Consider the following 63,472-nt stretch of genomic DNA (forward strand, 5'->3'; position numbering starts at 1 on the left):
GATATGGTCGATAGCAAGCGTAGAGCACAATATTTAATTCGCTACTTGATTATCATACCATGGGAACGCTAAAGCATTCAGCACGCCAGTGGATTACCCGCCAAAGTACATCACTTGTTGTAGAGTATTCTTTCATGTTAAAAAATAAATAAATAAAATAAAACATATATTTAATTACTTATTAAAATTAACATAAAATTAGATTGAATGTAAATTAATTTTTTAGTATCTTAACTGTAGCCAACATGTGATTGGTCCATTGATATTCAAATTAGCTCCTGGCTGTTGACCAATCAGGTGTTGGCACACATGTGCTGCACATGTAACTGCATTTCTAACTGCATGTACACATGTAACTACTTTTCCAACTGTTAGTTTTTCAGCAACATGTTTTTATTTTTCACCATGTATTCAGTTGCCTTTTTATCTTGCAAGAAGCAAGTGGTGTTCATGTTAAATAAAGGATTTTTATAGAAAGGTTTCTACTCTTTGAAACAGATAAGTAATTTTGAATTTTATAACACTTGTGACATCATAAAGACCACGCCTTGCTTGAAAAATCGGGCATTTGAAAAAATTAATTAAAAATTAAATGTTAGAAAAATAAAAGTATTTTTTGGGTTCATGTATTTTTTTTTTTTTTTTTTTGAGCAATCACGATTGCTTATTGCTTTCCATTTGACTGTTTTGATGTCTTATGATTTTATTTTCCCCCCGCCACCCTCTGCAGCATCACCGTCGACTGGCTCCTCACGATGCTGCTTCATAGCAAAAACCGTCTCCAGGTTGCATCCATATGCTACAGACACACGCATACATACACAACTACACACATGCATACATACACAACTACACACATGCATACATACACAACTACACACACAAACACATACACCTACACACACAAACACACACGGATACATAGACACGCATACATACAGACACCTACACATACACACACACCAACACATACACACAACTACCCGCACATTCATGCCTGCACACAGACACACATATGCATACACACACATACACATGCCCCGCCCCCACGCACCCAAACACTCATACACACAACTACCCACACACTTATGCCTGCACACAGACACAAACACAACTACACATACCACACACAAACACACATACCCCTCCTCACACACCTACATAAACACACTCGTGATTGCGAAAAACATAATTTGAATTCAAGATGTCAAAATTCAAATTATTATTTTTTTTTTGCTCATTCTATCAACTTTAGTGACTAAAAGTAGGTGTTTTGACTGATGGAAACAACCCTATTTAATGTGGGGTTTTTTCCCAATTGGAGTGGCTTACACGTGTATAAATGCCTTTGTGCATTAATAGTAAAATAAGGAATATGGCACAAATTGCAGATTACTGCAAACACGTGTTTCGGGGTAACACCTAATGGATGAAAAGAAATGTGACAAAAGTGTCGATGTTTGCCATTAACAAAAACAAGCTAAGAACACTTTCGATCCAGTCACCTGTTGAACAAAAAAAGAAGTAACGAAATCAGTTCATCTGTTTAGAAACTACGATGCCACAGATACACTTGTCAAACTTATTACCACCTTCCTTTTTGCTTGGGGTTACTAATTGACTACAGCTTTGATACCTTATGATTTGAATCTTTACTAATAATAAAGCTGAAAGTCTCTCTGTCCGGACGATGTCTGGATCTCTGTGACGCGCATAGCGCCTAGACCGTTGAGCCGATTTTCATGAAAATTGGCACAAAGTTAGTTTGTAGCATGGGGGTGTGCACCTCGAAGCGATTTTTCGAAAATTTGATGTGGTTCTTTTCCTATTCCAATTTTAAGAACAAAACTATCATAAGATGGACGACTAAATTACGAAATTATCATAACGTGGAACGGGAACTTGGGCGCAAGCCAATTGGCGAGATACGAAATTATCATAACGTGGAACCGTAACATGGGCACAAGCCAATTCGCGAGAAAATTCACCATACATTATTTGTAAATATACAGGCAAACCAAAAGACCTTTTAATTTTTAAATTACAGGCAAAGCCATGCGGGTACCACTAGTGTGAAATAAAACCTGATTGAAATGGAATTTAATTGTTTTTTTCAAACATACTTATATTTGGAATTTGGAATTCAAATGTGTGTTGAAATTTAAAAATATCCGTCAAAAATGTTACGGATACGGATCTTTATTTCCCTTTGGATATCTGCAGATACGGATATCCGGCACATCACTACATCTTGTGGGGAGGGGGGGGATTTTCTTTAACCACCCTATAGTTTGCTAAAAAATTAGAACCGTTGAAGGTGTAAAATAATTTTCTGTTCATGACATTTATTCACTTATTTTCTGAAACATTGTCAATTAAAGACCTACAGTCATTTTTAGAAATGTCAGCCATTATAAATGGACAGAAAATAATTGTTCCAAAAATCGAGGACAGTTTGCAACTAACATAACTTTCTAAAATATTGAGGATTTTATGAAAAACTCATATGTGAAAGCATAGAGAAGAGCGCATTTATGAATTGCACTTTTCTAAACTGTTACAGCTAATTCAGATTATTCATGGACCTGAAATATTTCTCCCTTAGGGATGGGAACTGTCGAGGAATACATCCCTGAAATGGGGGGGGGTCTTTTTTTTCTGGACAGATTTTTTTCCGTACGGGAAAAATTAAAAATTTTGAAGTTACTTGCATAAAATAATGTTTTCAGAAAATTATACAGTAGAACCTCCATTAAGGGACACCTCCGAATAAGGGACACCTCTATTTAAGGGACATTTTTTCTGGTCCCAGTCCCTTTGAATAGAGACTTCCATGTATTTACCTCTAATTAAGGGACACTCTGTTTAAGGGACAGTCATAAAATAAAAGAAAAAAAAATGCAAGAAATAATGTATAAGCACATAAGAAAAAGTGAGTTTACTAGAATTCAAGTTTCACTTTTCCTCTAAAAATTCACTGAGGTTAGTTTGACATAATTATATGTGAAGGAAGAAAGTAATGTATTTTCAAAAAAACTTGCTGAAATTAAAATGCATAATTTGCCCTCTCAACAATTTATTCAAGTTGGTTCAGGGCCGACGAGGAGTTCATGGCAACTAATTAGCTTTGTATATAAAACTTAAGAAATTTGAACATATTAATTGTAATTCACATAGTATATTACATTGTAAATTACATAACATAAAGCAAATACATGTATTGAATTACTTCAAAATTATTTCTGTATGATACAAAACTTTACCATTACAAAATGTTTGATTAAATTTTAATTAATAAAATAATATAAACTTAGAAATTTGAATAATTATGAATTTTCTTCAACATAATGAGACATTTTCAGTATTTAATCTTAAGTGTTAATAGTTGATGTTTATTGTGATATTATACTACCTACACAGCATGCATCAATTCATCCACCTCCGAATAAGGGACACCTCTATTTAAGGGACAAAATGTCTGGTCCCCTAAGTGTCCCTTATTGAGAGGTTCTACTGTAATTGTATTTTATGTTCCAAAAAATTGATATATATTTTTTTTATTTAATGTTTAGTATTCTACAACATGGAAACACTAGTTTTGATAATGCAAACTAAATTAATTTAATTTCCCAGTGCACCAAAATATTATATGGATGCTTCACTTGCCAAATCGATTTACTCCATAAAACAAAAAGTCGAGAAAAGTGATGAAGAAGATACTGTTATCCATTGGAGTGAAAGGGCCTTCGTGTTCAGGGTTGCCAGATTTAAGAACAGTAAATACGGGACAGGCTTCTAGGAGTGAAAGGGGGGGGGGGGGGTATTTTGGAGGTTGAGGGCAATTACTGCATATGATGTATTTTTAAGGGGTGCTTTCCTACGTAGAATGTCTCTTCATGATAAATCTGAAAAATGCAATCGTAACTGAGCATTGAACTTTACAAACTGTCGCCGATCAAAGTATAAAAATTTTTTTCATTACAATTGACGATGTATGTGCAAAGATATACTTTTATTTACATTTGTCAATGCGCCAAGAGGAAGGAATCATTTGGCTTCTCATAGTCTGCCGCCAAAACAAAACTAAATTAAAACTAAAATAATTTTTGCGTTTGCTGCCACATGATTTTCTTATTCCTCTTTATTCCACAAATAATGTCTCGTTTTGTAAAATATTGTTATAACCTAGAATACGGGACTTAAGCCGTCCCGTATGGAAGTTCCCCTGGACGCGGGACAATTTTTCAAAATACGGGACTGTCCCTTGAAATCCGCGACGTCTGGCAACCCTGCTCGTGTTACATTTCCTGCCATTGAAGAATCAGAAATGTACTGAACCAAAAGTTTAATATAAATTCCCATTCTAAGCATTGATTAGGCACTATTAAAGCAGAAATGAGGATTCTTTTTTAAAGTGGAGTTAATCGATCTGGCAACTGAGGCATTCACATGTTGCTTTTCTCAGTGAAACTGTAAATGTATACACAAGATGGAATGTTTAAGTTAAAAATTTAATATACAGGGTGTTTCAAAATGAATAGCGTGGTTTTAACATGTTATAATATTTATTACACCAAACTTACAGCCACAAGTGATATATCAAATGAAAGAGAAACTCAAACAGTTTTGTTTGTTGGCATCAGTGCGCATGCTAACTGGTACTTCTTATCTGGATACTTTACAGCTATGGCTCTTCCCTCAACTGACACAAGATGAACCAGAAAACTTCATCTTTCAGCAAGATGGTGCGCCGCCTCACTGGCATAATGAGGTACCCGACCGCTGGATTGGCCGTAAGGGGCCTAATGACAGGGCTTGTTTCCCATGGCCTCCACGATCACCCGACCTAACGCCGTGTGATTTCTATCTATTGGGGTTTATTAAGGACCGTGTGCATGTGCCTCCACTGCCAGCCCACCTTCCCGAATTAAGGAACAGGATTGAAACAGCTGTTGCAGCAATTACTAATGAGACACTCATCAAAGGGAAGAACTAGCATATCGTCTTGACATGTGCCGAGTGACGAATGGTACTCTCGTTGAACACTTGTAGGCTGTTATGTAAAAAACTGTTTGAGTTTCTCTTTCATTTGATATATCACTTGTGGCTGTAAGTTTAGTGTAATAAATATTATAACATGTTAAAACCCTGCTATTCATTTTGAAACACCCTGTATTTTCCTTTAATGTGTGTATATACTTATGAGTGCAGTTAGCTTTTTAGAGAAAGAAAATAACTGGCAATTGAAAAAAAAGAAAGGCTTTTTTTTAAGTAAAAATTTTGTGCATATTTCTAAGAAGGAAAAATAATTTAGATTGCATATATTTTTAACTATTAAATGTCTGATTGCCAAGATATGAGAGGGAACAACAAACTAGGCTTTTGCTGCATTACAATTTAGTTTTTAATATTATTCTACATTAGACTTAATCTCTGTCTTTTTTGAAACACAGAGATAACATGTTCAATTATGTAACAACTAGCGGTACCCGCACGGCTTTGCTCGTAGTAGAAAATTAAAAGGTCATTTAGTCACCTGTATGTTTACAAATAACGGATGAATTTCTCGCCAATTCGCTATGCTAATTTGTTTGTCTATGTTATGGTAATTTACTCGGTAAAATGGGCTTAAAATTGGAATAGAAAAATAACAAAATCAAATTTTCGAAAAATCGCTTTGAGGTGTTCTCCCCCTTTCTCAATGCTCACCCCTATGCTACGAAATAATTTTGTGCCGAAAATCAGTCAAATGGCTATGCTCGTAACAGACATCCAGACTTTCAGCTTTATTATTAGTAGATTAAATTATTTATTATTAACAAGATATGAAAATATTCGGTATGTTTCCATTATATGCCCACAATAGTTGTTAGGGTAAGTTTGGAGGCTTTAAAAGACAGTCAATGTTAATCTCCCCCCACTGGGTACTAAAGTTATAAATAACCAGTTTCATTTCTGTATGTATGCATGTGGGGGGGGAGGACCACCTGAATTTTACCTTAGTGCATGAATGGGGGGCACATTACTGTAATTTTTGAAACATTATCAATTAGGCACCCAGTAATAGTACAAAACACAACATTGATAAAGCACTAATTAGCAATTGATATTTCGACACGCATTTTGGGGTATCAAAGAACCCCCATTTTAATGCAAAGAGTATGAACTTGGATGTAAAATCTTCTTGCATAACTCTACTTCCAATACCTCACACTTTTTTGCATTGGAAAGGAAATTCATTAAAACCCTGAAATACTTATTTTGAATCAATTGCTAATTCATGCTCATCAACATTGTGTTTACTAGTTACTTTGTTACACTAAGGAAAGATATGTCTTCTTTTTGTACGGACCAAGGATCAAAAGAAGTTTTTTTTTTTGAGTAAAGAATTAAAATGATTTTCTAGAATAATGGAGGTATTTTAGAGACGAAATCTCATGTCTCAAATATAAGGAAAGGTAATAGACTTAAAATTATTTTCTGAAATATTACAGGTAATTACTGACTTAAAATCAACTTGTTATTTTTAAAGATAAAGAAAATGGGATTAAAATGCTTTTATGAAAACCTAAAAATGAAAACTCAAGTTTCGAAACACAAATGACAAATTGTGGACTTGTGTCCTTTTAATCCAAATTCCTAATTGAAATTAAAGACCAGAAATGCAGATATGACCATTAAGAATGGTTTGATTGACATATTAAAAAAAAATGTTGAACAAAAAATATATCAAAATACTTTTTATTGTGTAAAATGCAAAGTACCATTGAAAACATTTGATCTTCATATTTTCTCCAACATTGCGTAATGGAAAAAATATCACTGATTACACATTTTAACTCAACACTATATTTGATCAATAACCATTTTTCCAGTCAATAACGTTCATTAACTGTCCTCCGCTGACATATCTTGAATAGTTGTCAGTTATAAATTTGGCAATCTGGAAAAATGCAAGAATAATCACTTCAATGACAAGAAAAATGTATTTAAAAAATGTTCAAGACTAGCATGCTTTAATAGTATAAAATTTGAATTAAAGTTCATAAAATTTGAAATTTGATAAACCAGTCTTTGACAAAGCAGAAAACTAGTTAAGCCTATTCTAAAATCACTATGGAAAAAACTTGAGCAGTTATAAACTAAAGAAAAATTAGAAACTATTGTAGTCAGCATGTAAATTTATAATAAATTATGTTCTGTTTGCTTAAAACAATGAGGACCAGGCCGGGATTTATGTACAGCTAAGCAAGCAATAGCTTAGGGCCCCCGCTTTGTTAAGGGGCCTCCAAATCTAGGAAATTAGCCTTATTCATTCCAAAAAAAAAGAAAAGTACTTGAAAAAATAAATTTCATATTCTAGTGCTTGAAAACCTTGAACATTTGGAAAATTGTGGCTACAAACCACAAATGAGAGGGAATAGGGAGAAGAAATGCCAATATATGTCAAATTCAGCTCCTTGCAACATTGTGCACCATAAATGTAAAAACCATGGTTCTCACGTTTTTGAAACATATTACAAACTTCTGTGACTCACATGTGTTTCATATCTTGCAATTTCTTTAATTTCGAATGCAGTATTTTCAAAATTCTTTTGTTATGTCTTGCTTTTATCTTACTTCTTATGCATACTGTCAATCTGTTTAGCACGGGGGGGGGGATACTACCTCTATTCCTTTTTGGTTTCTGCCCCACTTGCAACTGAAGAAAAGTTGTTGTCATGAGAAATTTATAGTTTTTTTTCTTTTAAATTTAAAATAGCAGTTTCTTACAAAGTTAGAACAGGACAGTAAAAATGACAGTCAAGTACTAAAATATCAGACAGGAAATTACAAATAAAGTGCATTAAATAATTTTAATTGTTCTAGATTCCTTGAAAATAATTCAATGTCTTTGAAAATCCTAAGCTAAGTGGGCTCCAATTTTATTTCTTATCAAATGTCTAAACCATGAATTGTTCAAATGGGCAGTATGTTACCCTATTGTTACCTATTTTCTAAATCTGTACATCATTTCTTTTACAGCATTTTTTACTATTGATCATTTTACAATTAATTTATTGTTGCATTTGTCTTTAGGTTGGAGGTGTGATTAAAATCTAATTGTACCAAAAGCCAATATGAGCAAGTAACAATGCACTGCCTTTTCTCTCTGTCAACTGCTGTCAAAGATTTGTCTATTCAAAAACAATTTTTACTGTGTACTACTCTGTATGAACAAAATTCTCACTGAAGGTAACGAAGATAATCAGAGATTTCAAACGGTACTGGTGGATGGAGCTGGGTGCCCACTAACAGGAAGAAGTGTGATAAATCTTTTGCTTTGAGAAGTACTGAACCACCTTCCTTACAGTCCCGACCTTGCACCAAGTGATTTCAGTCTCTTTGGACCCTAAAAGAAACACTTGGGGAAATCAGCAATTCAGAACCAATGCTGTGGTTCAGCAAGCCATCTTCATGTGGTTTCACATTCTTGACAACGACTTCTTCAAGTCCCAACCTCCAAGTGTTTCTTTTAAGGTTTAAAAGAGATGGAAATCCCTTGGTGCAAGGTCAGGACTATAAAGAGGGTAGTCCAATACCTCCCAAAATAAAAAACTTCTCACACTTCGTCTTGTTGGTGAAAACCCAGCTCCATCCACCAGTTAATGTTTGAAATCTCGGATCCTCTTCGCATGATTTTTATTCATAGAGAGAATCTCCACACATCATAGCTCTTGTTACCTTCCTTTTTGGAAACCTTATGTACATTACTGATAGGCCACGAGTTTGGCTGAAAAGTTGCACTAGCACAAAAAATCAATAATACATAAAATTTGATAATGAAAACAGGAATCAAATCTAAAGAATCAGTAAAGAATTATTAAATTAATTTAAACTTTTTATTATCTGAATAAAGTAAAACCTGCAAAACATGCTACAAAATGAGGTGCTAATTTGATAAACTTTCTTGAAATGTAGCTTCATATCAGAAGAAGTTCAGATATTACTAGCTACATTACATGAAGATGTGTACTAATTAGCCATCAAAGCAATATGTTAATGATGCTTTAGTTACTTATTAAGAAGGAGTAGAGAATCAAAACAGAATAATATGTTATGACACTTACCCCATCTATTCTTGGTATGGCACCAACATGAGGAGTAATGTGAACCTTTAAAATAAAAAAAAAATGTAAACATCACTCGAAAGTACAGCCATGTAGATTGAACAAAATAAATCAATACCAACCCCAGGAGTCTTCCACAAAGGGTTTTCTGTAGCTAGAGGTTCATCATCAAAGACATCTAAAATTGCTTTTGATATCCAGCCTTCACTGAAAGAAAAAAAAACGGCTTCTTCAGATACGTGAATGACATTAAAAGTTTGTTTCAAAAAATATATATAACATCTGAAAAGAAAATTATTGTTGATATACAACAGTAATATAAAGTGCACACAAACGCTTTCAAGTTAGTTACCAGAATATTATTTCTCGGATGGGTAGAAAAAAAAAGCTTTATGACAAAAATTATGAAATCCTAATCTACAGTAAAAAATTACAAACATTTTCAATAGCAATGAAAATTGCATGCATGCATTTTTACATCACCAGGAAGATCTTTCCTGTTTAGAAAAAATGTAGAATTTTACTCTCCCTTCATTCCAACTTAGTCGGAAAATTTTATCATTTTAGTACTTTTTTGTACAGATTACTGATACTGATTTACAAGAGTGCATTTTCGTTTCTTTAAAAAATTGCTTTTGACATATACAGTGGAAAGATGCTTCTGGGGATAATGCCGCCATCCTGGAGGCATCGCCCTCAGAGATGTAGCCTCATAACCCCGATCTGACAAGATGGAAGAAATATAGAGTTAAAGACATCAAAACACATGGAAGTGATCAATATTGTTGATTAAAATGCAGGTCAAAATAGCTATTTAAATGTTATTCATAGCGAATGCAGGTATTATAGCAATCAAAGGTACATACCTCAGCTTATTCAAAATGGAAATATAAAATCAAACCTCTTGAAAACAACGTTGATCACTAAAATCAAAATAACACGCGCAATGACTGCCATTCACTTGCGGCATTGATTGTAACATCGTTCACTACAAGCCAGGGGCAGTCAGGCCGGGTAACCAGTTTTCTTGACTCAAATATCAGGGGTGACAACATTTATCCAGGTGGCGGCAATCACTCCGGTCTACCCTATTGAGTTGAATTTTTGACTGCTTTAGTCGAATAACAAGTTCAGAATATTGATAACTCCGTATTCCTATTTAGTTTTGCACTACAAATTGAATCAATTGACTCTTTGAACGCGTTTTGTGAACACTTTTTGAACAACCCCTTTTTAAAACAGTTTAAAGCATGCTTTTTGAGACAGATTTCAAAACACTTAACTAAGAACACTTTTCAGAACAATTATTGGGTGTAGCACACTTTTTTTTTTATCACTTGTGGGAACACATTTGAGAATGTTTTTTAAACACTGACACATGTTGCCTTTTTTAGAACAATTTGTAACTCTTTGGGACACTTTTTGCAACCTCTTTTCCACTTATGAAACACTCCTTTGATTATACCAGTATTTTTTGCTGTGAATTTTACAGCAATTTTGTGAGACAGCTTTCAACTGCTGCCGAGCAATGCATGATCTTCGATCAGGGAAGGTCACTCTTTTTGCCGGCATTCTTAACACCAACTAGCAGCCATTTTTTGCTTCAAAACTTTTAATAGAGTCATATTGAGATATTCTATTGATTGGTAGTTAAAAAAGGCTGTTGAAATTTTATTTGAGGCAGTGAGAAACAAAGGGATGTAAGTGGACATTTTCAAGTTTTGAGTAAAACACGTTAGAAGATAAAATCCTAGTTAGGCTTTCATTGAAAAGTTTTTCTAAATCATGCTATATAGCAACACCTACCAGAGCTACTAGTACTATCTTTTGCTCCAAGACAGAGGAGAGGTTCACCTACTATTTGTACTGGTTATCTCCAAATTTTAAATTTTGTCACTTACATCATTTTGCTTTTCACTGCCTCATTTTTTAAGGAAGATAGCAATGATATGACGATTGAACCCAAATGTGTTCTCAAACTGCTCTCAAATGTTCCCCCAATCACTACTCAAATGTGTTACAAGCTTAAATTTAACAAATATACTCAGCAGGACAAATTTGGAACTGATTTGAAGCACATTTCACAACACTTTCTTTTTAATGGAACACATTTGCACATTTAGACAATGAAACACTTTTTTTGTATGATCTTATAGCATTGTAACTCAAGATCAGGGGCGATTGGGTGCCAGAACACAGTTCCAATACTTCTTTTCCGATCCTCTATCACATAAAACTGGTTACGACTAAGGGTTCAAGTATTTCTAGTTGGCGTTCTGGCACTGAAAATTTAACAAATTCACCACTGCTCAAGATGCTGTAAGTACTGCTCAAAAGAGGACTCCATACTTAAATAGGTTAAATTCTGGTTTTCAAACACAAAAGTATTATTTAAACATCATTTAACGTTTTAAAAACATTTTTTTCCCCAAAGTTTGGGGCAGATCCCCTATTAAATCTTAGCGATCCCCAAGGAGTCCACGGACCACAGTTTGTGAAGCCCTGCTTTGTAGCTTTTGAAATCCATATCTTAAAAAGCTAAGCAAATACAAAGCTCTTATAATGACGATGAAATTCTGAAAACATGCTCACCTTAATGCTCTAATAACAGTGGTGTCCTTAATAATGTCACCTCTCCCAATATTAATGAAAACTGGTTTCTGAAAACAGTAAAAATATTCAATATATTTTGATTAAAAAAAAAACAACATCAACATAGTACGGCCATCTCACCTATTGTCATCACTATGTTGGGGCATGTCACTGTCAAAGGTCTTGAATATTTATAGCCTTTGAAATTGACTCCCTACACACATATACGCGAGGGTCATTCAAAAATTAAAGAGACAAATTGGTGCAGGGAAAAGACTTGCTACTACAAGTTTGATACATTTGGGATCTCAAATTGGCATCACGGGGATGAGTTCTAATTAGCTGATTGATAAAAATTGCTCTGTTTATAGCCTCAAAATTAAGTTAAATGATTCCGAGTTTTCTTGAAAATTCTGCATTGGTTGAACAAGTTCTCTAATTCATTTCTGGATTGCTGAAAGTGAAAACTGCTTAATGTATAATGACTTCAGTGTATAATGACCGTTGTATGAGCCGTGAAATTTTTTATGGGTGGGTAGAACAGTTAGAAAGTGATCGAGAATCAGTGTCTGGTGAACACCGTTCCGGCCAGCCTACTGAAGTTGCAACTTCCTTATTTACCCTTTTAAAATTCGCAAAATTAAAACATTTTCAAGCAGGTGGTTATGAAATGGGGAAATGTGTGTTTGTTGCCCCCAATAACTCTTGAGGGAACACACTGAATAGTACAAAACATTTTTGTCTTTACATGCTCAAAAGTATTTATTGATAATACATACTATAACAGAATACATTCTACAATTCACATGCAAGTTTTCTACTTTTCCACTCATTAAAAACAATTAATATGTTTTGCTTTTCTTTCTTGATTTCTGTGCATATTTTTTCGTTTTCATTTTTTTTTTAAAGAATCATTGATTCTTAAAAAAAAAAAAAAAAAAAAAAAAAATGCACAGTCTTTAGTTGAGACTATCAATGTTTTCAACTTTCTTTTTCCATTTTACAGTAATAAATGCAATATAGTGACAAGTCTCATACGTAATACCTATAAGATTGCCTAATTGTTTTCATTGAAAAGTATAAGTTCCTAATAAAGTGGCTATAACTAGTAACAGGGTTCATACTCTATTTGGATGAAAAAAATCCATGACTTTTCCAAGACTTTTTCATGACTTCATAAAATGTTTCATGACCTTGTTACAAGAAGGGAATAGTACTATTTAATATCAAATTTGCCAATTTTTTCAGAAAAAAACATTAGCAAAACTCCTACTACCTCATCGAAGCACTTGTAATTGCAAAATTATCAGTGCACACCTAAAAATCTATTCTTATTTGTCTTTTTTCACATAAATTTAAAATCTCAGAGCAAAGTAAAAATACAGTGAATGGAATGTAATGATTCTTAAATACTCTTTATTTTATTAACAGGCAGAATGATAATGAATGGGTCAAATGTTGAATGTGTTATTACTGAGTTTCAATAGATTTGCTCAAAAGATGCCTTTTAATGTCAACTGCGCATTTAACCATAAACATAATCTGACAGTATTTTTGTTTTTTAAAGTAAAGCCACATTCTTTAGTGAATTCATGAAAAAAAACAAAAGCTGTTAGTGGAGTGAATGTGTGCTACTGTTTTAGAGTACTAGAATTCCCCTATTTCTGTATCCCAATGCCTGACTAAAGATCTTCATTTTCTAAAACCTTTAACAATTTAAGATAAACTATGATAAGTTTAATAATAAAATTTTTACAAGTGATGGAAAACTCGGATGCAATTGATTAGTATTTTTTGAGTGAGCGAAATCAAAAATCTGAAAGTTTAATTCTACAGAATATATAAGAAGTGCTGAAAATAATGGTAAATTAAAAATGAGTAATGGTCCAAGTAGTAAAATTACATTGCAAAAAAAGACGAGTGGCTGCTACAGAAGTGGATGCAATGAGATTTCAAAATTTAGACTTGTTTTTGGGATCCTTCAATTTTCCAGTTTTAATAGCTTTTATGTGCAATGCTGTTAAATCACTCAAGATTTCCAATGCTCTTTTAGATACCGTTACTTTCTCTTAGATCAGGACATTTTTACATGACATCAAATAAATTTCCATGACTTGGAAAAAAAATTTCAATTTTCCATGACTTTTCCAGGTCTGAAATTTGCTATTTTTTTTTTTTTTTTTCATGACTTTCCAGGATTTCCATGACCCGTACGAACCCTGTAGTAATAAAATTGCTTAAAACTCTATGACGCATTAGGTAGAATTTTAAATTTCCAAGTCTACTATAAATAAAAGCATTTGAAGATTTTTTTTTTTTTTAATCAATTGTAAAGATTTTTATAGAGAGACAGGGTTGGCTTTTTGCCGGCAGAAACTGGTTTTTGCCCTGCCAGTGGCAGAAACTGGTTATAACCGGTAAAAACCGGCAGAAACTGGTAGAAACTGGCAAAAACTAGAAAACGTTTTTAATAGCTCTAGTAATTACTTAATGACAGGCAATTAAGTAAAATAAAAAATGTAACTCCATTTTGTCATTGCAAAAACTTAATATGATAGTTAATATGGTAGTTAATAATTAGTGTAAAAATATTAAACAACAAGACTGACATTTCCAAAGCAAAGTAAAATTTATCATAGTTGAAATTGCTATGTGTTAGAAATTTTAGCCTTGTAATGTTGTAAGTAACACATTTTTCAGTTTATTGTTTATAATTATTTTGTTTGCATTTAATATAAAGTGTAATATATATATCAAATATTTAAATAAATACAGATGTTTTATTTCATTAAACTCTAAAATTCAAGAACTTGTCATTTTACACTTAATACAGTGAAACCTCCCTTAACGGACACTCCCGAATAACGGACACCTCTAATTAACGGACATTTTTGCAAGTCCCAGTCCCTCAATATAGGCCATTCCATCATGGGCGGATTTAGGACTGAGTTCTTGGGGGGGCAGGATTTTTTTTTTTTTAGCAACATTTTCATTGCTCCCCCCCCCCCCACTCCCATGTTTTTGTCTTTTTCCTATGATGCATAAGTCCATGCTTCACTCTTTTGTGTGTCGTTTTGATTAATGTGTGTTTTCATGCTGTCCTTTTTGAATTGACCTTAAGAGAGGGAGCCGGTAACAAGAGAGTGATGCAGGGCTCCCTTTTAAGTGGGAAATAGAATATCTCCAATTTTAGGGGGCCAGGGGTTTCTCCTCCGCAGGAAATTTTGTAAAATGAATATAAAATTCTGCATTTTGAAGCCTTATAGAGATTAATTGGATAGACATAGATATTGATAACTAGATTATACAGTTGTACAGTTTAGTTCAAACTTTGTAAGAAACAGCCATTTTGAAAGAAAAAATAAACTATAGATTTCTCATTATAACAACCTTTTTTTAATTATAAGTAGAGTGCAGAAAACGAAAAGGAATAGAGGTAGTGTATCATTTTTTTTCCTGGCTTAAAAAGATCAACAATATGCATTAGAAGTAATTGGAGCCCATTTTGCTTAGGATTTTCAAAGTTTTATCTAATTATTTTCAAGGACTCTAGAATAAATAAAATAAATAAAATTACTTAACGCACTTCGCTTGTACTTTCCAGTCTCTGATATTTTAATACTTGATTGTAAATTTTTACAGTCCTGTTCTAACTTTGAGAAATAGCTATTTTAAATTTAAAAAAGAAAAGTAACCATAGATTTCTCATAACAGCAACTTTTCTTCAGTTGCAAGTGGGGCAGAAAACGAAAAGAAATAGAAGTAGTGTACTGTGTATTTTTTCCCGTGCTAAACAGATAGACAATATGCAGAAGAAGTAAGATAAAAGCAATCAATACAAAAGAATTTCCAAATTACTGCATTCGGGATTGAATAACTAGCAAGATATGAAACACATGAGTCACAAAACTTTATTTCAAATAATGTTACAAACGTGAGAACCATGATTTTTACATTTTTAATACAGGATGTGGCAAGGAGCTGAATTTGACATATTTTGGCATTCCTCCCCCTCTACCATTTGTTAGACATTTTAAAATTTAAGATTTGTAGTCACACGTTTTGAAATATTCAAGGTTTTCAAGCACTTAAAAATGAAATTAGTTTTTTCAAGCAATATCTATTTTTTAAGGAACGAATCATGAATTTTTTTTTTGGGAGTTAGGGACCCACTTCAAAGCAGGGGCCCTAAGCAATAGCTTGTTTATCTCATAGGCAAATTTGGCCCTGTTTGTAATTCACTCTTACCTGCAAATTTTTGCTTGATTTTTTGTAATTTTTACGAAAATTCGTCAATTTTTACGGTTAAAGGATTTTTAAGAGTTTACCAAAATCTTTGTTAGGTTTTTACAGACTTTTATAAAATTTCAGTAAAATTTTTCAAAACTTTTGATGACTCAATTATTTAGATTTCAATAATGGCAAGAACTGACTCACTTAGACTTAGATGATTATGACTAACCTTATTTTTTAAACAGTATTTATAAAGTAAGTAAAATTGTACTCTCCTTCCAAGTAAAAAGATTCATTTAATCAGAATACTCAGATAACTGAAATTTATTCAGTTTGCGATAGTATTTATTCTCTCTCTCTCTTAAAAAAGAGAGAGAAGGAAAAAAAAACTATGCTTTTTAGAATTTCTTAAAGGACCAATTAATCTACTAAGAACATAAATATTATGCACAAATATACTTGAAATGTGGACACAAATCAAGTAGATCGTTCTGTTAGCGAGAATGGAGGCGGGTGGAGTTTTCTCCCCCCTTTGCTTTAGGTTCTAATTTGTCAAAATAATAGTCAATTATTAGAAGTGTTGCAGCTTAATGTAAAGCTCGTTTAGCCTATATTTTCATTCACATACTTGCCCAAATGGTTTTCAGTCCAAAATAATGAATTTAGACACGTTTTTAGCACCCCAGGGACAGCTGTTTTATTTGTATTTAATGTTCGTTTTTGTTTTTTTTTTTTTCTTTTCTTTTCTCCCGTCAGAAAAGGACATTCGCTTTTCTCTTCATTTTCATTAAACTATTAAAAAAAAAGTCAAGATTTTTTGTTTTAAGATTTTGGAAGATATGTTGTTACTGTATAAAGTCCTCCCAAAACCGGGGCGCATTGCCCCCTATGCCCCCCTTATAAATCCACCCATACCCTTCGGAAATATTCAAAAAATAAAAAAATATATATTTTTTAATTTTTGGAAGATGTGTTGTTACTACATAAAGTCCTCCCAAAACTGGGGGGGCATTGCCCCCCTCTGCCCTCCCATAAATCCGCCCATGCATTCCATGTAATTCACTCTGAATAACGGACACTCCGAATAACGGACAGCTATTTCACAAAAAATTTTCTTGCGATCGTAGCGCTTCCGTTTTTTTTTTCTTTTCACATAATATCTTAGTAACTGCTTGCCTTACAAAGCTTTTCATCCTCCACAACTGATATTCCACCCCCGTCATTTCCTTATCACTGTTTCTTGGAATTAAAAGAGTGGTAATGGGCAGAGGCAGCGATTGAGCTTAAAAGTTGGGAGCAGAAAAAAAAAAGAACTAAAAGGCATGGTACTTTTTACGGGCAGCAAAAAATGAAAAAGAAAAAAAAAGTCATAATTTTGTAACGGCTAGTTTTGAGAGTATTGAAGCAGATAAGTGATAACTGATGTCAGCCTAACAATTAACATACATTTTTATTAAGATTTTAATGAATTTTGTACACAATAACTATCCAAAAGTTAAGATAAAAAAAGAAACTTGGCGCTTTTTTCTAAGTGGGGCTCTCGGGAGATGCAATTGAGCAGATCGGCGCCGGTAATAGTCAGCTTTATGGCGCCGTGGTTTCGTTGGGTTGTTTAATTTTTAGACATGAAAAAGATCTGCGCATATTCAAGGTCATATTGCCAACTGTCAATCATGCAATAGTGATACTCGAGATAAAATAAATAAATTAACCATAAAAAGTGTGTGGGGGGAGGGGAGTTGCTCCGCCGAATCGCCGCCGTTGATAATGCAAAAAAGAGATGTCAAACTGTTTTAACTGATTACTTTAATTGATTAAATGTTTTTTAAGACAAGTGTGTGCTGTCAGTATACCTTTATTAAGAAAAAACAGATTAATTACACTTGACGTAAAATGTAGTAAACCTTTCGCAATTTTTTCGATTGTGTTCTACAAAGGGAACAACATCCCATTTTGAAAAAGGTAAATTAAGTAGTTCCTCCTAATAGCGGACACCTCCCAATAACGGACAAAACTTCTGGTCCCTTAACTGTCCGCTATTCGAAGGTTTCACTGTATAACTGAATAAAGCTATTCTCAAAGAGCTTAATCAAGCAGTTACTGATAATCATTTACTTGCCTGTATGCTTCATCCAAAGTATTTGGGAGTAAATTTATCATGTAATCAAGAAGAAAGTGCCTGAAATTTACTCACAAATATTAACCCTGATTATGTACCTTATACCATTGCCTTACAAAACAAATCGGCCCCTTTTCCCAAAACTTATTTTTCCAATCACGTTGTAACAACTACTCCAAATACCACATGGTGGTCCAGTTTGAAAAAATGTGCTATAGATGAAAGTTTTGAGAGTCTTGCTTGTTCTTTGAGGATAATGCCAGCTAGTTCTGTTGGAATTGAAAGAATCTTCTCAAATTTCTCCTTTGTGCACAACAAATTGGGAAATTGGTTAGGTTTAGAAACAGCGTCAAAGCTTTTTTTTTTGTTACAGGCTGCTGCAGTGTGAAAACAATGTAAAATTTGATTTTGAATGGTGATAGTGTTGTAAATAAATTGTATTTGGGTTAATATTTAATTATTTTCCTTACACATTTTCTATTGTATGTCAGGAATTGCATTTATGGCATTTTTTGAGTTTCTGCCAGTTTCTGCCATAAATGTGGCAGAAAGGGGTTTTTGCCATGCCGGTTTTAACCGGTTTTCTACCAGTGGTTTTTACCGGCTCGGCAGAAACCTGCCAACCCTGTAGAGAGATAGTTTGAACCAACTAATTGAGGGAATCATTTACTTTTGCATATACAGTGGAGCACCGTTTATATGTTTCTCTTTTATACGTTTTTATCGATTACATGTTTTTCAAATTGGTCCCTGCAGAGTCTGATACACATTATTGTTTACCTATTATACATTTTTTCACTTATACGCTCTTTTCATACAGTCCCTTCAAAAACGTATAAATGGTCTTTACTGTAATAAAAAAAACTATTATCCCTATAAAATGCTTTTATAGTTCAAATGTTTCTGATATGCATATTAGAAGTCAAGCAAAACTATTGATTTGAAGAAAAACATTTATGACAAGGGAACAAGGATTGATTAATACATAAGGTTCGGTTTAGCAGTAATTTAACCAAACGTCTGCTTCTGGTGCTCTCTCTGTATTTATGAATTCCCATAAAGTTGATAAGGGCACTTCTTAAAAATGATTAAACACATTTGGGTATAGAATTAATCAGAAACTACAATTATATGCAGTCAATGTTTAGCTATAAGAAATAAAAGCAAAAAGAAAATATTATGTGTTAAGTATTGTATCATGATTTTATTACCAACAATTCTGATCAGTACAATTTTAAAATTAATCTTTTCCAATATCAAGTTACGTGCTTTGTTCTCTCGATGTTGCCAATCTGCTAAAACTTAAAACATAAATACATGACATGCCCTTTTTAAAGGAAATAAAAAGGATTAAAATATTTTCTACAGTAATAAATAAATAATTGAATTCAGTTCAAGTGTATCCATATCGCTGAGGCTTGACAATAGTTCTTGACGATCTTCTTACCGGGTTTTCCGCGGATGCTTGCTGGACATTTGTTTTGTGAACTATTTGTTCTGGCATGCTTGAATGTTCTTTATTTATTTCTCGATTTGATCCCTTAGCCAAAGTCGAAGGATAAAAATCTTCCACTGATCTTGTTTGTGAAGAACTATAGTGTTCTGATTTGTCTGGACGAATGTAAAATCTATTTCTGCGATAAACTCCACCATCCTTCCCTTTAATAACGTAAGACCGAGAATTATGATTGGATTGAATGACAGTTCCTTGCTTCCACGGCTCGTTCGGCATTTTACGAAACCATACCTTTGCCTAATTATGAAGAATTGGCAACTCTTTTCCATGTATGTTTGCATATTTATTTTGTGCTTTCTGTCGCTTCTTTAAAGATTCTTGTGCTTTCTCTAATGGGAAGTTTGGTCACATTTTCTCTGGATGCGATGGCAAAAGGGATCTAAGTCGTCTACCCATCAACAACTCAGCGGGAGAAGGAACATCAGAAGATGGTTGGGTTCTGTAGTCTAACAAGACCGTATATAAGTCTTTTCCATCTTGTGCTGCTTTTATCAGTGATTTTTTTATTGTCTGAATTGCTCTTTCAACCTGTCCATTGGCCCTAGGAAAGTACGGTGACGTGATCTGATGATTTATGTTCCATTCCATGCAAAAACTTTTTACACACTCTGAGTCAAATGGCGGTCCCCCATCACTCACGAGCTCCTCCGGAATGCCATGTCTGGAGAAAATAGATTTAAAGATAGTAGTTACGTTTTGTGCACTGTTATGCTTCACTGACTGAACTTCCACATATTTTGAAAAATAATCAATCAATAAAATATATTGTTGACCTTGCAAATGAAAAAAATCACAGCCCACTTTTTGCCATGGCCTTTCAGGTACTTCTTGTTCAATCAGAGTTTCTTTTTGATTGTTACGTTGGTGTTCCTGACAAATTTTACATCTGTTAATAAGGTTTTCTACATCAATATTCATGGAAGGCCAGTAAAAGTATTCTTTTGCCTTCACTTTACAAGCTACTACACCTCTGTGAGTCAAGTGCAACTTATTTAGTATTTCTGATCTTGAAGCTTGTGGCACAACTAACCGTTGACCGCGACAAATAATTCCTTCTTTTGTAGAGTATAACTCATCTCTACAATGCCAGTAAGGTTGGGCGAGTTTCTTAGTACTTCGTTTATCATCCCACCCATTTTTTATATGATATAAAACATCTTGTAATTCTTCATCATTTACAGTAATTGCTGCAATATCTTTCCACTTGCTTGGTGAAGCCCGAGTTAGAATATTTATTTTTACACTTGCTTCTGTCTCTTCTTCATTTTCAAATTTTTATTCTTTTAATTGAGCTCTGGAAAGTGTATCAGCAATGAGTAATAATTTTCCTGGGACGTACTTAAGTTTGACATCATATCTGTTAAGTCTAAGGAGCATTCGTTGCAGCCTAGGTGATATAGTATCATACTGCTTCTCTTTTAATCCAATCAATGGTTTGTGATCAGTCTGAACGATCACTGGTCTTCCATAAGTATAGTAGTTAAAATGTTCTAAACCATAGATTACGGCAAGCAACTCTTTTTCAATCTGGGCATATCGTTGCTGTGTCTCACTTAGTGATGCTGATCCATATGCTACGGGTCTGTTGTCTTGCAGCAGAACGGCTCCAAGTCCATTGCGACTTGCATCTACAGATAATGTCACAGCTTTATTTTCATTAAAATATTGTAAGCATGGAGCTTGTACTAGAGTTTTCTTGATTTTCTCAAAATCTCGTTGAATATTTGCGTCCCATATCCACTGTTTATCTTTCTTCAACAGTTCTCTTAAAGAATAGGTTAAACTCGAGAGGTGAGAAGTAAATTTAGATAAATATGTCACCATACCAAGGAATCTTTGCAACTCTTCACGGCTCTGTGGTGCTGGAAAGTCAACAATGGCTTTTACTTTCTTAATATCTGGTTCTATTCCTTTGTCAGATAAAGTGTGACCTAAATAATTAACTGACGACTTTGCAAGTTGGGTTTTACTGATATTGAATTTCAAATTGGCTTCCCTGGCTCGCATTAAAACTTTATTCAATAATTTGCAGTGCTTTTCAATGGACGATGAACCTAGAGCAATGTCATCAAAATATGGGTTTACTTCTGGCATATCATCAAAAGTTTCTTCCATAGCTCTCTGAAATTCCTCTGCAGCGTTATTAAGGCCAAATGGCAGAACTAAATACCTATATCTTCCCCATGGAGTTGCAAATGTAGTTAAGAATGACGATTCTGTATCCAGTGGTAGTTGCCAAAAGCCATTCTTTGCATCAAAAATCGTAAATATTTTACTTCCTTGAAGTCGTGTGATAAGGCTGTCATTTGTAGGTATCGGGTAATGAGGTCGTAAGATAGCTTCATTTAGTGGTCTTGGATCCAGACAGATGCGTAACTTTTTTGCGGCATTAACAACAACAATGCTGTTCACCCACTCTGTTGGTTCATCCACTTTTGTAATAGTTCCTGAATCCATCATATTTTTCAGTTCTTCTTTAACTTTATCATGCAAAGCAAGAGGTATTTTGCGGGGTGCTGCTATGTGAGGGGTGTAGTGATTTTTCAGTTTTATTTTTACTGAATGGTTTAAACGACCAACCCCTGTAAATACGTCAGAAAATTGGTTCAAAATTTCCTCAGGAGTTTCACCTAAGTAGCTCACAGGTCTCAATACATTATAAAGTCTTTGAATAAGACCTAATTCCTCACAAGCTTTGAGGCCTAATATTGGACTTGAATCCAAAGAGGTAACTAAAAATTTTAGAACCTTATTCACTTTCGCTGTTTTACATCTAAGCATACATTCACCAAGAATCGGCACAATATTATCGCTGTAATCAAGTACAGGTGTTTTGATTTTCTTCACCAATGGCTTTTCAACCCACTTTAATATCTCGCAATTTGGAATGACATTAACTTGAGCTCCCGTGTCCAATTTAAATGTGACTTCATTTCCATTTAAGTCTAATTTGTAAAGCCATACATTTCTTGATTTTCCTTCTTCCAGATGATTTATATATTTCAACTCTCCTAAGTACCCATTTTCTGAATCAGAGCCACTAGTTTGCTCTACAGTATTAACACTTGGCAAACGTTGTCTATTATTTGATTTTATTCGGCACACTTTGGACCAGTGATTATTTCCGCCACAGTTTCGGCACTTATCGCCAAATGCAGGACATCTTCTTGGCGCATGACTTTTTCCACATTTTTTACACAGAAATTCGCGTCTTTGCGAATACGTGCGATTTTCCTTGTATTTTATATCATCTAAATTAATTTTCTCAACTTTCTCACCCATTTCTGCCGCTTGCAATTTACTTTGCTCGGCTGTTTTACATTCAGCCACGATTTCATACAGAGTTTTTTTTATTTTTGTAAGTTTCCCGAATCAATCGCTCTTGTAACGATTTATCATCAAGTCCTTGAATTATTTTATCACGAAGCATTCGATCTGAAAGTTCACCGTAATTGCATTCCACTACTGCGCAGCGTAAACGTGAATAGTAATCCACGAATTTTTCTTCACTTTTCTGGCTTATTTCCAAGAATTTGAAAGAGGCGTAAACTTCATTCACATAATCTTTAAAGTATTTGTCAAATTCAGTCAAAATTTGTTGCAATGTTACCTCTTTTGATCCAACCTCAGGCTTAATGTTGAAAGTTCGTAACTGCTTCTTCAATTCATCGCCACAAACATGTCGAAAGAGGGCCGTTTTCGTGTTTTCCGATTCTTTACCATATTTTTAATGCTTTTACAAAATCGTTAAAATCTTCTCGCCAATGGCACCAAGCCTCGGATGGATTTGAGCCGGGATGAAAAGCTGCTATTGTTGGAAGATTTGCAGCCATTTTTTTTTTTTTTTTTAAACTTCCGAAATCAAATTTTACAAATAAAAGGACTAATGAAAAGCACTTTTTGCTTCTAGTACTGGCTACGTGAGTACTTTATACTCTGACACCATGTTAAGTATTGTATCATGATTTTATTACCAACAATTCTGATCAGTACAATTTTAAAAATAATCTTTTCCAATATCAAGTTACGTGCTTTGTTCTCTCGATGTTGCCAATCTGCAAAAACTTAAAACATAAATACATGACATTATGAAGGACTATTTCATTGAACAAAACAAAGGTTGAAAAAACGGGGGTGAGAGAAAGAAAAAGAAAAGAATATTAAAGGCAAATTAGACTAACAGTGCCTTATAGACATTTAAATTCGTTCACATTGCACTAGCATCCACAGAAATATTTTCTTCATTTAAGCTTTATAATTCAAATTATGGAACAGGTTTGGAACATTGTTATGTAAAAAAACTGAAGATTTATAAATTACATCAAAACAAGCAAATATGGTATAGTTAGTAATTTTCAAAAAGTCAAATTTTTTCCTTTTTTAAAAACATTTTTTATTGAATTTAATTAAAATTTCTATTTTAAAATAAATCCAAGAATTTTATAACCAGCAATACCATTAAAGAAATATTTTACTTCACTAAATTGAAACGACACAAATAAAAAACTATATACAATATTTAAAAATTCTTTTCTCTATAGCTATGGAAAATTTCATGAAAAAAACCTTGATCTTCTGTTTTTAATTTTGTATTGAGTTAGAATAAAGAAAAAAGCAAATACAATTCCTGTAAGACCAGTTAACTGCTGCATTTTTAGGCCAACAAAATTCACCAGGTATTTGCAAAATGATTATTACAGTTTTTAAATAAATATAAACTAAACTTTTTAAACAACAATTTAACTGTTATTCTTTTTTCTTTTTAAAAACGGCATTTTAGCTCAAAGCATCTGGAAAGTGAAAATCATTGGTGCATAGCACAATATAGCCATGGGCAAGTAACCAGCAGTAGATGGGTCATTTCAGGGTAATTTAGACATTTATCCGTAGCATGACCTATTTTTGCCATAACTTTTTAACTTACTGTTTGATTAGCTTATTTTATTTTGAGCTTTTCCCACCAACTCAAATTAAAATAATTTGCAAATCAAACAGTAAATGAAAAAGCTATAGCAAAAAAAGGTTACGTTATAGACTCTACTTAAATGTCAAAAATACTGTGAAATGACCCAGATACAAGATTTTGAGATACTTAAAGAAACCTGGTCTTGTTTCCTTACAAACAAGAGTTAAATGATAGAATTTGATACTTTTTTTCAAGCTCTATTTTCAGAGGAAACCAAGCAACTTCCAACAATAAAGCCAAAGTAATGTAGATGACAAAAATATAAAAAAGGAAAAAAAAAAGAAAAAATTATCCCAGGGCATCCTGCATTACATTAGCAATTTTAAATTAACAACCTCTTAACACACTGCAATTTTTCAAATTTAATGGCCATTGAGTTTTGCACTAGTATATGTACAAAGGGATGGTGTATTAAATTTAAAAAAAGTAGTTTTAACAGTTAAAAGCAATAAGTTAAATGAAAAAACAAGGGAAATAACTATGAAGTTTTTTAAAAAATTAAGGAATTTTTAAAATATTAATTTAATTTTGTAATGAATGCAACTATTATACTGTCGGGGGCATTTAAAAGGCAGTTACTGCAAATTTTTCTTTTCTTTTTTCTTTTGCATTTTCGTTATCTATTGTACATTAGCTTTACTGTACAAGCTTGCTTATTTGACTACCACAGAGAGAAAGCAGAAAAAAAAATTAAATTCTAGGATTTCCCTTTTGTTAGTAAGGAGAACAAAACGCTTTTCTTCAAATATCTCAAAAACTAATTTCTGCAAATACTGCCATTTACCGGCCCGTGAATGAGAAACTAACTACCACTAACAGTGAATGAGAAAATAAAATAGCTATTGACATTCAGCATAAAAAGTTTAATCTTCAAAATCTATTACCTTTTCACACTTCTTTAACACTTCCCCATCTAACAGACCTCTCGTCTCATCAGTACTCGGTAAAACATTACACAGATAATCACATTCCCTTAAAAGGACATTCAAATCAGTAGTAGCTCTGGAAGATCATAATATTAGGAAAATAAGTTCCATGTTAGTAAAGTATGACAAAAAAAATTAATAACAATAAATCAAACAGGGGAAAAAAACTTTAAAACATATGCATACTCATCAAAAGCATCACAGGGAGAACTCCTCGCATGTCTCACCAAAGAAATCACACGACAGCCACCTTTCTTTAAAAGTCGTCCAACTTTTAAAAAAAAGAAATATAGATTAACTTTTTAAAAAATAAACCGCAACAAAATGTAGCTAGCACAACAAATTTTTGTTCTTGCAAAAAAAATTTAAGTCATAATCCTACTGTAAATTTATTGAATTCAATATAATCTTTCAAACGATTTTTTCACATGGTAACCAAATTTTAAAGCACATAATTTTAAAAACATTTTTTAGACCAGACTAAGTAACTTAAGTCATGCATTAAAAAATATGCAAATGACTAATTATATTTCTTAAGTTTTGGTACTCCGAAAGAGAAAAGAAAATGCATATTTCATTAAGTTACAGTAATATATGATATTTCCCATTTTCAGAAACATTAGTCATAGGAATAAAATCAGCCAAGACTTAGTTTATTTGCATTAGAGTTTTTAGCAAAGAGTTATTTTCAACACAATATACACTACCTAAATGCTGGTAAACAGAAGATTCATTTTGAAAAAATATTTTTCATACATTTTTAACATATAGACACAATGATATTTAGTCTTGAAAGTCGGTCAGTTTATATGGAATTGCCATCTTAAATTAATTTGTAATTTTTTTATTATTTATTATTTTCAGGCAAACCATGATGAACAAGAGTAAGGTCAGGTGGGGTGAAATGAGTATAAAAACAGATATTTTTTAAATAATTATCAAACTATTCAAATCTGATATCCAGAGTTTTTACATTTCAACAATACACTTCACGTATCCATAGATATTATTACTGAAACAATTTTATTATTTAATACAAAAGCTGTTATTTCAAAGTCTGTTTTTATACTCAGTTCACCCTATGGGGTGAGGTGAAATGGGTAGTATTATTTTAAATTAAATTTCAGAGTGAAAACATGATTTTATTTAGTTTTTTTTTTTTTAATATAAGGGTAAAAATATATTGAACAATTTAGTCTGTAATTTCACAGCAATTAAAGGTATAATGTTCACGAATATTGAGGATTGGCTGACTTAGTTTTTGATGATCTGTACTTCTTCAATCTCCATTTTTACATTACTGAAGAAGGTGGAAAATTTCCCATCAAAGACTTCTTAAGAATTTTTACAACATAAACACAAGTATTTAAAGACTCGAGAACGTGAGCAATAAAATACTTTTTAAATTTCTCAGCAATGTAGTCAACTAGCACCCAATCTCTTGTAGATATTGTACATAAGCTTAGTGGAATGGAAGTTTGATCAGACTGGTTTTTCAATTTATTCAGTTAGCTCTGGCTTTGTCTAGTGGTTGCTGCGCATGACTTGTATTGGGCAGTAGGCAAATGATAATTTCTCTGCCGATAACATTGCGTTACAGTTTCATACATCAGATGGCTTGCATGTTTTTTCAGATGCTTTGCAAAAAGTTTGAACCATTCTTCAAAGATTGTGTCTTCCATTCAACCAGATTTAGTGCAACCATAAGCAACTCCATAATATAAGGATTACAGAATCAAAACTTTCAATAAAATGGACGGCTTACCTCAGAAAAAAAATTTTAGTCAGAAAAAATGTTAATTCCACAGCCTATGTCATTAAGCCTAATAGTATACCCATTCCATCTCACTTAATTTTTTTAACATATTTCTTAAAATGCATGGAATTTTTCTTTTCTGTTTTTTTCAGTTGAGAAAGGTGACTTCCTTAAATGAAAATAACAGTAGTAGAATGCTATCTAAATTCAAACAAAATCTTGAAAACAAAGTTTCAAAGATATTAGCTAGTTTTGATTTATACTTAACGATCCAAAAATTTTTTAAAATTTTAGCTTTTCATAGCACTTGCCTCAGCTGCTTTTCTTACCAATTTTGCTATAGGCAAACACTATCTAGTGCAATAGTAACAATTTTTCTACCAGAATACCATGATCAAAACCAGCATTCACATTACGTTCCTCTGATAATATGTATTGCTAACTTCTTTTTGACCATGGACAAATAAGGCAAGCCAATTTTTTTCTCTGTGCGTGATTAAGTTAAATTTATTCTGAAATTGGAATGCAGATTAATTCTCCATTTTCAAGGAATTTTCCTTTTCGAAATTTACTATAGTCACTATCTGGCAGAATTTTAATTCTAAGGCAGCTGTCAGTGTTTTGAGAGATTTTTTTAAGACACAGAAACTAGATAAACAATAGCTGACAGAAAAATCAATAAATTAACACAATATGCAAAAGCTTGCAACCAAAAATAATATCTTTCTTCTCATATTATGATCAAATAAAAAGATACATTTCTAAAGTTTGTTTATTACTCTGAAAAAAGATAATAGTAATATTTTTCTTAATTTTATTGTAATCACTTTAAAAAATATAGAGTTATAAAGATTCATTATAGAAATATTGAGTTTTTTTATTTAAAATCGGATGTAGTGAACCCTTGGTTATAGCTATCCTTTCAGACAGTCCACGGGGGTTCATTATAGCAGGGTTTGACTTTTTTGTTGTTTTTTTTCAAGTTTTGAAGTCAAAAAGAGGCCATAACAAATAAAAATGTACATTGAAAATGAAACAAAAACAAAAAAAAAAAAAAAACTGGTCTAAAGCAAGAAGAAAGTTACCAGAACATCCAAGATTTCCAGCTCCAAGGATTCCAACAGTTAAATCACTTAAAACTCTGAAATTTGGAAAGAAGGGTCTTGCCCTATGAAAGAAAAAAAAAAATAATTAATTTTGAAAATTAATTTCAAAATTTAATTTGAATTTTGACACTTTGAATTCAAATTATGTTTTTCGCAATCACAAGTGTGTATATGTGTGTGTTTGTGTCTGTGTACAGGCATGAGTGTGTGTGTAGGTGTATGTTTGCATGCGTGTGTGTGTGTGTGTAGGAATTTGGACACAACCTGGAGACGGTTTTCGCTAGAGGGGCAGCATCGGGAGGAGCCGGTCGACGATGGTGCTGCAGAGGGAGGTAGGGGGAAAATAAAATCATAGGAATTCAAAACAGTCAAGTGAGAACAATAAGCAATGTGACTGCTCAAGAACATTTTAAAATTTCAGCAACAAAAACTTAGTTCTATAATTTTTAATCTATTGTGTAAAACAATACCAAGAACAGCTAGCTAAAAATACCAAAGTATTACAATGTTGTAAAGTATGGAAATACTAAAGAAAAAAACTTTTACTTTCATTTTCTATTTAGAGTAGTGCTAATATTTACATGTTTAAAATTGATTTAATAGCATATCTTTGGAGAGTATTTTAATGGTCATTGGCAATAATAAAGCTTAATTTAATCACACATTGTCACAGTGTTTAGAAGACTAAATTGTGCTATCACTAGAAGGAAAAGTAGAGCAATTAATGGCTGAAATATTTTTTCAAAATTTTGAACATTTGAAAATTTAGTGGAAAATATTGATGTCATTCTTTGCTCTCAAACAATTTTGATGCTTTTCAAATATAAATTATGGAGGAGAGTTTCCCTTTTACTCATACATTTGAATTTTAGCCCCTGCAATAACATTTTAGAAAATTACAAAAAAAAAAAAAAAAAAAAAAATCATGAGGAAAAACAACCACAAGCCTGATATGAGACCCTCCCTTTTCAACAGCAGAAGACATGTTTCTATGATATTTTCAATTTTGACCAGAAAAAGACATCAGGTGTCTGCCAACATGAGATTCTCACTTTTAGCCAGAACAAAACATCATATGCCTGATATATTCTCACTTTTGACCAATATAAGGGTCAGGTGTCTGACATGTGATCCTTACGTTATAAGCCAGAACAAGATATTACATATTCAGTAAATTACCGCCCATTAGCCAGAGCTAAAGCAGAAATACATGAAATACACCTCCAGCTCAGTCATTTCCAGCCGAGGACTGCAGTTTCGTGCTTATTAGCACTCATCAGCCCGGCATAGGAAAGTGACTGAGCTGGAGATGGAAAACCTCTGAAGGAAGCCAAGAGTGACAAACAAACTGGTTGCTAATATAGAATTAGCGGAGCATAGAGGTTTTCCATCTCCAGTTCAGTCACTTTCCTATGCCGGGCTGATGAGTGCTAATAAGCACGGAACTGCAGTCCTCAGCTGGAAATGACTGAGCTGGTGGTGTATTTCAAGATATTATATGTCTGATATGATATTCTCACTTTTGACCAGAACAAGGCATCAAATATCTGTTACGCAATTCTCACTTTTGGCCAGAACGAGGCATCAAATATCTGACACAAGATTCTCGCTTTTGGTCAGAACAAAACATCCAAGTGTCTAATATGAGTTTCTTATTTCAGGTACAGAAAAAGGAATCCTCACGCAATGTTTTAACATAAAATATTGGCATTCATAACTGAAAGCAAAGTTTCTTCTTGGACAACCAATTCTTTGGAACAAACAACAATGGACTTCTCAGATATCACTCTAATGAGATACATAATTTAGGCAGGGCCGTAACCAGAGTTTTGTTTCAGGGAGGGTTTTATCAACACATTTGTTTTGAAATATATATGTTCCATAAATTATAATTTTATTTGCCTATTCTAGTGGTTCTTGTTTTAATAGGCTGCTTAAATGAAGGTGCATGCTACTTTAAGGGCATTAATATGAGAGAGTATAAAAGGTGACGCGTCTATCAAATTTAGTAAAAAGTTTGATGCATGCATTATGTAAATTCATCCTTAAACTCATACATTTTGAAAAAATTAAAAATATTTGTAAAATATAGAGTTTGGACACATCAAATTTAAAGAGTTTTTATGTTTTTGTTAGCATCATTTATTCAAAATCTGAAGGAAACTATTGTTTCAAAGAAACCATGTTCACAATAACTGCAATAAAAATTGACATTGCAAATAAAGTACTGAGTTTGTACAATTCAATAAAAAATTAAAATTTCATTTCTCACATGATATTGAAAAATAATAGTAATAATAAAACTGTAATAATAACTTTTTGAGCAAACAAAGTATAAATAAAAAGCATATTTTGGAATAGTTTTTGAAAAATTTTGGAGGGTTTTGAACCCTAAAAACCAACCTCTTAAATTCAGCCATGAGTTAAGTATAAAAAGCAATGAATGACTTACCACTCACAGGTCTTTTGTTTATCACAGTATGTATAAAATCCTCTTTCTATATTTATGATTTGAGAAATGACATAATTCGACATAAGCTCTCCAAAGTAGGGATCAACATACCGGGTGAGTTGAAAAGTAGGCAGAGGCTAAAAGAGAGAACTAAATATGAGTGAAATGGCAAAAAAGTACAGGAAAGAGTCAAAAATTTACAATAACACCTAACCAATCCATCTTTTAAAATTTAATTTTATTTATTTTTATTTTTTTATTGAATTTTGAAAATTTCTTTCAAAATAGGGTTGGTTCCGTATGTATGTTTCCCTCACATCCTCCCTGTCTCAGCTTTGGCTAGAAACAATTAATGAATCAAAATCAAATATTTTTTAAGGAGGATAAGGCCAGTCCTATGAAATAAATTTTACACAAAAATGGATATGAAAGAACGTTAAGAAGTTGCAAACTATGTTGCAACCACATGTTTTGACGATTGTGGCATGTAATTCAGAGCAGTTCGCAGTCCTGTTAAATGTTGGAAAGGATTGTGATGATCAATGGAATCAAAAATTTTACAGTACTTAATATTCATCAGGAATCGATAAGCTAACATGAAATAGTGGGATTGAGATTAGTACTTGCTTAAAATCTTTTTTTTTTTCTTCTTAATTTGTAATTCAACTAGACACAATGTTTTTAGAATCAATAAGAGGCAATTTTACCTTTGTTGAATCAACTTCTTCAAATATCATATCGACACCTAAAAGAGACAAAATTCAATTATTAAAATATTGTTGCTTTTGTATCACATTAAAATAAAGTACAATAGATAAGGAATAGCAAAATGTCAAGCTTAACATTTCAAGTACTATACTACAGGGTTTGTGCCTTTTTTATTTATTTTTTTTTAATCAAAAAGTTGGATTTTTTAAATTTAAATCAAATTTTCTTTAAATCATACTTTTAAAACAAAATTTCAAATCTTCAAAAATTTATAGTTGTTTATTACTTTACATTTATAAACATAATATATTTTACACAGTAAGTGAATCCATTCAGCTTACTTTTACAACTAAGATAAGTTCACTCAGGGTCATATACAGGGGGGAGGGGTTCTTAGGGTTCAACGCCCCCCCCCCCCTGAAAAGTTCGGTTTGACATTTGAATGTTTGTTTATATTTGAAATGAAAGGAAATGAATGAAAGGGGGGCTCAACTGAACCAAGCACTGCGACCAGAGGTCTATTGTACTAGTCCCCAAACAGAAGTCTTAAAACAGACCAGTAGCTGAACAGACCAGTAATTCAACAAACACCTAATAGAAATATCATGAATCACGCAAGGTTCAAGCAAATGATGACCAAGGTGTTCAAACCTATAGGTAATCACACAGGGTAGTAATCACAGCTTTGCAATCACAGTAATAGTTTCCACCTTACAGAGGTAACCTCTGCAAATTGAATCATTATTGACACACATTATAGCAAGGTGCTGCATTAAGGTGTAAAGTCCAGCAAGAAGACCAAAAGCCTTCCTAATACTAATTTTGTTAAGAAGCCTACTGCATTTTTGGCAAGTGATCCTCAGAGAGAATCAGGTCTGTCCTCCTCAGAAAGACAAGCTGAGTATGTTCAATGTCATCATGAGATAACCTCTCCGACGGGAAGGTTTCTCTCACAACAGCCATCTTAAACATACACACTGCTTGAGCATAGGACTGTGGTTGACCAGTCCTTACTCTTTAAGATGCAGCATTTTGTGCAGGGGAAGGAGTCAAAACCTCCGATCGATGACGTTTGGCTTCTCCTACCTTCTCAGGAATGGCTGGCCCAGTGGCTTTTGCTTCTGCAACAGCCTCCCCTCTCCTGCCTGCACCTGTAGCACTATTGTGCATGAATGAATACCCCCTGCCCCCCTACTGCAGTGTCGGTGGGTTGCAGACCAGCACCTTCACCTCCTCCAGCAGCAAGGTTGCTGGGTTTCTCCTTCAAGTCAGTATCCAGCTCCAAAGGAGCTGGAAATTGGGCAGTGGTAAAATGTCAACACCCGCACAACCACCCTGTACGAGTGCAAGGCTAATTACAACGAAGTTTTGCCCGGTTCTTCGAGGGGACCGTTTAAACATTATACAACCCAGATGCCATCCATCCATCAGCACAGTGCCTCACACCTTAGATTGGGTATCCATTTTAGTCATCTTTTACGACATGCATGGACTACGTTGGGATTATTCTGCTCCGGTCACCACACAGAGATCGTTTATATTAAAAAATTTCCAAAAAATATTGTTCCAAAACTCAAATGGCTTTTATATGTATATTAATTGCATAAAACTAATGAGACAAGGCTGGTTTTCAATAATGTACTCCTTTCCACAAAGCTCTGCATGAAAGTTTTTAAACCCTCACCAAACTTATTTTCTGGTAACCACCCTAGTTCACTAACCATTCAATAAATTTTTAAGATTTATAAATACGCTATGATACTTAGACAAAGTGATTTTATTTTATGCTTTGCTTAAAAATAAGGTTTCCTTCATCATGCATGTTTTAATGCAAAAGAATGTGTTGAGCAAATAACTTTTCTTAACTATATGAGTGATAATGTATAAGAAAGAATGCAAATTTTTATTTGGTTAGGTCTTAAATTGCACTGTATTTGAGTAAAATCAATATTGCAAGAGTGAAAATCTGTTCCACACGCAGGAAGGGGGATCTATGTAGTTTTGCCGGTTGAAGCTAAGCTTGTATATAATGCAGTGTAGTTAAATTTAGTATAAGACATTCTAAAAATGCAAAATTAATTTATGAAAATAAAACAAACTGATTTCAGTTAATGATTTTGTTAAAAAAAAAAAACATTTGATTTAAATCAATGATTTAAAAAAATCACTTGATTTAAATCATTGATTTAAAAAAAAAATCACGATTCAAATCACAAACCCCTACTAACTATATTAAGAATAATTGCTGATTGGGACATACATTCCAATTTATAGCAAGTTACTCAAGATGGTTTTCACCAGATTTCCAAGAGGATTTGTAAATAAAAAAAAATCTGAAAAACTGAGATAGCCAGTGAAAAGTTTCGTCCCTGTTATTAAAAACCAGATGTGAAAATAAGAAAATCACAAGTGCAAAAATGGAATATTGTGTAACTCAATTTTTTAATACGTTTTAAACTCGCATTAAAATACAATTGATGACATTAAACAATATTTGAAAATCTATCCTTATTTTAATTTACTTTTATAATACTAGTTCATTTAACATTACATACAATAAGAAATAAAAAGATTATGAATTCAGTAGAGCAACTTCAAACACTCATAAAACATATTAAAACTTATTTGTAAAGACATAAAGAAGTGAAACAATGCATGCATTAATGAGGATGCAATCTATGTTAAATCAACACTGATGTGCAATTTTTACTCTTTTACTACCACTGAGTTTTAAGCATTTTTTAAAAACTTTTAAAAATATAAAATAATTATGATATATATAGCAGGAAATTTTATGTCATACTAAAGATTGCCGTTACTAATTAATATTAAAGCAATGGTAGTAGGTGTTTTCAAAAATTAAAACATCAAACCTTACAAAAATTTTGGAATTTTATATTCTTCACTATTTTTAGTTATTTCTGTATAGTACCCTGCAGGTCTTCAACAGGGGTTCTGCAGGACCCTAGGGTTTCATGGAACTTTGACCGAGGTTCCATAAGTGCCTTGGTGAAATGCTAAAATTTTAATTTTCATAAAAAATAAAAGAGTTCTTTAAAGTAGCTCGCTTGTGAAATTAAATGGTATTTTATGGATAAAATAAAGTTATTTCAATCACAAAAATATTTTCTTTTTGCAAAAAAAAATCAAGTCTCATTTTCTTTTCTTTTGGTACAGATGTCGTATCCCCCCCCCCCCCCTCATTCAACGACGTTCGAATTTTTGCACAAAATTGAAATTATTTTTCCGCCAATGAGCAGATAGTTTCTTTTTAAACATGGCATCCCTGCCGAATCTAACCTATGTTTGGCAATCAAAGGCAATCTTAGATCTGTTCAAACCATAGACTAATAAGAAGAATAGACCGAGCTATGGCAACCCTTTTGCTGGCCGCGATCAATGGCCGCGAGATAAATAGAATTGATTGAAAATGGAAGAATGATCTTTTATGGAGTTCGCTTTGTAAATTTGTTATTCTACGTTGTAAATATTTTGTTAATATAGTGAGTTTTTCGTTTAGATAGTATTGTGCATTTTCTTTAGTCAATTTCAATAACTCTCTAAGCAATTAAAGATGCAAGCACCCAAAAAGAGTCGGCAAACGGTAAGATTTTTACATACAATTTCAATTTAAGATACCGATTAGTACATTTTTGCGTTAACACAAAACGTTTACGCCATTATGTTCACGCCAACGCTGATGTAGCAGTTCCAAATGAAATAAAAGTTACTTAAAACTGTGATCAAAAACTAACTACTAACGTCAAAATAATGCATAACTAAAAGAAAAACAGTTCAATCTCTGCACCTGGAAAAAAAATTATAATGAAAACACATTATGTCTTAAAATACATGTCGAGTGCCAAACTATAGATAATCCTGCCATCTAGCAACCATGCTGCCAAAAGTTTTCACCAAGTCTCCCACCAGTCACATGATGTATCCATGAACCAATTATTTCATCAGCAAGTCTGGGAAAGCTCGGTCTACTCTTATTATTAGTCTATGGTTCAAACTTGTTAGCATATGCACACTGGAATTCTTATTATTATTATTATCAATTTTTTTTTTTTTTTTTTTTTTTTTTTGTGCAATGTACCTTTAAGGAAAGCATAAAAACACATAACTTTGAGTAAACATTGCAATAGTACATAAAAGTTTATCATTAAAATGCTTTCATTATACTTTTTTGGAATGTACCTGTCGTTACCACACCCTAAATATGTTAATAACCCAGTTATGATGCAAAAATATTTCATTTATTGTGTAACTAAAGCAATTCCGTTCATCAAAACCAAATATTAATCAATATAAGTATAAAAATAATAGAATTTTACCAGCCCAAGTGTTTTGAGCCCATTTTAAATCTGGTAACTCATAGAGTATTTTGGCTAAATAGTTCCCATCAATGACCAAAACTTCTGCTTTTCTAGCACATTTGATTTCTTCATCCGAAATGGTAATTGTCTTGTCCCACTTAATTCTTTGATCTGAAAGAAAGAAGAATGCTGCACAAGTCATGATTTTTATTTTAAAAAAAAAAGAACAAATTAGGGTTGGAAAAAAAACTAGCTTTTTTTTTTTTTTTTTTTTTTGAAAAACAAAAAAAAAAAACTTTTTTTTGGTTTGGATATGCCTTTTGAGCTATTTTGAAATGTAAAAGAGAAATGAAAGGGAAAAAAAATGAATAGATATAAACACAATAAAGTACTTGGTTTTTCCCTCTATCTCATTTCATAAAAACATTGTTGATCTGCTTTTATGTACCTTGTAAGAAAAGTTGCATTAATTTAATTAAAAAAAAAATTGAACAAATTTAAGTTACATTAAAAAAAAAGATTTCAAGTTTATTAATATGTAATTTTTGCTAGTTACTTTGCATTTATTGGATTTTACATCTTCCAATCACATGTAAAATTTATGGATATGTTTGGGAAAAAAGATTTAGATTTTCAAAACCATTTTTAAAAAAAAAAGTGTTTTTTTTTTTTTTTTTTACTTTTTAAAACCACAAAATAACCATACCACGAAAAAACAACCCTGGAACAAATTAGAAAAAAAAAATTCAGAGAATTAATTTAATAAGTGCATGGTGTAGTGTGCCCAGATATTCTAATTTTATCAGGATTATCTTGAGTTTTAGATTCTGAAAATGTCTTAGAATCAGAGTTTTTATCCTGCTTGCTCCTGCACTTTCGTAAAATTTTGGGAAAATTAAGTTAAAAAATCTCATTTTGATCAGCAGGACTAAACATTTCATTAATGGCTACGATTATTAAAATCCATAATTTATAATAGAATATTTTCTCTTGATGTAATCAAGTAAATGTTTGAACTAAGCAGTCATTATTCGCATTTTGAGACCAAAACTTTTGATTTGACGCCCAGATTTCCAAACTTAGACGCCTGAAGTTTTGGATTTCATCATAGCTTTTCTTTCTAGAGTCATCGGTTTTGAGACCTGCGACTGAATTTGTAAAACAAATTTTTAATTACAATCAATTTTGTCCTTGTGAAAACTCGTTTTTTTTTTTTTCTCAAATATTTTCATTGTCTCTACTGGAAATTTCTAGCATTTCTTAAACTTCATAAAAAAATTTATACATTATGATATTTTGAATATCATTCTTTAAAAATGACTGCCAGATTGCTTGTTTTAATGTTCAGAAATGTGTTCTGGGTGTCATCATGAAACATAAAATTAAATTCTAATTTCAAACACTGAGTAGTACATGTTTATTTTCAGAAGCTTAATTTCTTTAAAACTGTCCTGATACACTATGCATAGTGATGTGGATCGGGTAAATACCCAGCAGGTAGGTAAATTTTTTTGGGTATTTACCCAAGGCCTGGGTAAATACCCAAAAACTGGGCATTTCACAAAAAATGCAAAAAGTGAATGGGAAATTTTTTTTTTTAAATCTAAATATGAAATAATTGGTAAAACTGATACATACATACATACTACACAATTTATAATATTTTTTATTGAAAGACTTGATGAAATTATGAAAGAAACATATCGTGAACCAAAGAATCTTCTTTTCAATGTCATGATTGGAGAAGTATAAACAATTTAATGATGAACTTCAGTATTTCCAAAACACAATTTAGGTTAGTTACATCCAAAATGAAAAAAAAAAGGGAAGCATGAGGGATGTTTGGAAAAATAAACTGAGAAGCTATTAAGACTATGATGTTAGTTATTTTATTGCTGATTTAGTGATAACATGGCAAATATAGAAAGTTTCCATGCATTAATAAGCAAAAAAAATCAAAATATTGTTTTTTGTTGCCTTGCTCATGTGCATTTGCTCCCCAGTACTTCATGATGAAAATTTATTTAAACTATTTTTAATACACACAATTAGTGATGTAGGGTGGGAAGGTAAATATTTTTTTGGGTATTTATCCAAAGGCAGGGTAAATCCAATAGTAGTTGCGCATTTTGCAAAAAGAATTTAGATGGTATCAAAAGGTGATGATTTTCTTTTTAAAACATAAACTGTAAAATGATAGATTAAAAATATAAAAATTTATACATTATATATTTTTAATTAAAGGTTTAGTGAAAAAATTGGGATGCAGAATACGCCTGAACACTTGAACTAGGTTTGGAGGCAATTTCTGCAAAAGACATATACAGGGTTCATACTCTATTTGGATGAAAAAATTCCATGACTTTTCCAAGACTTTTTCATGACTTCATAAAAAATTTTCATGACCGTGTTACATGAAGAGAATAGTACTATATAATACGAAACTTGTCATTTTTTGAAAATGAGCATTAGTAAAACTTCCACGTTAATGCCACTATCTCATCCAAGCATTTAATAAATGAAAAACAATCAATGTACACCTAAAAAACTAAACTTTGTATATATCTTCTTCATATAAATTTAAGTAAAGTAAAAATACAGTGAATCAAATATAATGAAGCTTAATTGTGTAGTTTTTTAATGTGCATTTTTTTTTATAAACAGGCAGAATGATAATGAATGGGACAAAGGTTGAATGAGTTATTAACTAAATTTCAATAAATTTGCTTTAAAAGGCTTTAGTGTCAACAGTGCATTTAATCATCCAAATAACTTGACAGTACTTTGGATCTTCAAAGTCATGAAACATTCTTCGCTAAATTCTTGTTTCTAAACCAAATCTTAATTTAAAAAACACATTCAGTAGTGAATATATCTTCTGATTCAAATCTACTTGTTTACTTATTTGCACATTTTCAAATGCATAAAAATTAATAGGTTCAAAAATTCTGGAACATAGTGTTTAGTTCTTGACATTGAACATAGCAGTGGGTCGCATGGATCAGTTTTGCGAGCCATATGTTGGCCACTACTGTTTTAGGGTATAAGAATTCCCCTATTTATGTATTCTATCACCTGACTCGTGTCTTTATTTTTTAAACCTTCAACAAATTAAGATAAATTTAAAAATAAATGTTATACAAGTTATGGAAACGAACTCGGATGCAATTAAATTGCGTTTTTTGAGTGCGTGTGGCAAAAATCAAGAACGTGCAAGTTCGCTACTACAGAATATAAAATATAAAAAATGTTGAAAATAATGTAACTTCTAAATGAGTGATGTTCAAGCAGTAAAATCGCATTGCAAAAAAAAAAAAAAGTGTGGCTGCTACAGAAGTGGATGCAAAGGGATTTCAAAATTCAGATTTATTTTTGGGATTGTTCAATTTTCCAGTTTTAATAGCTTTTATGTGCAATACTGTTAAATCACTCAAAATGTCTAATGCTCTTTAAGCAACTGCTGACTTATCTTTGCCCAGGACATTTTTTCATGACTCTAAATAAATTTCCATGACTTTGAATGAAAATTTCAATTTTCCATGACTTTTCCAGGTCTGAAATTTGCTAAATTTTTTTCCATGACTTTCCAGGATTTCCATGACCCGTACGAACCCTGCATATAATAAATTGAGCATATAATAAATTGAGCGATGTCATACAGGGACATATTACTGGGTTAAAAAAGATTAAGACCTTAAAAAATTGATGTCTGCTTTTTTTTTAACCAGTAAAGCTTTTCACTTTTTGTAGAATGGCTTTTTTATATCTGAAATTTGGCTATCAACATTGATTAGGCTGTCCAACACATTTAATGTGAATATCATATTAGATTGCTAAGTTGTTTCACACAATAATTCTTTAAATATGTGATCAAAATATAATTTTTAGGCAAAAAGTTATTGTTTTGTATATGGTTGGTTATATACATAGTGGAATACATAAAGAAAAGTATTTTTTGAATATAAATTTTTGAAATAAATACCTGCGTATTTACTCCTAAAAATAAATACCTGGGTATTTTACATCACTAACTATGCATGAATCAAATTAAATAATAAATTTGCAACCATGCAGTGCAGTTACTAAGTCCGGGAGATAACCAACTACATTTATAGAACATACCCTTCAATTTATTTATATTTACAGACCTGTAAACAAAATTACTGAAATTCATTAAAATTACTCCCCCCCCCCCCAAAAAAAAAGCAATTTACTAAAATTTTATGCATATTTAATAAAATTAACTATTAAGTGCTCTTCATACAAAAGATCATAATCACTATATAATAGATTCTACACAAGTAGTGATGTGGATCGGGTAAATACCCAGTGGGTAGGTAAATATTTTGTGGGTATTTACCCGGGTGTTTACCCAAGCCCTGGGTATTTACCCCTAACAATAAATTCCCAGGTATTTTACATCACTATACACAAGTTTTAAAAAATGAATAAATTTCCATCAAAAATTATTTTAAGACGTAATTTTCAACATAATGATTTGAATTATTAACTATTGAATCAAAATTTATTATTTGCACAGTAGTTTTCCGATCCCATGTGAGTTTTTGCTATTATTTACAGATAGTATTTTTTTGTGCAATAAACTTTCACTACATGTTTAATCAATTTACTTTTCATTTTATTCATCTATTTATTATTAATATATTTTTTTTATTAAGAAATGCACAGAATAACTATTCACTGATTAACTTAATGACGCCAAACAATAAAAACATATGCCTTCAATTAACGAAAATTCAAACAAACAAGAATCCAGATTATAAGTAAAATTAAATAAAACATATGATTTCCATTTAAAACTTGATCTTAAAATCATTTTAACTTAATACTAGTAACTAGATATCTAATGTTTCTTTTCTGCCAGAAATGCAGCCAAAACTGTCAACCAACCTGAGAGAGGAATAACAATCAAGTTCACATCTGGTGGTAAGAGCTTCCTAATTTCAGCAGCCAAATTAGGAAACTTTGACATGAAATAAATGTCAGGTTTTCTTGCACACATTGGTAACAATAAAGTCGCAAATCTTTCACCACTAATTCAGCAAGATATTAAAGCAAAAGGTGAGCACGGAACAAACAAACTAAACGGTATCAAAAGTAAACAAAAAAACAGCCCGTTGATAAGAGAATGTTGTCAAACTATTTAACTAGTATATCATAAACTTACCGCTTCAGGAATAAGGTCGTTTGGTAACATTTCCAGGTTCACACAACATTTCGCCAAAAGCAATGAAGCGTTTCTCAAGTAGGCCATGGGGGTGATTGCTAAAACAAGCACGTTAACTTCAAGCGTGACAATTCCACAAGCTGAAAAAAAACATGCAAGTTATGAAGCATCAGAAAACAGAAGAACTAAATAGATTATATATGTAAACGTGAAATAACTGACACCAAAGTTGATCAAAACTCACTAGAACAATAGAATGTCGAGAAAACAGAATTTAGGAATCGCAAATGTAAACAAATAACAAATTAAATTTGGAGCTCCACAGAAATCAAATGACGTCGGCCGTCGAATTATGCAGTTGTATATCATCAGTGCTGCCATCTAGGTTCACTGTTCCCCATTACAAGGCTACCCCTTATTATCACGAAAAAAAAAGCAGCAGGAAAAAAATTTTAGTTGCAGAAAATAAATAATTAATTTTGTTAATATCAGTGATAAAATTATAATGCTGATTATGATACTCATTCAATTCAATTCACCACAGATACAAAAAGATAAATATTTGTTTTTTTTGTTTTTTTTTGTTTTTTTTTTTTTTTTTGAGCAATCACGATTATTGCTTTTTGTTCTCACTTGACTGTTTTGATGTCCTTTGATTTTATTTTCTCACAGCCACTCTCGGCAGCATCACCGTCGACCGGGTCCTCACGATACTGCTTCTCTAGCGAAAGCCTTCTCCAGGTTGCATCCATGTCCTACACACACGCATATATACATACACAACTACACACACACACACACACGAAAACACACACACACACAAAAACACACACACACACACAAAAACACACACACACACAAAAAAATACACACACATACAGAAACACATATACACAAGTACCCACACATTCATGCCTGCACACAGACACAAACACATATGCCTACACACAGTAGTGGATTTTAGGGGGGCAGGGGGCACGTGTCCCCCCCCCCCAAAAAAAGGATGAATTAATTTCACTATTTCATTCATTACTTATATATTTATTTGAATATTTTGACTAAAAGCATTTTTGTTTGCTAAAGAAGTATTACTGGAGTCAGAGGCTCAGAGTTTGCAGAATACATTTAACTCACTGTTTTTGAATTCAAGGGATCGTTTTATCGCGATTCGTATACTAATTCTTCTTTGGTGGAATCAATAATTAACATTTTTTTTAATGTGTAGGCGCACTTAAAAGAGTCTTTTTGATCCAGGAACCCATTTGCGAAATAATAGATTTCTTTTTCAGCTTATAAAAATGCAAAATGAAAGAAATCATATGGTAGTTTCTTGGAAAAACCATGATTTTTAATGGAAACGGTATGTAGTATCAATATGTTATCTCAACTGTATCATGGCTTTAAGAACCAATCCGCAACTGTTTTGAAATTCACACAGAAATAGTTTCTGAATTCTTCAGTGAAACTTATATGTTATGAAGTTATAATTTTCTTTATAAATTAATTAAAAAAGAACTCAAGTGAGGTATGGGTTTATTTAATAACCTTGTCCTCTCGTGTTATGATCATTATGACAATGTTCCTACGTAAAACCGCACATTGTCTCGGTGACATTATATTGGGTTTAGTATTTGAATGCCTTGAAACGCGTTAAAGATGTTTTCCGTCCACATTCAAAGTATTTTAGTGCATAACATTCATGTACTTAAAAGTAGACTCATTGACCTAAAGGAATCCCAAAAAAGAATAAAAAACGCGCACATTTAAAAATAAAGTCATTAAAACTTTGTTATGAAACATCGAAGGCGGTGGGGGGGGGGAGGCTATTTAATTTCACGTGCACCTTCCAAAAGATTTTTCGGTATCCGCCCCTGCCTACACATACACATACCCCTCCCCCCCACACACACATTCATATACACAACTACCCACACACTTATGCCAGCACACAGACACAAACACACATGCCTACACACACATACACATACCCCTACACACAAACACACTTACCCCCCCACACACAAACACACACGCCTACATACACACACTCGTGATTGCGAAAAACATACACTGGTGTGCAAAAATTAAGGACGAAGTCGAAAAATTAGCATATCAGCTGAACGAAGAGGCAGAGCGGACAGAAAGACCAATCAGGAGATTAAGTAAGGTGATGTACGGTAGCACATGCGCAGATATGCAGGCAGACGTAATGGGGGAGTGTCTGAGTAGTATAAAACATGTTGTCGGTGTAAGATCAGTATTTCTGGCAAAGAGATTGCACGCCGTATAGAAGTTAATATCACACCGAGTTGCTGCCTCAGCGAGAAATGGAGAATAATCAATCTGTTAGACGACATCTGGATGCTTTTACCCGAGGTCGAATCATTGGGAAGTTCGAGGAAGGCCGCAGTGTGACAAATGTGGCTGCAGAGTTCGGAATTGCTCACAGCATCGTTTCACGACTTTGGAGACAACTTCAAACTACAGGAACAGCTATCCGGGGGTTCAGTAGTAGTCGTCCACGAGGAACCACACCCGCAGATGACCGGTATATTGTCTTACAGGCCAGAAGAAACAGGCGGCAGACAGCGGGAGAAATCGCTAGACACACGACACAGGCGACTGGACGACCGATATCGCGTTTTACCGTGGCCAGAAGATTGCACGGTGGTGGTCTGTTTGCACGACGCCCTATACGGTGTGTACCTCTAACGCCTGCCCATCGGAGAAGGCGTTCTCTGTGGTGCCGGGAACACCGGAACTGGAGAGACAATGAATGGGCTGGGGACGAGTACTCTTTACAGATGAGAGCAGATTCAGTCTGAGTAGCTCATCGCATACTCATCTGGAGAGAGCGGGGAAGCCGCAATCATCCCTCGAACATCATTGAAAGGGACAGGTATGGAGGTCGCGGTGTTCTCGTTTGGGGAGGCATCATGCTTGTTTGTCGTACAGACCTTCACATCTTTGACGCAGGTTCAGTCAACGGGACCCGTTATTGTAACAAGATTATTCTTCCATATGTGCGTCTTTTTAGAGGCGCTATGGGTCCGCAGTTCCTTTTCATGGACGACAATGCACCATGTCATCGCACAGAAGCTGCCGAACAGCTCTTAGAGAGTGAGGATATTGAATGTATGGATTGGCCGGCACGATCTCCGGATCTCAATCCCATCGAGCATGTATGGGATTTTCTAGGCAGATGCTTGGCAGCTCGTACCTTACCACCATTAACGATTCGGGAGCTTCGATTGGCACTGCAAGACGAATGGGCAGCAATGCCTCAACAACTCATTGACACCCTCATTCTCAGCATGAGCAGACGCTGTGAAACCTGCCTAGCAGTCGAGGGAGATCATATCCCCTACTAAAGACAGGATGTTTCTTGCTGGACACCCATCACAGAGATGTTTCGGCCTTCAGTCGCATTGCGCTCCTTGCTACTTTTTCAATAAAGCTTCTTTTTATCCCTCTGATTTCTCTTTTAGTAAGTGTTGCTTACATTACACATGTCCTTACGTATTGGGGATCTTACGGTATTAAATGTGTTGATTTGGAAAGCTTTTGTACAAAGTAATATTGAAAAAACTGTCTCGTCCTTAATTTTTGCACACCAGTGTAATTTGCATTCAAGATGTCAAAATTCAAATTAATTTTTTTTTTTTTGGTTACTCTTGTTTATTTTGGCTATAGCATCGAAATAAGTCAAAACTTTTTCGCCACGGGTAAGAAAAGTTTCACTTTTGAGTAGTTGCATTTTTTCACACGACATTGAATGCAAGATATTATCGGCGGGTATCCCTTTTTGGAATAAAGGACGACCATTGTTCCTAGCACCAGTTAAAATTTATCCGATCGAGTGGGAAATCGGGTCATTTTCACGAGAATACGTTTAAATTTGGTTTTATTTCTCCTTTAATAGTCGCAACGGATTTTTCTCATCAGAGTGGTATAAATTGGTTAGTAAAGATACTTATTTTATTCACCAAAGGTAAGTTATTGTTTTATTGAAAGATTCAGCATTTCCATTTATTTTTAAATGCTTGAAATAAGATAAGCAGATCGATATAAATATTTAAGAAATCCGAACACGAAGAAAGGCACACTTACGGCAAAGTTTCACAAGTTTTGTTTTTAATTTTTTGTATAATTTCTCTTGTTTCGCAAAAACTGTCATAATATCTATGGCTAAAAAAGTAAAGGTGTACATTATGGCGATTTACGGATTTTTCGCTATTGAAAACTAGCTTTCTTCTAGTAGTCTGCATTCTAGAACTCTATGGCAGCCCTGTCTAATAACTGCGTGGCGATGTTTCGGTCATTAAGCAAATTAGCGCGGTTTTAAATTTTTGTCGTGAAAATAGTCTTTATTTTGGGGATATTTCGATAATTAGGAATCTAGCGATCTTTCTTCGTTGGCGTCAATTTTTGGATCCAGCGCCTGCGTGAAGATATTTTCTTTACAAATCAAAACAGAGATCGGAAACATCTATTCACATAGGGTTCTATAAATCAACAGGGTTACCAAAATAAAATTATTTACGCCAATAAAAAAATTTTGGAAAAAAATAGAACCGACTTCAAAATTGCTCTAAAAAGGGAAAAATAATTTTATTCTTTAAACACCATCGATAATACTTTTAAACATAATTTTTGAAGTTGGCGCAAAAACAAAAAGTAAAATACAGTGTAACCATGCTTCGTTCATACTTTTTTCAGAAAATCATCCGAAGTTAGAAACGAAACATTTATATCGTTACTCAAATATGCTGTTATCAATGCATAATGTATGTGGTAGTAAAGAAACTAGGCCAGGTTAAATTTATAGTTGTAGTTGAGTTATGGCTGTGAACGATTTTTTCTATCGTTTTTGCGCCAACTTCAAAAATTATGTTTAAAAGTATTATCGATGGTGTTTATCTTACTAATATTATATATGCGAAAGTTTGTCTGTATGGATGGATGTATGGATGTATGTATGGATGTTTGTTACTCTTTCACGCAAAAACTACTGAACGGATTTTGATGAAACTTTACAATAATATAGCTTATGCATCAGAATAACACATAGGGTAGTTTTCGTCCCGTTATGGAGGGCAAAACCCCCTTAGGGGGGCAATAAAACACAATTTTTGTATAAATTCTCTAATATTGGGATGAAAAAATACTTGCACATATTTACATTATATGTCCATCGAAAGCTCTGATTTTTCTGCTGAAGATGGCACCTGTTCGAAATTTCTAAGCAGAATAAAAAACGAGTTATGAGCTTTTTAGATCCATGTTGGAAGGCTTTCCTCAACTCAATACAGTATTTAGTGTATCATCTCAACTCCCTGTCGATAGCATCAATTGTTGTACTGTTGACTTTCTTTGTTTTTCGTGATTGTTCAAGGCTTTTCTCAAGTCAAATCTTGAAGTAAGATTTTTGCACAAAATTGGCAAATAATACATGATTTGGCTGATGATTTTCCATTTAAACGGAACTTTAATGTAATTAATGGGTTTTATTATTATTTATGCTGATTGAACACTTACTCATTATCCAAACAACCAGCAGATCGCCAAAATTTTTGCAGAAAGATTTCCGTAGCTGATGCATTTGGCAGTTTTTTCAACGTTGCTGTTTTTGAAGCCGAAGACTACGTCATAATGTTTCTCAGCTTTCACCATGTAAACAAAATATCGCCAATCAAAGAATTTACTTTTTTTACTGTGTTAAATAATCCAGCAACTAAATTAGGCAAATCCATAAACAGCACAAAAACTTCCATTAATTTTCCTTTTTGCACAATTTCAAACAATCACCAAATTTTATTACTTATTTTGGTAACATTTCGGATGAAACTGTTTAGCGCCATTTTATGGTGACCAAAAATATCTCAGTATCTGGCGACGATATCTCTGTAACGAAAATTAATATCATATCGTTTTACAAAGTAAGGAAAGAATGGGGGAGCATCATCGAAGGTTCCCCGAAACGACTTTCGCAAATTCGGTAAAATCACACCAAGAGCCACAATGATTGAAATTTCCCGAAATAATTAAAGCAAGTATAAGGGGATTACGAGCGCAGCTACCTTTTTTTAATCACTTCGTACTTCATTAGCCATACAGAGAAGGTTTTAGACTCCATGTTAAAAAAAAGTATCAACAGATTAATCTTTTTAAACATGAGAAGATTAATTTCATATTTTTTAAATTTGTATATGCTTAAATATAGTGCTTTCGTTTCTAAATCAATACTACTTTGTTCTTTATACTTATTGCTATTTTAGTTTTATGGGTAAGGAAGAAACTCGATTTTTAATCACGTCAAAAAGATGTGTTTTAAATTCTTTCGCTTAGAGCAGAAAACAAAAGCAAGTAACGATTTTTTCTAATAATTATTACTGACCCAGGCAACGCCGGGTATTTTTGCTAGTTAAAGAATAAAATTATTTGTTGTTTATTGCACTTAACATAAGTCTTGACTAAATTTAGTTTCATTGTTTTTGTGTCACAGCGGCAATAATACTTGAATATATTGGTAGAATAGTTTATTACAAAATTATGAATGTATCTTGTAGTCTTGTCTATTAAATGTTACTTTATGTTGTTAGTCATCCTCTGTAATGCATCAAGTTTACAGGTTATGGGGACCAGGATTAGCTTCTAATTAGTGAGTACTATAAAACTGGAATATAGATTTTTATTTTAAGTAGTTATTTTGAGTTTAAATAGAGTTGAATATGGATAAGACAAGTGTGATAGTGCTAACAGGAAATAACTGGAACTTATGGAAGTTTCAAATGAAAATAATTTTAGAAAGTAAAGGGCTTTTTGAAGCTATTAATGGAGATTTTCCAGTTGAAGTTGACACAGAGGATGAGAATGATTATTTAGAAAAATTAGCTGAATATAGAAAGAAAGATTTGAAAGCTCAAGAAATAATTGTGAGTCGAGTAGAAGAAGGTCCGATGGCTCATATTATCACTTGCGAAAATGCCAATGCTATGTGGAATAAACAGTGTTCAGTTTATGAGCACAAGTCAGAAGTGAGCATTCATATGCTACAAAAGAAGTTCTTCAATTATAGTCATGATGGAAAGGATTTGTCTTTGTACATATCTGGACTTGAAGAAATTAGGACTAAATTAAAGCAATATAAGGAAAATATCTCCGATCATATGTTTATGACCAAAGTCCTTATGGGCTTGCCTCAGGAATATCAGCATTTCATCAGTGCTTGGGAGTCAGTACCAGTTGAAAACCAATCAATTAATGAACTGGTTAGTAGATTGTCGATTGAAGAAGAAAGAATGAAAAATATGTCGAGAAAAACGGAAACAGCTTTAGCAAGCAAGAAAATGAACCAGCATACAAGGAAAAATGACAAGAACAGAAATATAATTTGTACTATTTGCAAGAAAGAACATTTTGCAAACCAATGTCCCTTAAAAGAAGATTTTGATAAAAATTTATGCTTTGTATGTCATAAGCCAAACCATAAAGCAAAAGATTGTCATCGAAATGATATGCATAAAGGAAAGGGAAAATACAATCGTGCTGCTTATACAACTATGGCTTTGTTCACTGAAGAAACACTTCAAGACAGAGAATGGTACGCAGATTCGGGTGCTGGTGAGCATATGACTTGCAATAAAACGTGGCTCCAAAATTATACAGAATTGACAAATGCGGTGAAAATTAAAATAGCTGATGGTAATATAATTGATGCAGCAGGTCAAGGTGACATCAAAATAAAATGTTTTATTGGTAAAAAATGGGAGTATGGAGATTTGAAAAATGTGTTATATGTCCCAGCTTTAAAATGCAATTTGTTTTCCATAAGCTCATTTACTGACAAGGGATATATTTTTGAATTAGATAGAAATACATGCAAGGTAAAGAAAGAAAATGATGTCAAGATTTTTGAAAAAGAGAGGGAAAACTTTATAAACTAATGTTTGAAGTGGAAGAAACTGCCTTTTTGGGAACATATTGTAGAAAAATAGAAAGTCTGAAAGTTTGGCATGAAAGGATGACGCATCAAAATATTCATCAAGTAAGAAGAATTCTAAAAGAAAATGAAATAAAATTCCTTGATGAAGAAAAATTTTTCTGCGAATCATGTATTTTTGGAAAACAACACACCTTGCCATTTACAAGAAGTAAAAACATTGGTAAAGTCCCAGCTGAAGTCATCCATGCTGACGTATGCGGTCCAATGGAAGAACCATCAATTGGGGGATCTAGATATTTTTTACTACTTAAAGATGATTTTAGTCATTATAGATCAGTTTATTTTTTAAAAAATAAATCTGAAGTAAAGAATAAGATTAAAAAATTTGTTCTACTTGCTGAAAATGTTACAGGATATAGAGTAAAGATTTTAAGAACAGATCAAGGGTTGGAAGCATTAAATGCAGATATAGCTTCATTTTTAGAAAAAAAAGGAATTAGACACCAGAAATCCTGTACATACACTCCACAACAAAATGGAAAAATAGAAAGAGAGAATAGAACAGTTGTAGAATTAGCTAGAAGTACGCTTTGTGCAAAAGATATGAAGAAAGAATTCTGGGCTGAAGCTATAAATACTGCAACGTATGTTCTTAATCGTGGGTAGTTCTCAAAAGGTGGGAGCAAACACAGACTTCAACTTTAAAGCTTCAACACCAAATAACTTTCATTTTAATTAACTCTAAAATTTTTGAGGTAAATTATAATGCTGTATAGAGACAAGAATTGACATAAATTATGGAAAAAAAGCTCTTTAAATGCCCTTAAAAAATATTTTCTTTGCTAAATGGCACAATTTTGGACATACCAAAACGTTAACTGAGCAAATGTACCATTAAAAAAATTTTTTTTTAATTATTTCCATACGTTTCAAAAAAAAAAATTAAAGGCATGAATCTTACACTGAATAATTTTTTGTTAATATTTTACACAAATAACAAAAGTAAAGACAGATTATTTACTTTGTAAACGATTTTAGAAAAAAGTAAGTTTGAAATTTGATGCATGTCCAAAAGTTACGATCTTTACAATGCTATTATTTGAGAACCAAGTATATGATGTTTTCGTTTTAAAGGTATTTATCGATCCTCAGAATCAGTTTTTAATTGTTTAAAAGTGTTTTCATAAGCTTTTATGCAGTATCTTAGAAGAAAAATAATTTTTCTTAAACATACATGTGAGATGTCCAAATGGCGTTACGATCTTGACGCCGATAATTCTGTCCGTTTATTTATAATTTTTTTATTATCCACTGTCTTCTAACATCAATAAAAAAGATTATTATGATGTTATCTTCTTTAATCCATAGGTATTTTGCATAATTAATACGTTACACATTGAACAATACATAAATTACAGTAGAAACATGGCTGTTTATGATCGAACGAAAGCCATTTTGCGCGAAAATCGCCAAGCAAACCTCCTTTGGCGACAACACAGTATACGATAAGCTAAAGGTTACCAGAGGGGGATTCCAGTTTGACAAATGTAGTTAATCGTCAGCTGCACCAGTTTTGGCGACTTTATTACCTGCACTAGCAAATTTTTTTTTCCCGCCGCTTTTATTATTTTAGAATTTTTTGAGCAATCACGATTGCTTACTGCTTTCATTTGACTGTTTTTGACGTTCCTTTGATTTTTCCCACCGCCACCCTCCGCACCATCACCGTGGACCGGCTGGCTCCTCACGACGCTGCTCCTATAGCGAAAGCCGTCTTCAGGTTGCATCCATGTCCTACACACACGCGCATACATACATGCACCTACACTCATATACATATATACACCTACACACACATACATACACCTACACATATACACAAACACACACGAACACACACACACACATACACACAACTACCCAAACACTCATGCCTGCACACAGACACAAACACACATGCCTACACACACACGTACCCCCCACACACAAACACACACTTACATATAAACACACACACTTGTGATTGCTAAAAACATAATTTGAAATCAAGATGACAAAATTCAAATTAATTTTTTTTTTCTCTCTTCTTTCTTTTGGAAACATAATTTAACGATCTCCAAATAGAAATACGAATTTCTTTTTTCAATAATTTTTTTTAGACATCGTTTTAATTCTTATGACATTAGAAAATATATTCATTATTGAAACTGATGTCACTTTTTACATTCTTTCTAAAAACATATTTTGTTTATTTTTCCTTTAAAAATATATATGTCGTATTTATTTGTCCCTATTTTTATTCCTTATTTGTCCCAAAAAAATCAAACTACAAGTTTGTATAATTATTTCCATGAAGCTTTTTTCTACCTTTCATCAACTTCTTCAAAATCATTCCAAAACTTTATTATATGTAAAGAGCAGTATGTATAGCCATTCAAGTACTTCATTACTATCCTCTTTATCATTAAATTGCAAAATTCAAAAAGTAGTAAATAAAATTTTCATTGGAAAAGTTAAAAATCAGATTAACAGTTGTCAAAAATGGTGAAACTTACATTATGATGATGTCCAAAATCCGTTACCTACAGGACAACAATGTCCGAAATCTGTTACCTACAGACTGCTAATTTAATTTGCTAATTAACAATTTTTACAAATACCTGCTGCCTTTTCATGTTCATATATTGTGTTCTAGGTATGCATACTATAGAATAAAAGCAAAATTGATATCAAATTCGAAAATTTTTGAAATTGCTCAAAGTTAACTTTTTTGTTCCCACCTTTTGAGAACTGCCCTCGTACAGGAACAAGTACTATTAAAGGGAAAACTCCTAATGAATTATGGTTTAACAGGAAAACTGATTTGAACAAATTACAAGTGTTTGGAACAGATGTATTTGTTTTAATTCCTAAACAACATAGAAGAAAATGGGATCCAAAAAGTAAGAAAGGAATCTTTGTTGGCTATGAAGAAAATATAAAGGGATATAGAGTTTATTTTCCAGATACTGGAAAAGTAGAAATATCAAGAAATGTTATTTTTAAACCGAACTTTGAAACTGATAAATTTTCAATTCTTAAAGATCCGAGCTCAAATAATGCTAATATTATATCAGAAAGAGTTGATGAAATATCTGAAGACATAAATACATTTGAAGAAAGAGAAACTTCATGTATAGATGTAACAAATGAAGTTTCACATGAAGAAACAACCAATTTAAATGAAAATGAAACAAACGACAGTAAGGGAGAAAATTTTGACACTAGAGACAATAAAGTTGTTGAACAAACTGAAGGAGGAAGACCAAAACGCCATAGAAAACTGCCTGCCTGGTTAGAAGATTATGATCTTTCTGACACTTCTTTTCTTTGCGATGAAACAATTGAGTCATCATCTTCAGATTGGAATGAATCAATTAAAAATGAAATCAAAGCTCATATTTTGAATGGAACATGGGAAATTGTTGAGAAAGAAATGATTTCAATGTAATTGATTCAAAAATTATTTTAAAGGAAAAACTAAATCCTGACGGAACTTTAGAAAGGAAGAAAGCTCGCTTAGTGGCAAGAGGATTTGCTCAACGACCAAATGAAGATTTTTTTGCTACCTTTGCGCCTGTTTCAAAACTAAGTTCAATTAGATTTCTGTTGGGGATTGCTGCTGAAGAAAATTTAAAGCTTTCACAACTAGATGTATCAACAGCATTTTTAAATGGAAAGTTGGAAGAGAAAGTTTACATGGAGAAACCTACATGTCTTGAAAAATTTCTTCAAGAAATACTTTTGGAAGAAACTGAAAATGAGATCAGTGAACTTTTCTTAAAAACTTAAAAAATGTTAAGTGACATAAAGAAAAACTCCAAAGAGAAGGTTTGCTTATTAAAGAAGGCATTATATGGACTTAAACAAGCTGGAAGACAATGGTTCAAAACAATTAACGCGAAGTTAATGGAACTTGGATTTTCATCATCCACAGCTGATCCATGCTTATACTCAATGAAGAAAGGGGGAGATAGAATTCTTTTAGCCGTGTATGTTGATGATATAATTATTGCGACAAATAACAATGAAGCTGTAAACTATCTAAAGAAAAGTTTAATGGAAAGTTTTAGAATAAGAGATCTAGGAGACTTAAAATATTGCTTAGGAATGGAATTTGAACAATCTCATGATAAAATTGTAGTAAAACAACGAAAATACATCAAAGAAATTCTAGAAAAATTTCATATGAGTGACTGCAAAGCGGTTTCAAATCCAATTGATCCTGGTATCAAATTAGAAAAAGCACACTCTGAAGAAAAGAATAACATTCCATACCAAAATTTGATAGGTTCACTCACGTATCTTTCTATTGCCACAAGGCCAGATATCTCTTATGCCGTAAGTTATTTAAGTCAGTTTAATACATGTTGCAACATGCAACATTGGAATGCTGCTAAAAGAGTTTTAAGGTATCGCCAAGGCACTAAAGACTATGGTCTAATATTTAAGAAAACTAAACGGAATATAACTGGATTTACTGATGCAGACTAGGCTTCGTGTACATTAGATCGCCGTTCCTACACAGGATATTGTTTTATATACGCTGGAGCTGCAATTAGTTGGGAATCAAGAAAGCAAAAAACGGTTGCTTTATCAACCGCAGAAGCTGAATACATGGCATTGACTGAAGCTGCAAAAGAAGCTTTACATTTAAAGTAACTTGCAAATGACATGTGTATTTCTCATCCTAGCATTCAAATATTCAATGACAATCAAGCAGCTCAGAAGCTAGCATCAAATCCAATCATAGGTTCAAGATCAAAGCACATTTCTGTCAAAGAACATTTCATCCGAGATATTGTTGCCAAAAATGAAATTCAGATAGCTTATAAAAAATCTGAAGACATGCTGGCAGATCTATTAACTCTTTCCTTCCCATAATAGCCGAAATAGCCAAAAATATCTACTACTGTTCCTTCCCGTAATAGCCCAGGCCAGCCCAATGCATTTGCTTTCCCCTCCGAATCAAGAAGCGTGAAATCGCTCCCGTAGGTTTCGACGCCCCTCCCGTGAAAACACTATTCATCTGCTCCCTCGTACCCTCGGGACCTCTCAATGGTCTAAGCTCGGGACAGGTTTGTTATCGCTAGGACAAATACTGGTATTTCACATGATTTCAACTTACGACGAAATAGTGGGCACCTTTGCTTAGGGAATTTTCATTTACTATTTCGACTGATCATTTGATTTTTGAGCTGTAGCGAAATGTCTTCTAGCAGAAGACGAATTTTGACTCGGGAGGAAATTGATGCCATCCTTTTCAATAGTGACACTGATTTATCAGATATCGACATCGAAGAGGATAATGAAAATAATGTATCAATTTTATGTCCCCATGCGACAGGATATATATCGTCCTCTGACTCTGATGATGATTTAGAAAATGATGATTGCACTGATATTGAAAATGAATTGATCTCCTGGTCGACTAATGTCAACTGCAGTGAAGTTAAAAAAACGCTCTTTACTGGAAACCCAGGTCCGAAACATTCATTAGAAGCAGGGTCATCGGAGTTAGATTACTTAAAATTATTATTGAATGATGAAGAAATGGAAAACATACTGAAGAATACAAATTTGTATGCTGAAATTGCTGCTGAAAAATCTAAAAAGATTGATAAAAATTGGAGGCCAATAACAAGTATCGAAGAGATGTGGGCATTCATATCAGTATTATTGATTATGAGTATGGTTAGAATGTCACATTTAACGGATTATTGGAGCACTAATCCAGTTCTCGGCCATGATATGATTAAAAAAATAATGCCAAAAAATAGATTCTTCCAAATTTTACGATACTTTCATCTATCTGATAAATCAATGGAGAAGCCAAGAAATAACCCAGATTATAATATTTTTCAAAAGCTTGAACCTTTATTGTCGAATTTAAAGAGTAAATTCAAACAACATTTTTATCCTTATAAAGAACTGGCAGTGGATGAGGCACTAATAAAGTACAAAGGAAGGCTTGGCATCGTGCAATATATGCCGCTAAAACCAGCAAAAAGAGGGATAAAAATATGGATGTTATGCGCCTCTCATTTTGGATATGTGCATAATTTCAATGTTTATGGTGGAAAAAGTGATGCCGTAGAAAGAAGCAATAACGGATTAGGGTATGACGTTGTGATGAATTTGGTTCAACCATTGAAAGCTAAATTTCATGAAGTTTATTTTGATCGCTTTTTTTCGAGCGTTAAATTAGCAAGAGCACTTTTGAAAAAGAGTATTGTGTCATGTGGTACTGTTATGTCCAATAGGAAATAGTTGCCGGAGGGCTTAAAAGGAGTACAGCTAAATTTCCAAGGCGAAAGTGTTACTTTCCAGTGCAATCAGGAACAGCGTTTGTTGTGCAGCACTTGGCTTGACAAAAAACCAATCAGTATCATATCTACATTTGGAGATGACAGTTTAGTTACTGTAAAAAGAAGAAAAGGGAAAGAAATTAATGAAATTAGTTGCCCTAAAGCTTTCAAACTGTACAACTCCAACATGGGAGGTGTTGATTTGGCAGACCAACGGCGAAAGTACTACAGTGTCTCGAGGAAATCAATGAAGTGGTGGTATTACCTCTTCTGGTTTTTGTTGGACACAACAATAGTAAATTCATTCATCATTATGAATGTAACAAACTATCCTCAAGCACGTCGACCTCAAACACTAAAGGATTTCAAAACAAAATTAATCGAACAATTAGTTCAAAATTTTACAAGTCGAAAAAGATGTGTGAGCATAGTTGAAAGTATTTTCGAGCATCAGCACAAAAGGAAAAAAATCGAGGGTAGCAAGAAAACTTGTTTTAAATGTAGAAAAGAAAAGAAAAGAACCAATTTAGGACACCCAGTTCAAAGTTCATGGGAATGCGAAATTTGTAAATTATGTTTATGTAAAGCTTGTTTTTAACGAATGTATGCTGATTGTAACTAACACATAATAAATAAATAAATACATAAAAAAAACCAATAGCGATGATGAATAAATATGAAAAATATTGAATTTATATTGATTTTCTGAGCTATTGTTACAAAAAAAAAATTTTATTTCAAAGTTACAATGGATTAAAAATCCATTGTGAAAATATATTCTAAATATTTTTCAGACATGAGGTATTTTTTATTCCTTATAAACTCAAATCCATTTTGGTTGTCAACCCCCGAAGGGTGACACTCGGAGCAGATGCTATCCCCTCCCTTCCCCGAAGTGACGTTGCTAATTAAAATAATCATGTAATCATTCAATTTGTTGTAATGAAGAAATTATAAAGCAGCATCACTCCTAATACTTTTTTACTTGAAATAGTTTTATAGGTTATTATTATATAATGTTATTTCAATTGCTAACAAATACTGCAGGAGATTGTACAAATAAACCGGTAAACTTGAAAAATATTAAATAATGTATCACATTTACCATTTATTGGTGATTATGTATAATCACCGCTAGTTACATACAGTGACCAATTATTTACGTTTACCTTTACACGTATATATTTATAGTATTATTGAATTTTACGAAAAAAAAAACATTTTAGCTATATGTAATTATAGAATGATATTTTTCCGTTTTTGAGCTGAATTCTCAGAAATTTGCTCGGATTGCAAAAACTTCTCTACCCCTGACCTCGAAGCACCTGGCTCTTGTCAAAGGCGTGGTGTTACCTGTCAGCAGTGAAGAGGATTGAATGTCTGAGAGGGGGAAAGCATTCGCACGTGGATTTGGGCTATCTGCTCGGGAAGGAAAGGAAAAATAAGAAAAATTTGCTTGGGAAGGAAAGAGTTAACTAAAGCTCTTAATGGTCATAGAATTAAAATATTGTGCCAAGGACTTGGACTTATGTTCGTGAGGGGGAGTGTTGTTTATTGCACTTAACATAAGCCTTGACTAAATTTAGTTTCATTGTTTTTGTGCCACAGCGGCAACAATACTTGAATATATTGGTAGAATAGTTTATTACAAAATTATGAATGTATCTTGTAGTCTTGTCTGTTAAATGTTACTTTATGTTGTTAATCATCCTCTGTAATGCATCAAGTTTACATTATTTTTCCCTTTTTAGGTAGAATTACGGTAACCGGGTCGCGGCGATAAATCTTTCATTCTGGCAACCCGCTACCTTACCTTGGCGCCGGAGCAATTTTGGTAACCCTACGCCAAAGCTGATTTGCTATTCGTTTGGCCAATCAAGCATTTCAGAATTCACCTTTACAAAATTGTAATTTATTTGTCCAATAAATGTTTTTTTTTTTATTCCATAGAATAATATTTTTAATTCTCTCAAAGGTTTTTTTTTTCTGAAAATTGGCAACATATTGTGCTTTTTCAATTTTTAGAACTTCTAAACATTTTGTGAAATTTTGCATCCTGAAATATTTTTCTCTTTTAACTTTAAGTTTTAGAATTAAAAATTAGTTATTCATACCTTTTGGATACTTTTTTGGAATGTGTTCGCAGTAAGTTATCTCCTTCTTACTGTATTGTTCTATCTGAAACTTTAAATTTATTAATTATCGTAATAACTAATTCAGTAAGTTAGAATTTCAATTTTAGTTATGATAACGTTCTCTGAATAGATCTTTTGATGTGATTTAACTTATTTAGTAGATCGTTTTAAGTCTTAATTAAACAGTAGGTATTTTTAATGACTTTTTCTCAGATTATTTCAGACTGATGTCGTGTTCTATCCAAATTTTACTGTTGTTAAGTTTCTGTAGAAATTTATGTTTCATTTTAATGTTCCTTAGAAAATTAAACATGTTGATAAAAAGTGTAACACATATACAGTGGCTCCCAAAAGGGTTCGTACACTTTGAAATTTTCTAGTAAAACCAAAATAACTCGAAACTGAATTCGAATATGAAGTCCGACATTGTTTCACATCATTCCTATGTCATTCTAAATACAACCCATTGGTTTTTTTTTTTCAAAATATTGACGGATCTTCTTTTTGAAATGAGTCAAAAAACGAAGAGACAGAGAAATAAAACGCCACAAAAGTCATCGTACACTCAAATATTTTCGAATAAATTCATGATTAAAATTATCATATGTGTTTTTTTTATATTATTTTTGCACTGTAATGACACTGTAAAGTCATTTGCTTTTATTTTTTTGTTTATTTATTCCCTAATATTCTGCTTAATATTTTAAAATGGCAGGTATGCGTAGAAAACAACAAACACGATTCGAAATTTGATTTTTTCCCCTCACAGTAGACATTAATTGGTTTAAAATGTCTCTAAACTAGTTAATGTATACCATTCTATAGTGAAGTGCTTGATAAAATGATTTAAAGACAAGAATCGGATCGAAAACAAGGTAAGAAAAGGTCAACTGGCAAAGTTAACAAAGCGTAATCGGAGGTTTAGTTAAAAAATTTATGAAAAATACACATTTGAGTGCTGTAAAAGTTTCTGCAGAGTTAAATGAAACATTTTAAATTTAATTTTCACCTAAAATTGTTCGCCAAGTTCTCTGATTAGCTGGATTAAATGGGACCTCTTCCCGCAGAAATTTTCTCGGTCGTGAGAAAAACAGAAAGCTTACGCTTTTCGTCGCAAAATCAATGAAAAATAAGCTAAAAACGTTTTAGAATCACGTATTACTTACAGATAAAAATTAATATAACATTTTTAGTTAAATTGTTGTGTAACTGTAAGTAGAAGAAAAAATTAGGAACTTAATCTCAAGAACTTATTTGGATCAGTTAATCAGGACGGTGGAGGCGTTCTAGTGTGACGTGTGAGGGTACATATCAGCATCAGGACTTGGTAGTTTGTAATTTTTTGATGAAATAATGAATCATGCTGTTCCGTTAAATATTTTAAAAACCAATTTTGAAGTCTTAGCCAAAAATTTGGTTATCGGGAAACAACTTTGTTTTTCATCAAGATAACGATAAGAAGCACACGGTTTTCAACGTTTGCGTCTGGTGCCTCGAAAATTGTCCTAAAATTTAGAAAATGCCCCCTCAACTCCAGATGTTAACATAATGTAACATATTTAGAGATATCTGGAGGCTAAATTACGAAAATAGGGCTTTGAAACGAAAATAGAGCTAGAAACAGTAAGACTCGAAGTGTGGTTGAACACTTACTCAGAAATTACGCAAAAAAAAAAAAAAAAAAGAAAGAAAGAAAGAAAAAGAATGAAATCTATTCCCAGACGTTCAAAAGCTGTTATGAATACTGTATGATATTCTACTATTTAATAACTTAATCAAAAGTTATATTATTCAATACTATATAGACATTTTATGAAGTGTACGAAGACTTTTGTGAGATAAAATTTCCGACACTTTTTGGTTTTTGATTTTTAAAAAATTAAATTTTAATATTTTTTCAAAACTTTTCATGTAGTTTTGTTGGAAATTGATCATAGATCTTATAATTAAATACCTATTCCGAAATATTAATTCTAACCAATGGATTGGTGCCTATTTCGTTGAAAGTCGTAGGTGTACGAAGACTTTTGGGAGCCACTGTACGTCATGAACCTTTTCGTTCAAATACATCATGATACTTTATTTCTTTTCCTACACTTCCGCTTCTAAATATTTTTTTTATTTAAAAAATGTATCAAATTAAAGGAAAAAATGAGTTTAATATTACTGCAATGGGATCGTAAAGAGCATTATCGGCAAATTTTTATTTTAAAATCTTTTTCGCATTTTTGTCATGCGTTGTATTTTAGCTTTCTTGAACAAGCTTGCTTATTTGCTTTCCACTGGGAAAAAAATCAAATTCCATCATTTCGCTAATGTTAGTATCGAATCCTAAACACGCTTCTTTTAATGTCTCAAAAATTCATCTCTGTAAATCTGAGTTTTATAGTCCAACGTTTTTGCTAACATCTTGAAAAACATTACCTCTCATTTGTATTTTCTGCAAACTTAATTTCAAAATACGAAAAATGATATAGTTCTATAAAAAATATTGGCTTAATCAATTGTTTCTTTCCATATTTTGCAATATTTTAAAAGGGAAAAAAGAATTTTATTGCTTTTTTTTTCTTTACGGTTGCGATCAGAGAAAGAAAAACAGTTGTAGTTACCAAGGTGATAGTTTGAGCAATCCGAAGCTCCGCCCCTTTTCTTTGGGTCAACTCTCATTGGATGATTTCCTTTGTTTACATTTTAGTACTTTGTTTACTTGAGTCGTAGGTGCCAAATTTGGCGGTTTTTACAAAAATACGCCAACGCGACCCGGTTACCGTAATTCTACCCCTTTTTAGAGCAATTTTGAAGTCGGTTCTATTTTTTTCCAAAAATTTTTTTTTTCATTCTTTTTTGTGGAAATGTATATATTTCAGTCAAAGTAAGAAGTTACCATCATGAAACTTTACCCTTTTTTTTTTCCTAAAAATGCTCCATACTTAAAAAAAAAAAAAAAAAAAAAAAAAAAAAAAAAAAAAAAACTATAAGCACGTTTTAAACTTTAAGCGTTTGGCACTAAAAATGTATCTTTGTTCCTCTATGGAATTCATTTGTGTGTTAATTTAATTATAACCATTTAAATATCCCTAACTAATTTGCATTTCACAACATACTAGTTGCTTGTGATTCAGTCCTGTATAGTTGAAGCAAACATAACCTGGTAGTATTGTGAAGGCTAAGCAGATCCTGATCACTGCATCACCTTGCTTCCAGGTTAGCATTACCACCACTAAGGAGCAATGACACTGAAGAAACTTGATGCTTGCTTCCGAGAAGCCTTTATTCAAAATTATCATTACAATTACTATTAATGCTACTGTTATATGGCACCAAACTTTTATAACAATGGGTTTCATATTTAATCATTTAATAGGGAAATTGCATGAAATTTACTGTTTTTTGCTCATAACTTTTCTTCTAAAGAACAAATATGGTCAAACAAAGTAATGGGACCTAAGTTGAGCCATCCCCTAGCCATTAAAAAAAGAATCATCAAAATCGGTTCACAGGTGAGACGCTGTGAGTGGACAAACAAACAAAAAAAAAAACAACATACATACGGTATGAACTGATAACCGCCTCCTTTTTGAAGTCGGTTAAAAATGAGACAACAACGCCAGATTCCCAATCAGCGAAATATGCCCCTTATTTTGATAACTCTGCTGTTTCCGGTAAACCTATGAGAATAGATCTTCTAGAGCCGTTATATATATATATATATATATATATATATATATATATATATATATATATATATATATATATATATATATATATATATATATACAGGCAGAGGCGTTATGTATAGCGGTCTAAAGATTTTCTACTGCTCTTTGTTTACATATGCGAGTTACGTTTTTACGTTTTGAATTCAAATTATGTTTTTAACAATCCTGAACTTCGATGGACCTTTTTCATTGTGTTTCTTGTTTCTGGGGCATTCCAAGGTATTTGTGACATAGGGGTGTCCGTAACAAAACTTGTTAAAAGGTTAAAATTTTTATATATATATTAAAAAAGCACATTCCAAAGGACACACATGTCATATTTTTTTCTTCATTTACTTCATATTATTCATGTAATCGCAATCAAAACATCAAAAATACAATTTTTAACGTTACGGACTCTACATTGAATTTTTCTTCAATAGTGACTTGAACCAAATTCTAAGCCAAAACTGGTTCTTGGGACAAATAAAGTAAAGGATTATCTCTAATACATATAATAATTTTAATCAAAAAGTGCATTCGTTAAAAAATTATAAGTTGTGAAAATGGTGATTGTAGAGTCCGTAACAATAATTAGAAGAAAAGTTTTGTTAGAAAATTTTCAATTCATTACCTTTTTCCCCATTACGAGAACTTTGTGAAGTGAACCAACCTGCCACAGTCCCGGTGTCCCCACATTACGAACTCAACTTCTATTACAATTTTAATGTTAAATATTATCCAACATTTGTACCAAACAAATGTTTTATGATTAGAATCAAAAACCAAAGTTTAAAGATCAATAAAATTAAAATTGACCAACATTTACTGTTACTCTTTTTCAACAATCAGCACAATTTGTGTTTTTAGCAACTTCACTATTGCTAATACTGGAGTATTGCTTTTTTAATTGTTATAAAAGTTTTTGTGTGTTTTCTAAAAGTGAAGCAACATACCCCAGGTACTTGGTCTAAAAAAAGTTGTCCTGATTTTTTCCCTACAACAAAAAATAAACTGCTAATACTTAAGAACTAAAAAAACTTATTTTAGCAGAGGAATTCAATTTATTGCTTCATTTTTCATGAAAACCATTTAAAAAAAATAAAGTTGCTTAGTTATGAGAGTTAATCAATTAAAAGTAGCACAGCCAAAATAACAGTTTCTGAAATTTGTTCGAAATAACTGTACAATATGATTTTATTATAGGAATTGTAGAACTATAGGCGCTACTTTTTGTTGGTCGTAAATTAAAAAAAAAAAGGGGGGGGGGTATTAAAATTATCAAGGCCGGTTTAACGAGTTCCAATTTACCCTATTATCTTATGGGATGTTGACTGATCTGGTGATCCCGAATTTCAGTATATTCCCAGTATGACATTTGAAAAATTTCCAGTATAAAATACAAGTATATATTGTGCAAAAAAAAAAAAAAAAAAAAGAAAGAAAAAAATCACTTTCACGTTAAAATAAAGGAACAAAGTAAGGCATGTTAGATGCCATTTCGTACATTAATGTTAGGGCCATTAAACAAAAATATAAGATCTTTCGTGCCATACATGACTGAGACTGATCATACATTTAATTAATTAAATGCAATTATTTAAACCGGAAATGAATAAAATTTTGTTGCTTAAAAATATATGTGATTCCTGAAGCAAAAAATGTTGCCTTTTTAAATTAAATTAACAGAAAATTTAACTTAACTTTAAAAATGCAATTTAAAAAGTATTGGGTTAAAAACATCTTCTTCCTAACATGTCCCCCCCCCCCTCAAAAAAAAGTTATCCCGAAATTTCGACTTACCGAAGATGGTCCGGTATTGATCACTTCAGATAACCAAGGTTCTACTATAAAAGTTGAATTGTTAGTGAAATTTGCATTAAAACCTATCTTTTCTAATATCAAATTCAAGACTGAAGAAATCAACATATCACTTGATCTGTTCCAACAGGAGGCCACCTTCAATCTGGTAACCCCCCCCCCCCCCACCCCTAGAGCTTAGGTGCACATCCCCTAAATATCCCACAGACCCCCTCCCCCATAATATCAAAAACCTCTCCCCAAAAATGAGAAAAATACCTCTCAAAACACCCCCTAAAAAAACTTTAATGGCAAAGTCTGCGGCATGCCCCTCCCCCCCCCCCAGGTGGGCATCTTTCACATATATGATGAAAAAATAGTCATAACAGTTGATTCTATCATTGTAACTATTGAACAATGAGGTAGTATTGTTGTTGTTTACACTCTATAAACAATAATTCAAACAATACTCGAACGTGACAAATATGTAGAGTCCGTAACATGTTCATAATCGTGCAGTTCTTCAGTAAATAATTCCGTAAAAAATATTTTTTAC

At 32.7% G+C, this 63,472-nt stretch overlaps 1 protein-coding gene across 1 annotated transcript; it reads right to left on the minus strand.

Annotated features, from left to right (window-relative positions):
• Nucleotides 1–6,850: 6,850 nt before the first annotated feature.
• Nucleotides 6,851–40,826, minus strand: LOC129230070 (glyoxylate/hydroxypyruvate reductase A-like). Its single transcript, XM_054864459.1, has 11 exons — nucleotides 40,715–40,826; nucleotides 35,822–35,974; nucleotides 31,484–31,521; nucleotides 30,777–30,913; nucleotides 28,304–28,386; nucleotides 25,649–25,733; nucleotides 25,421–25,538; nucleotides 11,703–11,770; nucleotides 9,233–9,317; nucleotides 9,111–9,155; nucleotides 6,851–6,943 (listed from the first exon to the last, which is right to left on the minus strand). The coding sequence occupies exons 1-11, from the start codon at nucleotides 40,824–40,826 to the stop codon at nucleotides 6,857–6,859; spliced, it is 1,011 nt and encodes a 336-aa protein (XP_054720434.1). The 3' UTR covers nucleotides 6,851–6,856.
• Nucleotides 40,827–63,472: the final 22,646 nt, after the last annotated feature.

The sequence above is a fragment of the Uloborus diversus genome, chromosome 9, assembly GCF_026930045.1.
Source record: "Uloborus diversus isolate 005 chromosome 9, Udiv.v.3.1, whole genome shotgun sequence".
In the NCBI taxonomy this organism is placed as follows: domain Eukaryota; kingdom Metazoa; phylum Arthropoda; class Arachnida; order Araneae; family Uloboridae; genus Uloborus; species Uloborus diversus.

What these genes read in the sequence shown, in the direction of transcription:
- LOC129230070 (XM_054864459.1), bottom strand. Translation starts at nt 40,826, where the DNA reads ATGTGTGCAAGAAAACCTGACATTTATTTCATGTCAAAGTTTCCTAAT. An exon ending in AAACAAAAGACCTGTGAGTG is followed by an intron (nt 28,387 to 30,776) that starts GTAAGTCATTCA and finishes TTTCTTTCATAG; the next exon opens with GGCAAGACCCTTCTTTCCAA. An exon ending in TGGAAATCTTGGATGTTCTG is followed by an intron (nt 25,734 to 28,303) that starts GTAACTTTCTTC and finishes TTTTTTTAAAAG; the next exon opens with TTGGACGACTTTTAAAGAAA.